This window comes from Oxyura jamaicensis, chromosome 1, assembly GCF_011077185.1.
Source record: "Oxyura jamaicensis isolate SHBP4307 breed ruddy duck chromosome 1, BPBGC_Ojam_1.0, whole genome shotgun sequence".
Classification (NCBI taxonomy): Eukaryota; Metazoa; Chordata; class Aves; order Anseriformes; family Anatidae; genus Oxyura; species Oxyura jamaicensis.
Window position 1 is genome coordinate 37,878,318 of NC_048893.1, and position 72,089 is coordinate 37,950,406.

A 72,089-nucleotide genomic window follows, 5' to 3' on the forward strand; every position below is an offset into this window, starting at 1 on the left:
CCAGCGTTATTTTAAAAAATAACCCCCCTTTCAGGCTTTCATTCTAAATCACAGCGTGCTCTAGTCATGTAACTGGATTACAGGAAGCATTAACACCAGCAATTGCCCTTTCAAGTTGAGCAACCAACAACATTGCTACAGGCTGGAACAAAAAGGGTCAGCCAGGGCAAAACAACAAATGTTGCCACTTGCCCTATATAATAAAAACCAAAAAGCAGCAACAAGCAGCAAGTGCTAGTTCAAAACAAAGAGGGAATGACATACGTGCATTCAAAACAAAACAGACTCCCTTGGCAATGACATTAAGATTGCAATCTACTTAACATGAAATTCACGAGGGAGAAACCAAGCATCCAAGAGACCTGGAAGGAGCAGGGCTGTGCTTGGATGATGGCAGGCACCCTGCTGTGGGACAGATGCCCTTCAGAGGAAAACAACTTCAAAATTTTTTATTGTGGGATTACTCTACTGAGCTGCCCAAGTCTCTCTGCACTATTGCTTTTAAAACATGTGCTTCCCAAAAGGCTTTTTCTGAAGGGATGACATTAAAACCAAACTAAAAACCCTGTCCTTCAACACACCGAGAGATAACTGAAGATCCCAAGCAACAAGCAGCTTTCATGTCATGATTAGCTCACGCTGATATGCCCCCCCTCAAAGCACATATGGTTCCCAGCCAGAACAGAAGGTTTCAGAGCAGTGGCTCCATCCTGCAAATGCAGTAGCAAAGCTTCAGACCGAGGTCACTTAATGAGAACTTAATGTAGATTTAATAGATCTTTTTTTATGTGACTCCAGTTGAAAATCTGCCTCACTTAGGTTTTAATGCAGTCACAGAGCCAGTCAGCTAAAATCAGAGTAGCCCCAGAATATTTTGCAAGATTCAAAGTTGAGCACTGTGGATCTCCAAATGCATGCAAGGCTCTGCTAAAATAATAGTTCTCAGGTAACACCACCATTAGTGAAAAAATAAGAGCTCGTGCATATTCTGAGCTCCTTGCACTAACCGAGAGCTTTCATCTTCACAGAAGGTGAAATGCTTGCTGCGGGGGAAGAGAGCAGGCACCTTTGCTTTCGAGCTGGCCCTAATGGCTGCAGCAAGCCCGGGGCATAGATGTATTCAGCTTGTTTGACATTTCCTCCTCCAGACCAGTACCATTCAGCATGGGGACTGTGTGGACAATAGATACGTCCCTGTGAAGCAAGGCTGTCAGTCCCGTTTTGCTCTGAAACGGACTGCAGTAGCATGCCTGCATACAACTGAACCTAGACCACTAATTACATTAGCCATCAAATCTCAAATTAGGAGGCTTTGCTCACAGGGAATGCAAACATGCCCAGAATACAGCCTTTTGAGGCTAGATCTCTATTTTTTAACTATTAAAACGAGCCCTTACTGCACTCCACTAACCTCAGTGGCATGCAGACAGCTACTCAGAGCCTTCACAAGGGCTGATCTCCAGAGGTACCAGCAGTAAGAGAAACTATCGATTGTGAAACACTTCAAGTGCTAACATCTCCCAGCGCTGTACACTCTGTCTTATGTCCTTGTTTGCAAAGGCCATTTTAATCTAGCATCTTTTGTACAAAGCAATTTACAGAATTGGGCAAATAGCTGCTGATTGTAATTAGTCACATTGTTTCAATTTAATCTTTATTAGTTAACTCTAATGGGCGAGTGAGCCGTTACGAATGGTTGTTCTTCCCTCCAGAAAGAAGGATAAACCCAATTCTGCATCATCAGGCAGGGCTAACCATGCAGTGGGGCCAGGCAGAGCAGTGTCTGTGCAGAACACACGCAGGCTCTGCTGCACACCCCACAGGGGACAACTCTACTGACATTGTCCTGCTCCCCTGGCATGAAGGGTGAAGATGCAGCAGGGTGGCATCAGTGCATGGTTCCACCGATGTGCCCTCCACTGCAGGAAGGAGTGCTGCCATCACCTCGCTGAGAATGGGAAAGTTCACGCAGGTTACTGAATGAGGAGGGTCCCAGACCGTATCTCCCAGGAGGAATACACATGGCTTACACCAACAACAACATGATTCTTCATTTTTTCAGGAAACAGACTTGCTTTCAAACAGCTACATAAGCATAATGGTGGACTTGTTACAGAAATAGAAGTGAACAAAACCTTTGCATCAGACTTTTAAAATCTCCCTGCCTCTGTAGAATTGTTCACCGAAGTATATTTTCTTGTCCCCTACGCAGAATAATTTTAAAACCCATCCAGCAAAAGCAGTGCAAATATTAATCAAGATAAGAGAATTAAAGACATTTGAGGAAAAGGTATGTTCTTTGCCTACAGAGAAGCTATATTCTGCACTGGTTCATCAGATTGCTTGTTGATCACAGAAAGGCTATATGAATGCATGGTCTACTGAAGTGAGGAGATTCAAGATGTGTGGTCGTTATTTAGATTTAGATCATTGGCCAGGCAGAAGAATATGAACTTTGGAAACCCCACTTTAAAATCCGTGTCTATATTTATCTGTAAGCATATTTATTCACAAAACAGCTCCAGAAACCAGAAAAAGGCACTTACCACAACAATCACATTTGTTGCAGGAATGGGAAGATTTTCCACTTCTAAATCTTGACCAGCCATAGCTAACAGATTGAGGGATGGGTCATAGGCAGGTCTGGGGAAGGTTGATTTAACAATTATTGCAGGGTGCAGCTTGTTTATTTTGGTGTGGGAAGAGGAATGGAAATTTTGTTTGGAATTCTTATAACTGTCTGTATCCAGACTTTTCTCCACACTCTGCACATGGTGATAAATAAACACAGGTTTTCCACTCTTTCGCTGATGAATTGCCAAGAAGTGGTCATTGTCTCCAGAAAAGCAGCCTGCAGAAAGAAAAGAATAAGTTTAGAATGTCTCTCTTAGATATTCCATAGATGATTCTAGAAATGTGATGAGATCTTTGGGTTCTAAAAGATTTGGAAAGGTTATTTGTGGAATACAAGAATTCCCTTGAATGCAATTTCTATAGCAATAGCTTAACAACACCACAGAGAGCCTACTAAGTGTATTAAATTCTTAAATTTTTACAGAGCTTTTTCAAATGCTTTGTACTTCTAGTCAGGGCTACATTTCAAAAATGATATGCAAGAGCAGAGCACGTGCTGAGCCAAATCCAACTTCTGTACTGACTTCATTATCAAAACATACACAGACCACTTTCTGATGTATTTAATCACCTAGTAATAGCAAAAATGAGAACTGTAACGATCATCTTTTATATATGGGAATTGAGGAAAAAAGGCCAAGAACCAGATCAAAAGATCAGACTTAAAACATGTAAGAAAGAGAGAAAAGGTAAAACTCTGATGCTTGACTCCATAACCACAATTTACCACCCCACCATTAGGCAACAGCATACAGAGTATATATACATCTACCTCCATCACCTCTCCGAGTTTGCAATAGAAGGGGGCTGTCGCACTCCAAACCTTCTCTGCTGCTGCCATGAGATGCAAAATAAGTTTATTTTTGATAGTCAAAGTACTTCCTAACGATGCCTTTCTAAAAGGAACCAGAAATAAACAGCCACAACAGCTCAATTCAGCTGCTCGTCTGGCAGACAGGCTGTCCCTCTGAGCAGAAAAATAGGCACGGATCATCTCCTTTATAGATAAAAAGTAACTGAATCTGAATTAGTCACCTCCTGGATGAGTGCTCTAAGAAACACGCTGTGGTACAAAAGGAACTTTGTGTTCTAAGAGAAGTGAACCCTGAGAGCTCGCTCTGCTCAGCTTGGAATTTCTTCTTCAGAAGCTGCTGGAGTTAATGAGAATGGTGAATTTGTGCACTGGTTTTCAGTTAGAAAAAAAAAAATCAACATTATTTTAATTCTCATAATGAGCTGCGAAGAACAGCTCCAAACCAGCTACATGTTTCCATTCAGGTTGAGCAAGAAATCATTTTGTTCTATTCAGACTGATTTTTGCCTCTGATTTTTTTGCTCCTGTAAGCAACTCAAAATAATCAGCCATTTGCACAGCTCTACGCGGTGCCCTTAGGAGATTTCAGTGTAGGTAATTACATTCTGTTGACCTAATTTCCTTATGAAATTTCAGTTAGGAAAATCAACGCCAATATCTTATCTGCGCTATAGTATTGCTATGCATCGCTGGGATCTGCATTCACTGCCAAAAGTGGCTCCATGTCAGTAGGCAGTGAGGCAATTCGTAGCATACACAAGCAGAAAATCAATAGGAAGACAGAACACAGACACAGACACAGGCATTCTGCAGTACGCTTAGAGATCCTCTCAATATGAAGTACAGTGCTAAACCCAAGGCTATTTTTTCAAATGGTAAAAAATAAAATAAAATAAAACAAAACCGTCAATTTCTAAACGACCACTGAGGACACATGTACAGCTGTTGCCAAGTTTAAATGCAAAGATGACTGAGAGCAGAAAAAAATGAGGAATTGCAGAGTATGGCCTTAAAGATAACTGAATTTCAGAGCTTTTTAAGCTTTCTGGGATCTCATTCAGCTTTCTGGAGGCTGGCTTCATTGATAAAATTCTGAGGGCTGGTCTTAACCTAGCAAATTGTACAGTTGCATGAAGGGCAAAGTAAAAACAAAAGAAAAGTAAACAAAGTAAAAACAAAAGAAAAGTAAAACAAAGTAAAAACATCAGCACTTCTCATAGTCACCTCTTCACTGGCTTTCTTTTCATGTCTCCATCACAAGCAACTTGTATTCCAAAGCTGAGCATATTAACTACAAACACACTTCTTGTCTGTGGTTCCTCATTGTTTCCTCCACTCCTACTTCTTTGTTTCTGAGGGAATAAAAACCACTGTGTTTCCCCAGGAATTTTTTATATTGCATTTCCTCCTCACGTTAATATTCTAAGTTCCCCTTTTATTTCATTTATTTTTACTGAAATGTAATTACTAGTCCAAATTTGTCACTGAATAATATTAAAGTAAATTTCAAGTAAAACTTCAGAGTTAATTTTGTCTGAATCCTGAAAAAAAAAAAAAAGAACAGTTGTCTTATTTAGTTGTCTTATTTTTGATAAGCCAAGAGTTTAAGGAATTCCCCCAAAAGCTCACCTGCTCACAAATCTTATTTTTAATAGCAGTATCACCGTTTCTGACAAAATCCTGACAGACTCTCTTCCTTTACAATGTTAAAATCATGGCAGCATCACAGCTCACTGCAGCAGATTCAATACACGATCCATCACCACAGATTTTCAAGATGGACAGCAAAATACAGTTTGGTAGTGACCCATTCTGTAGAAATGAGAAATTAACCAGTCTATTTACACAACGTACCCTCTGCACTCAAACAAATGTATTTTTACCAGCTGACAGCACAGAAGGTCAAACAGGACCCAAACATGACCAGGCTGAACTTAGTTTTCGGAGAAGTCCACGAAGCCCCAATAATTTCAGCAGGTTGTATGCACTGACAGTACCTGGTGTGAAAACTTCATTGATCTCAGTAGACTGTGGATGAGGCCCTAAGAAAGATAAGACTTTGACTCCCAGATTGCTATAGGTACCTCAGGTGACCCTAAGAGTGGGCCACCACTGAACCTATGGTGGAACCTAAAGTTTCCTCCTAATCTGATGGATATTCTTTCTTGTCCCTGCCACCCAAACCTCAGCTCTGCGCACAGTTTGCACCAACGAGGCACTCAGAGAAGTGAGGCAGAAACACCAGCATTTCTGCTACACATACCTGCAAATATTGCCGGTATCCAGCCCTTAAGAGGGAGAAGATAGGGAGTCTCTTTTCCTTCCCATATCTGCTTCTGTACCCACACAGATAAAAAAAAGTTCTCCTCTGAGGCCCCTGGGGAAACCACCAGAAACTATGAAGAACTGAAGCAGCACAGTATGATAGCAAAAAAACTGATCCAGGTGTCTTTTAATCTTCCGCTATATCAAGAAACACAGGGATTCAGAAAATGAGACTTAGGGCAAGACACACACACACACACAAAAAAAAAAAAAATAAAATACAAAAAACGAATTCCTAGAGGTGTCTCTTCCATAAGCTTAGCAAACTTGATCCTAAAGTGAATTTTTATATTCCAGACACATTACCCTGTTTGAACTCTACTTCAGAGCATCATTATTCATGACGGATTCGCAATCATTCATTCAGTGCTTATATCGCCCTTTACTAAAATAATTTTATTCCTTCTCCTAAAATTCTTCCCTCCCTCAAGTGTATTTACAAAGCTTATCATTTATTCTGCCTTGGTGTTGAGGAGAGCAGACTAGATGTTCAGATTGTGATTTCATGCTATTTCTTCTAATCAAACAGAGGCTGAATCTTCACCTACTTCTCAGCTAAGTATAGTTATTTTTAGGAAAATGGAAAATCTGATTTCAGTATTTTATTCCAAAACGAACAGCAGTCAGTGGCTACTTCCAGACTAGCATCAGAACTTATCTCAGCAGCATCTTTGTATCTACTTTTGCTCCTGGAAGACGGCCTCCCCTTCCTTCTCATGTAATAACCATTCCAATTCTCTTGAGTAACAGAAGCAGCACTAACTTTTATACTGGTCTGATTTGTTGAGTCTGTCTTCCAGTTCTTCTACCTGTACATTGTTCTGATGGGTCAGCACTCCGGCTTAGCTTCCTTGATAAATATTGCTACTTCTGCTTCTGGTCTTTCCTACCAGTTGACTTTGACTTCTTCCCTGCAACTCCTCACATGCTGCTTCATTTCCATAGTTGTTTTTTGTTTGTTTGTTTTTTCTTTCTTACAAGTAAGAGCACCTCTTTCACAGTTTTGCATGTTCTCCTATTGGTGGTTCTATTTCTGTCTTCTCCTTGCTTCCACACTCCCCCACTGTAACCCTCTTTTTTAGTTTAGATTCTTCTGCTCAACAGTCTTCTTCCTCAAAATCTCTGGTTATCTTTAGTTGCATTTTCTAGTCCTTGGAGCTTTGCTTCTAGACCTATCAGCTGCAACATTTCATCAACTGATAATGTGCAACAAGAAATTCCACAGTAATGTAGAATGCATATTTTCTATTTTATTGGTTGTATTAATTTCAGTATTTCCACCATTGCTACCAGTTGTCATCTTTGTCTTCATCATCTTTTCGGGAAAGTAGAACAGGAAAAATCCCTACCAAACTCCCTTGCAAGCTCACCGTGTATTTCTTTATCCCTACCTCATCCACCTTACTGAAAAAAAATTAACGTATCAAGTGTAGTCAACATCTCTGATGGGAAATAAAAATGTTTTAAATGATGCTGAAAACACAACTGAAAACAAAAGCTGTCTGGAGGCAATATGCCTTGCATCTGTACTGTCTAGTTAACAGTATGTCTTACCGTCAGCAAAGTAGTACATCCATCAGACCTAAATCTCATTTGGATAGGCCGCACAGCATGAGCCCATCAAAAACTACACTTCAACTTTAGCAAGGCAGACCGAGAATTATTACTATTCTGTGATTTGGTGATATGACTTCACTAACAGTCAGAGAAACAGAAAAGACTTTACAAAGTGCTTCTGTGAGGCCAACCAGGCAACCTGAAAAGGAAAACGTATGAATCCACTTGCTAGCTTGGTAGCACATATTGCAAGTTTGGGAACTGATAAAAGAATTCCCCTGGGGAAACCCCTTCCCACATACAGCAGTCCTTGTCATAGAGGGACTTGTGGGACTGTTTCTGTCGTGCAGAGTGTAACAACAAAACACAAACCCTTACCAGGTCCTTCCTTCAAACCACAGCCTTCCCTTAAGATAAAACTGTTAAAGCAACTAAAACGAAGCCATTCCCTACCCCAGGCAGGCTGTTAGACCCAATGACCTTTTATCAGGCATGCTCCTGCATGGCTTCTCACGGCCTCCTTCAGCTAAAGGAAGTTTCTCTGCCCCATTACGTTAGAAATCTTGTTTATGGACAAAGCAGAAGCACTCCTCATACATGCAATTAAAGCCAAGAGTTCGTTGTTAGCATAATAACACTCTTAAAGGTCTAATTCAAGAAGCAACATTAGACTAGATACAATCGTTTTAGAAAAAGAGTAACAACGCAGGTACAATGATTATACAGATAAAATGTCACAGTGATGGCAATAATGCAGTGAAAATTGTAGCACGTACACTTCCTAGTTTCTATCTCCATTCCTTATGGAAAGGGCTCTGTGCTTTCCTAGTGAGGTCTGACATGCAAAAGGTGTGTATTTTTATTAAAAAAGTGTTTTGTGTTAATGGAATAGCACCCTTTATATGTAAAAATTCAAAGCAAGTGACCTGCTCCAGAGCTGAGCAAACACAGGACAATTGGAAAAACTGGGAAAAATATTTTGATTTGCCCTTGAACAAAATGTTCAGAATTTCTGACCAAAACAAAAAGTTCGAGTGATCAATATGGACAAAATATGTAGGCATGTTGGAGGTGTATATTCATTTTCTGTTCTCTATACGTGAGGGAAAGCACATGCATATGTGTGAGAGAGAAAGTGTGCGAGAAAGAATTGCAAGGGATTCTTTTCCTTCTGTGATAAGCAATCTGCTGAAAATAGAAAAGACTGTAAATTCATTTTTTGCTGAATTAGTCCTTTTCAGTAGGGAAAAAAAAAAAAAGCGCTCTGGCCAAAAATATCTGCAGCTACAGTGAGTTAGAATTAAGCACATCGGTGGTATCTTTTTCAAAAAGGCACTTTGCATCTCCTTTTATGGGCCTGTTGCCTAATATGTCAATAATGAAACTGGATACTACAGAGCATTGATTTCAGTAGGTCCACTCATGTGAATTAACGGATGAGCCATTGGTCCCAAAGGCCCTTAAGTATTCCGCCATACTCATGCCCTGGCATCGATGTACCATACAGTTTCTCATCAGACTTTTTTCTCTCCAGAAAATGTGAGAAGGTGCCGCCCCGATGTGCTAATTTTGTGATTACCGTCATTTTCCAGATGAAGGCTGTGGCTAAATTCTGCTCTGCATAACATGGATGTAAATATATAGTATCTCCATGGAAATCAGTAGCTGTTATGAAGGGAAGCAAACTTCAGTCTTAAGGTTTTAGCAGGTGTGGGTGTTTTTCTTTTTTTTTTTTTGTTTTTGTTTTTGTTTTTGTTTTTCTGTTTCACTAATACTGCTCTAGGAGATCACACCAAGGATTTCTGAGCACATTTTATGAAGCTTCTCGAAGCACTTATTCCGAAACCACGCTGAAAATCATAAAGGATAACAACTGAGCTTTACAGAATGAGTCTTACCCCTTCTCCTAGCCCCCTACCAGGCCTGAGAACGTGCCTGCAGAGGGGGGCCACCTTCACAGCCGCCTGCTGTATCTGGTTTGCTGCTTTCTAGACAGAGAGACTCCCCCAAGAGCCAAATTTGTGGCTTTTAAGCAAGTCTCCTGCTTCACCAGGAACCAGCCTTTGCTGTCTAACATGTTTCAGTCTTCTCATAATGCACCAAATGAAATTGTGCAGGGATTCCAAGATCACAAACCTCAATCATTTCCTAATAGCTGTACGGAACATAACCCCCTCGTAGAAGATGATGCCTTTCAAAAATTGTGAATAGCACGAATTTCCACATGTGAACACATGACAAGAATCTTTTCTATTTCGTCAAAAAATAATACGAAGCCAGATACTGAATTATAAAGCTATTTTTCCCCAGCTGAACTTTTAAAGGGGCAGATGACTACCCTCTGATTATCCACGAGTCTACTAATAAAAGGCACAAATGTCTATTCTAGTAAAAACACCCACACATGCCCAGCAATATGTTTTCCACTGAAGGCAATTATAAGTACCAGCTACATTTAGATTATCTTAGTGTAATGAAGCAGAATTCCAATACATTTTTTAAATCAATAGCTCCTTCACATTCACTCTAAATGTATTTAGAAGCTGGCGTTATTCACACACTGGCATGAGGCTACTGAAATGGATCTGATGGCAAATGCATTTTGTGCAAATCGCATTTCAACCCTGGAAATACCCTGGAAAATCCCCAGATTTTCTTATTTTTGTGACAGAACTTGTGCAGTTTTTAGAAAACAGGACGCCCGATACTTGATTAGAAACTGCAGTCTGCTCCAGCCATTTCTAACCATGAGAATACAACACGCTGCGTGTTCGACCAGGAAAGCTGGAGGACTACTTTCTCCTCAGCAGGACATGGTAACATCACCCCGTGGGCTTTGGTAGCAATTAAATGAGAAGTGGCCTAGCATATTTATAAGATATGTTTCTCTACCTAGAGAGTTTTGCCCAAAGTAGTGTTAGTTTGTGGTCAAAGCACAGCCCCAAGAAAATAAAATGCCCCTATTTCCTGCCTTCAGTTTTACCTGATTCAACCAGGGGGCTTGGAGAATGGATCTACCAAGAGGCTGAGACTAGGACCTACGTGCTTCCTCTCTGAAGAGGCTGGTAGGGAAATAGTGGTCCACACTGACTAAGGATGTCAGTGCATCTCTTCACTGATGAAGAGAATAAAATGAGGTATTAGAAGCCCTGATCAAGATACCGTAAGGCCTTTGTTCAATCAACCATGTCTTGGATGACCCAACCAAATCTTCAGTTGCTACCTCTTTGTTTTTCCAGGATCAGAATTTGTTCCACTTCATACAAATTTCATACAAAATGCTTTCTTTAACAAAAGGCAGGTGATGGGTTAAAATGGTAATTGTTAACTAAGTTTTTTTCTAGTCTAAATTATTTTCCTGGGTTATTTCCTATGACCAGATATTTAATTCATCATATGTTTTAACTCTTTTCGTACAATTTGCTAAAAAAGAAAGCGAGGTGAAACAGTTAATTAGTTGAGTAATCTCGATGACGCAAATAGCTCTAATTGCATGTTAGTCTAATGCATCACTTCGTGGTTTTGCTACCACCTGCCATTCTTTTACAAGGAAACAATGCTCTCTAGTCATCTTGGGAGACATAAATTTTTCACTGCAAGAACACGTATTAGATCATAGCAACTAAAAAAGAGTATAACCTGTCTTGCACTCTCTCATGCAATGCATAACAGAAGTGAAAGATTCATGCTGACCTGTAATCAGTAGCTACAAATTTAGGTCTTCCTTTAACAGCAAGCTCTGCATAGGTTGATTACTTCACCTGCTGCACTCAGCACAAGGGTCTAATTCTGCTTCCAGATTTGCACACACAAGTGGCTTTGATTTCAGCAAGAGATATACCAGTATACCAACAGCACAATAGAAGTTAATTTTCTGTTTACACAGCTGTCATGGTTTATTGGAAAGGGTGTCTGCATCAACTTAGCAAAATGATACCTTTTTAAGGACATGGAAATTCTCAATCACGACAAGGCTATTTCATTTTTTTGCAGATACATGTATGGCTACTGTGACACAAGTGTAATAGAATTGCTTTTCCATAGCAAACTAGATTTGCAATGTGACATGCATTGCCTTTCTATTAAAAAAAAACACTATTTAAACATTAGAAAATGAATTCTTTTTGCAGTAGCATCACGTCAGGTAAATGTGGGGTTATGTTTTCTCTAAAATCTCCTATCACCAACTGACATTACAGGAGATTTTCTTAATGTCTGCTGATGGTTTCTTTGGCATCCCTTATGCAGAAGCATGCCTCGTGTATATTCATCCTCAGAACAAAAAGAAGCATGGGAAGCCAAGCAGTTTGCATCACAGTACAAAAATTGACATTTGGGATATAATTTTTGATCCAACACTAGTGGCAAGTGGAATGCATTTTATGATATCACATGAACCAAAGCTGCAAAAGCACCATCAATAATTCATAAGTTTAGGCTATACATAAAAGATGACTGTAACGGTACTCCATGAAAGACCAAATTTTCTACTTGCATCAGATGAAACAGGGAAATCACAGCAGTTTAAGCTCGCTGTGTTATTTTATCGTTATGACATCTTCGGTGACTTCCAACAGGAGCCAGCCGCGCTCAGCCCTGCCTAGAGGAAGCCTGGTTCTTGCAGTCAATGGGAGCTGTGCCCAACATGCGAGGGCTGAATTCAGCTCCCGTCCAGCCTTTCTGTTGCTTTCTCTGAAGCACTTCTTTTCCAAGATTGCCCAGGGAACAAAGTAGCACCATATGAACTTATGCGGGGTATTTTTCTCTTATTTTCCTCGTGATTTTCGAGGTCTTTTCTGATAAAGGTCAAGCTTTGTAGGCTTTCTCAGTGACTTAAGGAAACAAGTTAACTTGGTAAGGGAAGTAGATGGCTTTCTGGCAGGAGATAACACCAGTTCCCATTAGCAGGGCATAAAAACGAAGCACATCTAAACCAACCCAAAGTGCACCATTAACAGAGGATAAGCGGAGATTAGGAGGCACGCGATGCCCGGCAGAGGCTGCCCACTCATTTTGTACACACGATCGTTTTAATACGTGCCGTAAAGGAACAACCCAACAGCAGCTCACGGCTTTTATTGAAACGGATCACAAACGTGCCCTGCCTCTCCGGAACCCCACGCGGACGGGAACCAACGCCGGGCGTAACAGGGCGAGCTGCCCAAGGCAGAGGGCTCCTGGGACTTACGAAGCCAAGCCCGATGCCGATAACCACGGCGAGGCACTTCCCCAGGCGACGGCACGCAGAAGGATGGGGTACCCGGGTACTGCTGTGCCCCCCAAACCATCCCAGCACCCCGGGGTGTGGGGGCACCAAGTTCGGTCGCTTCCAGTGGCTCTGCACCAAGGCGACGCCGAGGCGTTGTGCCCGGCCGCCGCTCCTCAGAACGCCAAACAGGGCACCAAAAGGTGCCGTGTTTCGGGGTGTGCTGAACTGCCTCGGCTAATTAGACTTCGTGAAGTGCACGCAGGGCGGGTTGGTGAGCCCCCCCCGCCTGAACGCCCCCCTCAAAGCCCGGCTGCCACCGGACAAGGGAGCAGCAACGGCCCCCGGCCCCCCCGACACCGACACGGGGCGCCCCCAAACACCGCCCCCCTCACGGCAGGGCTCGGGGGGGGGGCGGAGGGGCTCGGAGGGGCTCGGATGGGTTCGGAGAGGCTCGGAGGGGCTCGGAGGGGTTCGGAAGGACTCGTCGGCCGGTCGGGGCGGGCGCTGTCCGTGGTGCTGAACGGCGCCCGCCCGCCCGCCAGCCGCTACCCGCTCCCCCCCCCCCCCCCCCCCCGCCACAACAGGTGCTCCCGGCCGCCCGCCCCGGCGCCCGCCCCGGCGCCCCCGCTCACCTGCGGCGCGGAGCTGCAGCAGGAGGCACAGCGCGCGGAGGCACGCGGCCGCCCGCCGCATGGCGAGAGCGGAGCCGAGCGGAGCCGAGCCCCGCCGAGCGCAGCCGAGCACAGCCGAGGCGGGCAGCGCCGCGACACCGCGTACCGCTCCCCCCCTCCCCAGTCAGTGAGCATGCCTGGGAGCGCGCTGCGCATGCGCAGCGCCGCGCGGGCGGGCGTTGGGCGGAGGTTGGCGGGGGGGTGCCTGCACCTGGCTGTGGCGAGCGGGCTGAGGGGACCGGGGGGAGAGGGGACGGGAGGGGAGGAGGGGGGCACCTACGGCCGGGAGGACGGAGCCCCGCCGGCTTCCCCCGCAGGGTCCAGCCGGAGCCGCAGCCCGGCTCGCTGCCGCAGCGGAGCGGTGGTGTTGCGTCTCCTGGTACCAGAAAGCGGGGGGCGGGGGGTTCGCCCCAAAAGGTTTGGGGCGTCTGTGGCTTGTGCCCCCTTGCCGATCTGCTGTGAGGCACGCGGGGTTGTAAAATAAACGGTTAGCAAAAATTGTGTGATGGGAATGATGGCTGATGTGAGGTAAAGTAACGCTCGCTTGGGGTCTGCTGAGCTGCCGGCAGCGGTTCAAGCCAGGCCAACGCAACACCGATGTAGCAGGAGCTCAGGAAATTTGGTAATATGTACATTACAGACCCAGATACAGAGGGCACACACAAAACAGCCGTGTGATGAAATCATTTTCTAAAGTTGCGTTTAATTGACCAAAAGAGTAACTGGAGGCTAACCTTGAAAGGAAGCAACAGATGTGTCACCTGGTAAGTGACCTGCCTACAAGCCTACAGCTGGATGTGGCTCACGGTCTGCCATTCGTGGAAACAACGCGCCTGAAGTGAAGCAGAAGATAGTAGATTAGCAGAGCTTGCCTGCTTTTAGTTGTCTTCAGGTGAACCTGTGTGCAGACATTTTCTTCATGTCATAGAACCATAGAGTCGCTAAGGTTGGAAAAGACCTCTAAGACCATCTGGTCCAGCCATCCCCCTACCACCACTGTCACACACCGAACCATGTCCCTAAGCACCACGTCCAACCTCTCCTTGAACACCCCCAGGGACGGTGACTCCACCACCTCCCTGGACAACCCGTTCCAATACCTGACTGCTCTTCTGAGAAGAAATATCTCCTCATTTCCAACCTGAACCTCCCCTGGCACAGCTTGAGGCCATTCCCTCTAGTCCTATCACTAGATACCTGTGAGAAGAGGCCGACCCCCAGCTCATGCTGTGAAGGGCAGCACAGGACCTGGTTTCTAGATGTGATTGCATGCGTGACCATACATATGCAAGCAAACTTCCTCTGCTAGCCCTAGCACAGCTGTTCACATGTCACTGGGCTGCTGGGCTTAACATCAGCCTCAGTGAAAAAAAGGCTTGGGCTGGAAAACAGCACTCAATATTGAGCTCTGCCCAAAACCTGGAATTAAAAGGATTGAGAGGGTTTTGAATGCAAAGTGGCTTTTGAGTCCTGTCATCTCAGTCATAACTTTTGTAGGTATTGTGCCACAGACGCCCTGCTAAGTCACAAGGTGTCTGCTGCTTCTCATACTGAGATGGTACTTTGCTGTGGGTATGGACTAGTTGCAGCGCATCCTTTTCCAGTTTAATCCTACTAGTTCTGACTAGTAGAAATGAAAGCTAAAAAAAGTGAAAGGTAGTAGTCCATCTGTGCAGCGTACCCCACAACAACAGTTCCTGTGTGCCCAGAGAAGAATATGGGAGGAATAAGTAGGCAGCTATACTTACTCCCCTGAGTAAATTATGCAGTGCAAGTTACATTTAGCTGGCGCCTAGGGAAAGGCACAAGAAAAAATTACTTACAGTCGTCTGCTGTTTTGTTATTCTCCACAAGTCATCACCCTTGTGTGTTCTAGGCAATGATTTAGGGTCAAATATGTCAACAGGATAACTGCACTGAAGCTAATGGTATTGATTCATCCCCGTGTGGTTGCAGATGAGGCAGCTGTGGTTTTATATGATTGAGCACTGCAGCGCTATCTGCTCACCTCACTTGTAGAGCCCAAAGACACGAAGACCAGATGACTCACCACCACTCTGTTAAGGAAATTGTTTTCCACTGGGGAAATGCCTTTAGATATGGTTTTGAGCTGACATCCAAGAAAACACTTAAGCTCCCAACTCATACTTAAGCTGAGTTCAATGGGAAGATAAGACTCATTTGCTGAATTTTATATCAATGCATCATTTTTAAAAGGCAGTCTCGTCAATGCAAAATGGAAGTATGACTGTGGAGTGGGAAGCTGTTACACAGAAAGTTGAACTAACACATGTTGCATTAGCTTGAATTCTCTCGCTTCAGGGATTATTATTTTCTTTTCAAAATGTAGAACATGATATTAGCAGAGCAGAGATAACTAATGCATGTATGTTGAGAGAGTATATTAAGTCTAGAGCTGAATTAAGTGTTCAGCTGAATGCTAGCTTTACCAATATTTATCAGAGAGGTAAATGACACGGGATATTGCTAATTATGTTTTATTTTTATTTTTTCTATAATATTTTATTCTCTTCTGATGTGACAGAGTATGCTGCTGAGAAGTTGTATTTCACATTGTTTACAACTAAGAGAGACTGGTTGAAGTGTTAGAGCTCTGCTTTTCTCACCTGTCACACTGGTTGGGATCTTCCTTGGTTGGGATCCATTTTGCACCTAGACTTACATTGACAAACGGCTTTAAGAGGAAGATAAAACAATGAAAACCAAATTCTGAAATAATCTTTAGTTTAAGAGGGCAGCGATACATGGATTAGCAAGCAGGAAATGTGTCTGAAGAAGAAGGAATCACATTTTTTGTCTGAGATAAATAATACAGATGCTTATGTCTGTTGTCACTTGACAAGCTTCAACAGAAAATTAAAGCACTGTAGTAATAAATGAAAGCAGGTTGGAGGAGGAGGAGGGGTGAAGAGGAGGTTATCGGGATAGATCAAAGGATTCTTTGGAGAGATGAATGCAAATCAGAAAAAATAACTACTTTTTGCTGTGTGCACAGGTGTGTATACTGCAGTCTCAGTGGAGGAAAGCTCATGACGTGTCAGATTAGGCCTAGCACAAAATGATATTTTTAGGGTGGGCAGAGGGGTTGCTTTAACACAGTGCTGAAAGGTAATTGCTGCAGGAAGAGTGTCAGGGATGAGCTTGTGACCTGAGAGATTGCCTGTGGGCAACATCATCATTGTACCAATGTAAATGCATCATATTCCTTAATGAGTATTGTCATTACAGGACTACAGCACTTCTGAAGTGGTCTGAGACTCTCCAGTGCATTTTTGGCAGAATCTCTCATATAGACAAGAAATTTTGACAGAGAGAGAGAGAGGATGCAAGAGTATTTTAGTGTCTGAGCCAACTCATTTGTGGCTATGTGAATAGATAGAAAGCTTCAAAACCTCTACCCAGATTTTGGCAAGACCATATTATAAATTTTACACTGTTTTAATTTATTTTTTTTTCCTAGTGAAGTTACTTATAGCTTAACTGGAAAAAAAAATCACTCCTGCTAGGTGGGGCAGTTTAGAAAGAATGAAATAAATTGAGGGGTATGGGAGCAAAATCTGCCTGTTAAAGCTACAAGGCACACAACTGTTAATCCCCGGTGTGAGCAGCTGAAACATTGAATGAGACCTGCAAGCGGCTGGGGCAGCCCCAGCTGGCAGTGTGGGCAAGGCATGAGTACTTGCAAATGCATTTAACCATGCTGATTACTTTCCTTCTGGCAGCATGTTTCATTCGTGCATTTAGATTGCTAGTGAATTCTCATTATTTTCTTTTGATGTGAAGTTATATAGCTCTGGGTAACTTGCTTTCCAACGCAGTGCCCAAAAGCTATGTCTTTCTACAGTATCTTCAGGAGCTGCAGATAGGGAGAGAAAATCAAGTCGGTAGTTCAGATGCTGGTTGTGGTTTCCTTCTTATTTTCCACACGAAGGAGGAGAAGAATGAATGTGATGGAGAGCTGCTTATTCCTACCAGGTTTCTGATTGCTTGTCTCAGCATCTTGTGTTTAGTGGTAAAATACTTTTAAGTGGTTTTGAAAGAATAAGGATAGCTATTCATCTTGCTTGTGGCAAGGTCTTTTAGCACTGTTTCCATCTGAAGCCTAATTGTGCAAATGTACCAGAAATGTCAGCTTTGCTTTGTGCTGTGCTGCATTAGCCATTCCATTGTTTTGCCTGAAAGTGGGACATGAGGGCAGAGGTCAAAATATTCCAAATATAGGCGTGGGATTCACTTCACCTAATTTTAGAGATCTGCAAGGTAGGTATCTTCCTCTGAGCTAGTCATGACAAGCTCTATTTGTCATAAAGAGAAACAAATAAGAAGTCCTAGAGTATATTTCATCCAACTGCTTTTAAATATCTGCCTTCAGATGAATCGTGACCTACAGTGCTGATTTTTCTCCACTGACTGTAATGGCAGATAAAGATCATTATCTTCCATATAGGTAACAATATTTGCCGAGATACATCTTATACATTCTTACAAAGTTGCTCACCTTGGGCATTTTTGTGGATTTCCCATCAGAGATATCTGTGCATTTGGATTTCTGATAATCCTAACAAGGAGATGGTCAACCCTCCACAAGGACATAATCAGTAAGTCCATGTTAACAGGTGTTTTTGGCTCTGTCCAGATTCATTCATAGCAAATATTTGGAACAACAAACGGCATCTCTGATTTCATGAAGGCCAGGAACTATTTCAGTATTTCCTCTGATATCAAGTTCTTCTCTCTTTTATTCTATTCATACCAGAGGGAGGTGAAGATACCTCTGAAGTTCTACCAGCAGCATCCAGATTCTTAAAAAACAGACAGCAACACAGACAGCAAAAGATAAAAAAGAAGTTTCAGATTATCCTCATAAACTGTGGTCAAGGCTAGGAATATCTGTCTTGAGCTATACGAATATGTAGAGTCAACTATTTTATGTCAAAATATTTTAATACGGTACACCTTTCTGAAAAAATACTCATAAAGACCACAAGTATGCGTGTGCATACTAATGTGTATGTAAATATGGAATACAGGTTACCTGTGTTTACTGATAAGCACACAACACACCTTTAAATGAAGCGACTATGCTTAAGATTTAAAGTAACTTGCACAGTACCCTTTAAACGCTAGACAGAAGCCTCTCAACACAGAAGTAGCTGAATTTGCATAGAGATAGTAATAATGAACTCCCCTTTTGAGTGAGTCAAACTTCAGACAACTGACCTAGTCAAAGATGACTGTATTAGGTTTACTTCAGGGTCAGATAAGATTAGGCAATTTGGGCATTTGTCTATTTGTAGTATAAAACCTCAGTTTGCTTTGATGATATGTTTCAAGAAGAGTATGGCCTTGAAGCAGAAAATAAGAGATAATCCATTCAGAATTTTATTGAATACACAATTTTGTGTAAAGTCAACTTTCTTCTCCTAATCCATTTAAGCAATAATAGACTGCCAGTCATCTCAGATCAGTTTAACATTCATTATTTTCTTGTATGTGCACAAAGACTGAATTTAATGAAAATGTGCTTGATGTGGCTGCCCACTGGCTTTCCAAACAATGGTGTTAGAAAATACTTGCAATTGGGACTTGAGGTTTCAGTACATCAAAATCTGCAGCACCTTAGCCTTGATTAAAAAAAAAAAAAAGGGGGGGGGGAAACAAACAAACAAACAAAAACATGGACAGGAAACTGTAATCTGTCCATATTGAATTGACATTCATTGATCATTAGGGAGTCACAGCAGCTGTCCTCAGCAAATAGCAAGTAAACATCTTGTATAATTAATATTCAGCCAGACACTGAGAATCATTGGGTAGAAGCATTTTTTCATTAATGATTTTGCTTTAGGGTATCATTTGATTAATTTTGGATTAGACACGTGAGGCACCATAAATGTAAAGATCTTAATGTAATTGCCCTAGTTGAGAAAAGGCTGATTATCAGTCTTCAGTTCCCGTGAAGATTACAGCACAACTCAAGGCTTTCAACTCCATCTTCTGAAGTAACCCTTTAGTTAAATTTGAGGTGTATGAAGTGGAGACGTGAACTGGAAGGTGGGTAGAAAAATGAATGAACCAACAATCTCAAATGGTGGTGGCCGATGCTTCAGGGCAAAGCTAGTGACCTGCTACTAAACTCTGTATTGGGGTTGGCACTGTTTAAGGTCTACGTGAACAAAAGGAACTGTGGGATGGGTTGCACCCTCAGCAAGTCTGAAGTTCACACCATCTGGAAGAAAAGTTGATATGCTGGAAGGCAAGTCTGCTACTCAGCAGGACTATGACAGACTGGAAAATGAACTGACACAAACCCTGGGAAGTTCAAAAAAGGAAAATGTGAAGTCCTGCACCTCGGATGGAATAACGCCTTGCAATTAGTTAGCACAAGCCATGGGCTAGTGGGGTAGGAGGCAGCTTCACAGAAAAGGGCTAGGGGTCCTAGTGGAGACCAGGATGAACATGAGTGAACAATGTAGCTTTGTGGTGATGTTGTGGTGTAGCAGCTAAAACACCAACAGCAGTTTGCTCACTCCCCCACCACAAGGCAGGTGGGGGAGAAGATTGAAAAGTGCAAGAACTTGTGGGCTGCGACAAGGACAATTTCATAAGAAAGGGGGGGATAACAACAAAAAGAATAAACAAAGCAGGTGATTCACAATGCAACTGCTCTCCACCCACCCACCGATGCTCACAATTGTTCACAACCCACACTCTAGACATTTCTACTCACAGCTGCTTGCACATGCGGACAATACCTCTGAAGTTCATGGGTTTCCTAAACAAGTGTTTGTCAGTGAGTGGCCAAGACCATGGAAACCAATTCCATAGGTATTACGAACAATGGCAGAAGCTCATTTACTTTCATTCCAAGTCTAAGGCATATTTCTTCAGCCTTCCTTTACCTAGCATAAGAGCACAGCATTATGCACATAATATTTGCTCCAAATTTTCTCTCAGTTTTTATCTGGGGCAGAAGATGGGGAAGAGAATAAATGAAATCTAGCAGATGCCTGAGATGTTGTTTGATGCAGTTCTTGAAGGAAGACCAATCTCATAGACACAAATTGTTAAAAGTTGAACAGTTTGGATCTATGCACTGTGATTTTGAGGAACCTGCAGCACAGTCCTAAATCATTAAAGAAGTCACGTTTTATTAGACATCATATTGTTAGAAATATTACTTCTTGGGTGTTTTGTTTGCTTCTTTTACAAATATAAACTGGAAAGCAGCAGTTTTCCAAAAACAAATTTGTATCCCATTTAAATACTGTATATAAAAATATATTAAAAATACATAAAATTTAAGGTTTAAATAATATTTAAAGTGAAATTTACTTGTAAAGAGGGTGATAAAGGAATCACCAAAAACATAAAAAGTCCAGTGTGCACATTTTAAAAATGAACTATTTACAGATAAACATTAGCCAAGTTCTAGTCTACAGGCTTGGCAGTATTGTTATGAATTAGGACAGCTATATGATAATTTTATAGAAAGACTGGACTATACCCTTTATTGTTGAGAGTTTAAAGTGTTATTGTGATTCACAATTAAAACACAATTTATTCTTTATGAGAGAGCCAGAGAACAGTTAAATAAAAATTTTAAAACATCAGCTATTTAAAATTCTCTAATTAAGGTTTCCTTGCATCCTGTAGCCAAAGTTATTTCCCATTTCAGTTGCTTCTAGAGCCTGTAGGTTTATTTATTTATTTTAAGAGTTTACTTAATCTTATTGCAACACATTTCACTCTACCTGTTAATGCCAAGATTCAACCATTAGAAAGGCATTATAATCTCTAATATCACCAAAACTTTGATAGATTCTAAGAGCCATTCTAACGTCAGGATATACGTATTGCTGTTATCGCAAAAATTGTCCCAGATTCAAGTAAAGTTGTAAGAACTATATTGAGGGTTTCTGGAGGTGGTGACTGCTGTTTGCTTTCAGCTGGAGGTTTCATCTGGAGATTTCTCACAAAAGCTCATCTGCCCAGAATATACTTTAGTGCTTGTAGGCATCCAGCAAGAGCATGTGTGTCACTGCAAAGGTAAGCAAGGTTCCCTGTAACTACTGCTCCTAGGAGCAAGGAGTCCCAAGCAGCAGAATGGAAAGCAGAGAACTTCTTTCTAGACCTGCTTCCCTTCCAGCAGAAGGGAGAAGACCCAATGGAAATACCAAAAGAGGTATGGGCGGAGAGGGAAGTGTTAGCAAGGTGGTATGCTGATGTAGTCTGTTTACAGGAGGAAAAACTGAACTACAGGAGTGTATGGGGGAAGATACAAGAAGAGAGACACAGAGTGGTCAGGAAAACAGGAGGAGATGGCAAGAGAAGCATGAGGGTCTGTGGTCAGTAAAGTAAATTTGGATATGATTGCCAGATTTTGTGGGCTGAAAAAATGTTTCAATTTGCTGAGCAGTGAGTAATCTTATCCAAACAAAAAAATAAACAAAGATAATCTCTGTGATTTATAGTCTGGAGAAATAAAAAATGAGAGGCCAACACTTAGTAATTGCTTCTCTTAATGTCAGTCTGGGGAGTCCAGTCCGGCTTTTCTAGTTACATGGGCTCCCTCACCAACTCCTAGGGGACACACTGATTAAAGACAAGGAAAATAATTCTGGTTATTAACCATGATTCTTTAATTGATAAAAAATGAAATAAAAACAGCACAAACAAAAGCAATGGTTATTCAATTTTCATTCTTCCTATTCTATGTATTTATCCTTTTCTCTTTTTTTTTTGTGGAATGGCCTTAACAAAGCCTACAGCACTGAGTGTGGTCCAACCATATGGAGTCCAGAATATTTACTTCTTCCAAGTAGCAGCAAGACTTAATGTACAAAGGTAACAAAGGTAGTCTAGTAAGCTATCAGCAATTCCATCTGAGGACTGAGCAGACCTATGTAAAGTAGCGCAGATAACCTAACTTGTAGAATCATAGATGATCAATGGAGAGAAATGTTAAAACTTCTAATAGTTTTAGAAGAATAGAAACTGGTTTTGAAAAGATAAGTAATTTGGGGAGCTGTCAAAAGTAATCATATAAATGTGTACCAGTAGCCTTACAAAATACATCTTTCTACTGTTCTCTTTTCCCCATAGTATTTTAATTCAAATAGTAAATCAATACCCTGGTAGAATCTTCAAAATAGATGTATCAATCAAATGACTTGGCAATGCTTTAACACTTTGTCTTTGGCAATGTGGTCTTGTCATCATATTACAGAAACATTAATGAGAAGAAAATCACTATTCCCAAGTGGTGTGTTGCAGCTTCTTTGCTTTGCCCATTTGTTTTTTTTTTTTTTTTTTCATGTATCTAGTTATTATTTATTTGTAGAAGCCAATGGACAAATGGTTAAAATTACAGTAAACTTGAGAGCAGAAACAAAAGCTTTCTTCTGCTACTTGTTTTATAATCTCATTTTTTTTTAATAACTTCAGAAAAGGAGGAACCTGTATATTACATTTTTTCTTTTGCTTCTAAAGAAAATAATCTTTTTTTTTTTTTTTTTTTTTTTTAAAAAAAAAAAGTCTAGAGTCTTTCTGACACTCAGCTGTGATGTAAGGTTTATTTTCTTGAGATAACAATCATGCCATTACCTAACAGGAGCCTTCTGAGACAGACCTTGCTCTTTCCAGTGACATACATTTGTGGTTTAACTCTTGTTTTCTCACCCTGCAGTTGCTTGTACACTATATTGATATGTAAAGCACTTCCAAAACATAATTAAAGATTTGTGACAAAATAGTGTATAGAAAGCACAAAGATTTTTATATGCTGTCCATGTTGTAGCAGAAAGGCAAGTAGTGTGAAAAGTTGAAGAACTGTGAATTTGGGGTTTGAGTCTTTGAAAATATGTGTAATGCTTTATGGCTAATGTATTTTACCTTCTAACACTTGAAACTGATCCTTAACTAAGAAAGGATGCAGAATTTCTATATTTATCCAGAGCATTTGCTAGTGGAAAATAAATCCCCCCATACTTAACCCATAAATACAACTTTCTGCACTCTCCAGCCATCACTGGTATAAAAATAATCACAGATACCTTTTCAAATTGAGAAAAACTCTGACAATATAGCAATGATTTAACATTAGAATTTTACTAACAACCATTTTTGAATCAATATTGTTGTTTTTCCCTGCACTTTGCTACCAGAATACAGCTATTAAGCCACAGGCAAAGTGCATCACTCATCCTCCAGCAGCTGATACCCTGAGAGGGAAAAGAGCTTATAATGCTCGAAGTGGCTCCGGTCACGGAGGACATTGTCAGCATAAAGATTTCAACTTGTTGATGACTCCCAGGAATCTGTGCTATTCCTAGTTATTTATGAAATGCAAATTGAAGAGAAAAATAATCCGATATGGAAGGTTTCAATTGAAACATTATGTTTATGCTTACACAGCCAAGTCAAATACCTCATTGTTTATAGCCCATTGCTAAGTCTTACATACTTTTAAACCAGCTGAGAATGGTGAAATGCAGCCTTGCTGTTCTAGCTCTGTTTTCAATACAATTCCAGGCCAGACCTCTCATCTGACTTTGTAACCCTCTCTTGGATATTTAACATTAACGTTAAAAATGTTCAGTCCATTGCTTCACCTAAAATATGGTGTCCAAGGAGCTAGTATGTGCAAGGAAGGAAACAGCAAAACACTTGCATATTTACAACATTTCTTAACTATTGTAGCTTTATTCTTAAAGCACTCAGGTTTTAAAAGACCTCATCTTTTTCCCACACCTGATCTCACTCCTTCTACACTGCATTTGTCAGATTGTTGTGGTGTAAAGGGGAAAATATTTTTTCTCCCTCTGTCCTACAAGCCCCTTCTATCACATGGCTGTGGCTGGTCTCCATAACCTCACTGTCATGGAGCCTGGTTCTTGTGACATTGCAGGTCTTTCCCTCATTACAGCCAACTCTTCAGTAGATGTACGCAGAAAAGCCAAGAGGAGTCAGACTACTTGAGGGGCAGTGTCTGCTTTGGTGGCAGCATGGTTAGGACAGCCAGCAGGGCTCTTCAAAGAAGTCAAGCTCATTCCCAGGTTCAACAACCATCTTCTACAAAATTCAATGTATCTGCCTTGTAAAAATTAGAAAATATTCTAAAGACATGTTTGACTGTCATGGAGTTGCAGAAATGATACAGTAGCAAAGTCAAATGCACAAAAGCTGGGAAATATCAAGATTAAGTCTGTCAGAAAACTTTACTTTGGTCCTGTTGTGCTTACACATTAAGATACAGCTTCCATCAGACGACCACACACCACACTTTTCCCTGAGATAAAACACAAAGAGGCTTGATACAGTGGGGTGGTCTTCAGATTCTAGTACTGACATTTGAGATATTTGCTCAAGTTTTCCTCAAATGTGTGCACGCTTTCAGCATTTGCAGTGAGGAAAAGGAAAAAGAGAAAATATATATATAAAAAAAGTAAATGCCACAGCACAAGAAACAATAAAAAATTCACATACGGTGGGGATTTCATCCATTCAAGTAGCTTATGCTAAGGCATTTATGTGCAATAAACTTCTCATCGTCCAGTTTTAGGAGTTACATAGTGCATAATATAAAGATTTAATTACATTTAGTTTTCCAGCAGTTCAGGCTTTCTCATCATCATTATTGCTGAGTTTCTTCAAATTCTGGCAGATAAAAGTGGTACTGTGATAATCTATATAATCTTTTTAATTGGTGTAGATGTAGAAAAACTGTTTCCTTAGACTTAAATTTCTTTAAAAAACACTACTGAATCTGGTCCAATACCTCTCAGAATACCAATAAACTCTATGCATTTTATATAATAAAACACATGATTGCAGCCTAGGCAGAAGGGATTATATATAAGGGCCACTTATGACCCAGCTGAAAGATCACCTTTTAAAGAGCAAGTGCTAATGAGGTGTACAGCTGTGGTTGCTGATGGGGTGCTGAAGACTTCCACCTTGCTGTCTGTGTACCTCAGAATCATTTGTAATCCCTAAGGCAATTATAGGATGTGGTCGTTGAGAATTGTTCCCTCACAGAAACATTTCCAGTTGTTTTTGACTCTCCCACCCCCTGCCCAAGGGTTCTTGGAGGATTGTCCCAGTTGTCACTTGGTCACAGAGCTCCAATGTAAATTGAATAGTATTTTCAGTTCCAGAAACATTTAGTTTTAAAGCCATAACATCTTTTCTCTTACACAGATATGTCCACACATTCTTAGTCCAGGCCTGAACTCCTCTGTTACCCATCGCACAGGTCCTGGAGCAAGTCTGTGCAGGGCACTTCCCTACATGCTACTCTCCATGCTTGAATCCTCCCTTCGGAGTTACCCCACTCCCTTACCATTCCTTACCTTACATAGCTGCCATTAATACTCATTAGACCGTGTCAGAGATTAGCAGCATATGCAGATGAGATTCAAGGAGCTGCAAAGTACCAATAGCAGTAAACAAAGCTGCACCTAAGTAGCAGGCTCAGCCTCCAAGAGGACCCCAGGAAATGCTCGGTACGGGTCAGGACGCTCACTAGATGTCACTGTTCTCCAGAAATAAATGTGTGAGCACTGTTTTGTGGCTGTGAATATAGTGCATCTTTTACAGCATCGTGCAGCAACTCGAACGTTCAGAAACCGAGCTCAACTACAAAATTTTCGTAGTTCAGCAAAACATTTCACCAAATGCCTACTCTGCTTGCATCGTCTGATTTTCCTCTCACTTACAAAGAATAAGTTCACTCAAACTGAATAGCACTTCTGGCTGGTGGCCAGAGATGAATGCAGTCATTTTTCAATCTTTTACCTGTCTATACTGTCTAAGATATATGCTTTAGAGATGGGGGATCTCAAAAGAGCTCAGTGCAGCGCTCAGTGCAGCGCTTTATGCTGCTTGGCTGTTTATGTACCAATGTTTTTTCACCCTGCAGATAAAGAAAATTGAAAATATTTTGATGCTGCTTTTGCCCAAGTGCAAGTTTTATGCATTTAACTCTGTATGTCTAAATTAATAGTTTCCTTAGTGTCACTATATGATCACTGGGGAGCAACTGAGTCTTCCTCAGTGACTCAGATTGGAAGCGCGAGTGACGTGCTGCTGGAAGAGCTGCTCTTTTTTTCCAATGTGTACATCAGCCACTCAGAAAGAGATGTCTTTTCTTACCTGAGCACATAAAATTACATGATTAAAACTGACAAGTGTGAACATTCCCAGAGACACTGGACTTGGGTTGTGTCCATGAATTTTAATACAGAAGTGATGCTACTTGTAAGAAGACAGACTGGAAGAAGAGGCAGAGATGTTGCTAGTGAGGTAATCATCTGTAAAGAGGATAACTGAATTAAACTAGGCTGAAAAAAAAAAAGAACAAGAAAAAAAGGCTCTTTTGAAAATGTTTTGGAGCTCTCAGTGTTCACAAGCAGGCTACAGCATGGGCTCACTAATAACTGCCAGATTTGGCACTGTTTTCCTCATATTTACTAAATCAATAAACATTGGGGAAAAAATCCAACCCACGTCACCCAAGTGTGTCCAGAGCATCATTAGTGCATAACAACATGTTTCTACATGGGGGGTCACGCTGCTGACTTGAGGCAGTTAGCTTAGGTGCTCTGACTCGCCTTGTGCAGAATCTACTGCTCTCTGGTGACTCCTTTACTTTTATACAGAAAAACTAGGCTGTGAATCGCCCTCAAGAGTGCAGTTCAACAGCATTTTAAGCTGATCTAAGTCAGTGGTGTGGCAAGTCCCACCTCCACCTCCAGCTGTACATTCCTGCTCTTTCTCCCTCATGTCTGGTAGGTGGTGAGCAGGTTTGGCCAAAAATTAACCCAGAGGGGAGGAAAAAAATAAACCAAAAACAAACATTAGTTTTCTATTTTGGATAAGCTCCCTGAAAAGACTCAAAGTTTGGAGGGAACATGGGAATGCTCCACCAGGGTGATGGAAGGCAGGACCTGGGCCACCCTGACTGAAGTTTGCTCAAGCTGCCAGGAATTTACGTAGCTGCCCAATGTAGCCCAGGAAGGGCAACGTGAGCTCTCCCCTCCCTGCAGCCTCTGGCCCTGTTCCCTAAACACACCTCCTGAAGTGTAAAACTCACAGGGAAGATGCTGACTCCTGGCTTCCATGAAGTAAGAAGATTTTCTCCAGCACAGCAGAAGTGCAGCTGTCAGGGCAAAGAGAAGCCTGCCCCGGCACTGGGTGGAGAGGACAGTCACAGTCCCTCGTAAGTAAAATATAAAAGCACAGCTAAGATATAGAGCAGAGTAAAAGAGCAGTGATACATTTTCCTGGGTTGCTACAACTTTCTGAGGGGCATCTTGGCTCTCAGTTTGGTTAGAGATTATGAGGATGGAGAATGGTGTGGAGAAATCTTTATTCAACTCTGATGCTAAAGCAAGTACAGCTTGCACAGATCAAGGGAGCTTTCTCTACGTATTTTAAGTTAGGCAAAACAATTAGTCTTCATTAACAGCTTGTCTAATTTAATTTAAAGGATAAATCTGCTTCCCTATTAGATGACTGATGTAAACAACAACAACAAAAAAACAAATTAAAGGCAAAAACTTCAAACCAACATTTGACTGCCATGTGTGTGTATCAGCCAAACTCAGGAGTCATTACGACTTATCTCAGCTCATCATCTGCTCTCATTTTGTTCAGAAACTTCACATCATTCTTGACACCATATCAGAACATTTCATGGATTTTGCATTACAAAGTGCCAAGTGCCGTGGGAGATTGATTTTGCTAGAAGCAACTAGGAGAAAGACAAAAATCAAAGCCTTTTAACTAGCCTGTAGCATCAAAAGTCTTATGTGGATTGAAATTCCTGTCGTGGAATTTCTCAAAGAAATTCAAAGATTTAATTGAACTTTCTTAGGATGAAGTTAATAAGATTGTCTTTAAATATTTAATGAATTTGATGTCACATTTGGACTGATGGTTGCCTTGGCCAACCATCTCTGGTCTTTTTCTGCAGGATGTTTATTTTCTGGGAACATATATTCACCATAACATTAATTCATAGGTTACAAACAAGCAAATCTCTGCTTCTCTTATCCATGTCTTGGAGTCTATGCTACTTTAAGATATTCTGTCTGGGAATGTGTGTCTCCTTGGTTACAATACATGCTGAGAAATAAATGTTAGATCCAGAGATTTTGAAGGCCAGAAAGCATTTGCCAGAGACTTACAAAACTCTGTGTTTTGTGATGCAGTTATTTATCCTCACCTGCATTAAAGAAAGCTAAAAATCAAATAAATGCTATAGTGGCTTTTTTTGTTTGCTTGCTTTTTTCCTAGGTAAGCTATTTCTGACTTCCTTGCTCAGATGTCACTGTATCTTTATAAAAATATACCTAATAAAATGGAAGGTTTATTGAGTAATAAACCTATGGATGGGGAAGAACGGGAGTCAGTATATTTTGCCTGACTTTGTTTCACATTTCAGGGAAATGGACAATCTCTTGAACTTATTAAGTTTCCTACTTTGTCATCCTACCCTTATTTGTTCTTAAAGAACCTGATAATTTCTCATATTTGAGGGATTTCTAGGTGATGTAGAAGGCACAGGAAACTGATAGAAATGCATATTTGTGTCAAGATTCACTGAGGTTCAATGGACTGGAGAGGAAAAACAGAATACAAAGAAAGCAAGATGGAAAAAAGAACAGTCTCGGAACACCAGACGGGATGTATGAGTTGTAGTTCCAAATCCCTCTGGTTTGCAGCCACATCAGGGATTTGATCCAAATTCTTCCACTTTTCCAGACAGTACCCTGATCAGGTGCACTGAGTATCTTCCATTCCATTTGTTGAAGTTGGTTCTTTTTTGTACAAACATTACAAATTTCATGGGCGCAGATGCCCTGAGCCCTCATTTGTGAGCAGAAAAAAATGTTTCTTTTTTTTTTTTTTTTTTTAACATTCTCTTTAATTCAACATAAAATATATAAATAGTGTGAATATTGCAATTAAATTTTCTGTTACAGCTTCCCATCTGTTCTTGGATTATCATTATGCTTTGGTCACAATATCTCAGCCCTCTGTAAGCCTTGCTGTTTCAAAACTTTTTTTTCCTTTTTTTTTTTTTTTTTTTTTTTTTTTTTCTGTAGAAAACGGAGGACTTAGATGCTGCATTAATAAGTAGCTGTTTAGCAGCCAAAGGGTTCCTGCTTATTTTCAGCTCATCATCTTGGGGTGAAAAAAAAAAAAAAAAAAAAGCACAAAACACCACTTGAGAAAGTTGAGAGATTGATACTAACAGTACTTTGAGCAAAGGATTACTTCCAACATCTTGCAAAATAGACTTCAGGGGAAAACAAAGATGAAAACACTGAATTTGTTAGAATTGTACACATGGAAAAGCCTTCAGACATCTGGCAGAGGAAAATCTGTTGTTTCCATTCTGATTACCTGAAAGGACAATGAAGGAGTTTCAAGGCCATGGGGAGAGCTGACATGTGGAGAGTCAGTCTACCTGATTTCATCAAGTGCTCAGATGTTTTTAGGCATTCCTCAATAACCAGCCATGGGGATCCCAAGGCCACGGGCAAGGTATCATTGTCTTGTATTTACAAGAGATCGTGTATGAGAGGAATTTTGTCCTGTAGTGGCTCTTGGGAAGCTGAGCCTAACCATGAAACAGAAAGAACATGGAAGTTAACAACTCTTCTGCAGTAGGTCATACCAGAATGAGGGGGAAGACAAAACAAAACAAAACAAACAAACAAATAAAAAACACTTTTTAGCCAACTAGCTAAATCAAACACCAAATGAGGAATGTGGTCACCCCATGTTTCTTCTGATGTGAATGCATAAAAAGAGATACCATGAAAGGGCCCTTCAGATCATAGCCAGACAGCATCAGTTGTTGAAGGAGACTCTTATTCACCTGTTCTGAGCAGAGACCCAAACTGTCATGTTTGAGGGCACTCCTGAAGCTCTGTTGGTTTCTCTCAGTCAGATGAATTCGAGTCACAATACCTGTCTCAAAATACTGGCCTTGTAAAACATCAAGTTCAAAGGGAGTATTTTCTTCTCTGTAAATACTGAGGCAAAGACAAATTAGATGACTTGCCAGGGTCACCCAAGGAGTTTGTGACAGAGCCAGAAATGTATCCAATTCCTATTCCAGTGCTCTAAATGCAAGGCAGAATTACCATTCCCTGTAAAGCTTTCATTACTTGTTCTGTGTTACTTTCAGATCACTTAAACAGAAGGTTTTGAAAGTAGGCCAGTTTATTAGAACTTATTTGAAAAGAGCAAGTTTGACAGACTAAATTAGTCCCTGAATATCACTTTTGGTGTTTCTTTTGCATCTGCCATCTTAAAATTGTGGTACCACTGCACAATAGAACAAAGGTTTCCCTTTTTCCAGTAAATCAATGCAGACAATTTCTGAATATGTTCCACAGGCAGGAACAAAAATTTAATGATTTTTTTCATTTTTATTTTTATTATGAAAATATTCACCCTTTGGTCTTGTGGGAAGAGAAGGTTGTGACTGAGAGATAATTTGTTTGGCAAACCAACAAACTCTCCATACTGCAGTTTTTCTTTCCTCAATCCCAGATGCTTTTGAGGCTTTACAGTGCTGCCACTTACACATGTGAAGAGGCATATTCTCCCTACAGGCTCCCTGTGCTCCTTGTCCAATGATCCAAGTCCCCCCATTCTTGACTCCAAACTCAAGGCTCCGTTTGACAGTGATTGATGGCCACCCTCTTACAGGAAGAGTGACTAACTCCAACCTGTGAGTATTGGAGGTGCTACAAAATATATCTGCTGTACTATTTATTTTGGGAGGCGGACATGTGCCCACATTTTTATTCTTGGAATAAACATTCTGACATTTTCTGGCAGGTGTGAATGCTGTAGCATACCAGCAAGCAGAAAAAAAAAATTAAAATGACAGCTTCTAACCTCTCTGATGGAAACAAACCGACTATTGCTGATGTGAAAATTGTAAACCCTCACCAGATTCCATATGAATTCTATCACTTGAAAGCCAGATTTTGATCTTAAGGGTCTCCTGGCAGACCAGAATGAAAAATATCCATTTTTTTCAAAGGTGCCTACTTGCTCTTCTTAACCAAATCCAAACCATAAGACAACTGTATAATGAATTATGTAAATTTTAAACCTCAGCCTGATTACAGCCAACTCATTTTGCCAATAGTCTGAAAAGATTAGCCGTAATGTCTAAGTGACAGCATGCAGAACCCTTCTCAAATCTCTTTCAGCTGTCATCTCATCAAAAGTGCATTGACGTAGCAGGTCTGATGTGAAGGGGTAATTTCAGTTCTTATTCAGTTTAAGGTCAGTAAAATTTAGACTTAATTTTGCATTGCCTTATTCCAACACTTGCCTAAAAAGTTTATATAAGCTTTTACAACACATATTTACGATAACCTATTATAATAACAGTTCCTTACACATTATTTGGCATGTTGTGGCTGTAATGTCTTAGAAGTTAACAGTGTATAGGAGAAAACATTAAAAGTCTCAGATGGAGCATATACTTTCTAGCTTCATTACATATATGTATAATTGTAAGCTATAGCTAGTAGGAATATTTTTTTTCTTTTATGATTAGTCCATAGGGAGACAATCTCTAATTCTAGATTGGAGTTTGGTCAAGTTTGGTGTCAGTTGAATGTTAGCATTGACCAGAACAGTACAGAGGAAAGGAGTCAGAAGATATATGAATCAAAACAGGGAAACTCTAATAAACCTCAGTAAGTAGACCAGAAGAATTCTGTATATACTGCAAGAAAGTCTTAGATAAATCAGCTACTTCTCTACTACTCAAAGAACATTTTGGTCGTGAAAAATCACAGCGTAGAAATTAATCTGTCCCATATGAGTCCAGCAGTATAAGTCAATAGTTAGCCATTTTGGACAAGCACACACAGAACAAGTCAACAACAACAACAACAAAAAAGTCATTAAAGCATTTCAGTGCAATAACACTGTTACAAGAACAGGGCGTCTTCAGAAGTCAAGAAAGGCTGAAGTGTCTAATGGAAAGAATACAGGAGTCCATCACTAACATCCTGCAATATCTCAGATGAGCCACTTCACTTCTCCGTGTCCCAGTTCCCCATTTCTATAACCAGATTTTCTTCAAGACCTGTGATTAAACAGCAATAGAAATGTTATGCTTTTTATCACAGTAAGTATTTCAGATTTGGTTTGTGGACTGGTTAAGTTCTGTTTATATATTATTTCTGAAACAATACAAGTTTCCAAAATGTGGTGCTGCTCATAAGTGACTGAATAATAAATAATAGTGGATAACTATGGGCTCATCTGTGCACAGATGCCTTACTCATATGCAAATTGTTTGTATGCACAAATGTCTGAGAACACAACTGAACTGAAAAATATTTAGTGTTTGAATGAAAGCAGGACTGCCAAACCACAGCATCAGGCCACCAACATTCATGGCACTGGTATAAAATCCAAATATTAAGAAATACTACATTTTATTGGTCTTCTGGTTTTTGAGCCTTCCATGATCATTTTTTTCCAGCTTTCTTCAACAACAAGCACTAGTCACAGAATGGAATTTCTGTCTTCAACAGGCAAAACCATTAAATTGTTAAAAATGTTGTGGAACATAATTTCTAAAAAAGAATTAGGTATGAAAGCACAGACATATTTCATTCTGATAACATTGAAATACCATTAATGTGAAGTCCAAGTGAACTTTTGCAGCTCTATCAATATGGAAATCAATATCGATATGGTTGAAATGGCTTTCTGTGATTAAAAATAATTTATCTGTAATGGTGCTTTATTTTCCAGGTGTGAGCCATACTGGTAAATATCTTCCTCGCTACAAACCTGAGACTAAGATGTTGGTTTTTTAAAAGTAGAACTGACATTTTTGCTTATGCGATAATATTCTGTATCTGAACTCTTTAAAAAATAAAGCAAGATCTAAACCAGGAGGTTCCTACATACTGAAGAAATCTGTACTGCTGTTGAGCCATCATGTGGTCCATTGCTGCACTTCAACATTATGCTGGGAAAATATTACCATATGGTCCCGTGCAGATATACAACGGAGAAGATGGATACATTGTCCTCTTTCCTTCCCTGCCTCCATCATTTACACAAGAAATGTGTCCCAGTCTCCCAGATCACAACACATACCCACAGGCTGTGCAATGCCCCCCAATTAGATCTGTGTTGCTTCTCTTTGTGACAACTTTACAGCCAGGCTTAGGAGGTCACAGGACAATTTTCTATCAGGTCACAGGCTTGACTGCCTGACAGTGGGCAATTTCCTACGCTGCCTCTACAGCAGTCAGCCATCTCAATCATTACAGACCATCTTTTAGTTGTCACCACTGCCATGATGACATCAACTTTCAGGACAGCAGCACGTGTTTGAAACTGCCTTCTCCCAAAGGCTGTCAACCAGTGCTTCCTATGTAGCTGAAGGAGAGAATTCCCAGAATCTAAGCTGGATGGACTGAATTATAGGAATTAATTACAGGAATTATAGGGGCCTAGATTATTTTGCTGTGCTACTTCTTTCTTATATCTCTCCTTCCTCCTGCTCAAGGATCCAAATGTGATGCTCAAGAGAGTAGAAAGTTTGAGTTAGTTGTTGCCTTCTTTAATGCAAATACTGTGGTACCAAATTCCATAAATCAGGCAGGTGGGTCAACAATTGAAATGTTTCTCCTTTCCTTTCTAAGGACTGAACATGCATCAGTACAATTACTCTATATTCTGCATGCATCAGAGTGGTACTCTGCTATCAATCAGGGCCTCTAGATACTCAAGCTGAAGGAAGACACCGAGTCTGAAAACAGAAAGCTATGAGGCAAACACATGAAACAGAGCTCAGGCAGTTTTCCCTAGGAACAAGTTATGCCCCTAGCAGTTCTTATTGAATATTGCAAAGCAAACATTTATACTGGCTTTTCTTCTGCATCTACATGGGCTGTGAATTCTCCATGCGCACTCCAGCCAGCTAATCTGAATGGAACAAAAACATTTGTTTTTCTTCACATTTCTCTATATACCAAGCTCTTCCAAATAAATATTCAGCTGAAATCTCTTGTACTATTAGGGAAAACAAATAAATCAAATGAATGAATTCATTTGAATCCCAGAAAGATCTATCATTTCTGTGTTCTAAGAATATCCCACAAACAATTAAATGTTCATGTAACAGAGGCAAGCCTGATAAAATGATGAGTCTCCCTGGCGCCAGCATTAGGCCTGGCTAAAAGCCAGCAACAGATGAGCATTTAAAAACCCTACAGAAAACATAAGTGACCCCAGCATGGATAAGCTGAGGAAGAGCTTCCCTTTGAACACCCTGAGCAATTCACCATGCTGAATGTTCCTTTAGTCTTTGGCTTCACTGTCTGGCTCAAACTTGCAGATGAATTTCCAGATGCATTTTGTGGGTCTTTACTCAAAGCATGGAAAAAAATTAGGCAGAGATTTCAAGCTTGATTCTGGCTTTGGATTCAGTCTTCCTTGCATTGATAGTGAAAGGTGATGGAAAGCTGGGAATTTCCCAGCATGAGTGGGCACGAAACTAGATACCACAACATTGATTTGTTTATACCTATACCATCTATACCAGTTATTTCTCTGGCTTCAAGAAATGGGCCATTCCACAATGAAGCAGGAGAAAGGCAGGATTAAGTATGTGCCTTCACAGCCTGCTCCAAGTTGTGCTGTGATTTGGCCTTTGGTCTAGGGATCAAGAAATAGATAGGGTTTCCAGGGCAGTCTGGCTGAAAAAGCATCTAACTTTTCGGATGCAAAAGCCCCCAGACAAACTTCATATACTTTAAAGTACTTTTACAGGCTTAAAGTGTCTGGTGTTGTAAATTATAGTAAGTAATGGGACTGCAGGAGTTTTCTTTCTTTTAAGATTCAGGAGTTAATCATCCTCTGCTAGTAATGGTACTACCATTAATAATGTCTGGAGCAAACCAAGATTATTGCCATGTTGCAAAGAAGAAAGACAATGCACAAAAGAGACCAAAGGAAAGTCTCTGCCTTCTCTGATTTGCATGGTGCACCCCTTAAAAATGACCCTTATTAAGCAGGCATCAGCATTAAGTATCTGCTTCCAAAAATCTTGATTATGCAGTGTAAATAAAACTGAATATTTTTAATATGCAAAATATGCAAATAGTTTTCATTACACACTTGCCAATTTTAATTTGGGAAGAAAAATCTGTGCTCCAGTTATTGAACTGAAACCTTAATCTCATTTGAAAGGCTTTAGGCTTAGAGATGAAAACTCTTTCTTCTGCGTTTTGACTTCCTTCTCACTCCCCTAATCCTAATGCAGCCCGCTCTTCTCTCCTTCTTGTTCTGCATTTTCTTTGGGAGTGAAGAAGGAGGCCTTCTGCCCTAGGGGGAGGCATGCATCCGTGTGGGCTGGAAATACAGATGAAGCCCTAACAGAGGGTGTCACTGTCGTTTCAATGGGGAAAAAGGAACACTAAAACATCTAAGTCTGTTGAAAGGACTGCATATCTAGTTAAGGAGAAAAATGCTTTACAATGCCAAGGAATTAGAGAATCACAGAGTGGTTTGGGTTAGAAGGGACCTTAAAGATCCTCCAGATCCAAACCCTCTGCCATGGGCAGGGACACCTCCCACCAGACCAGGTTGCTCAAATACGCCAGTTACTCCTTTGGTTCCCAGAAATGGGCCATTCCAGAATGAAGCAGGAGGCAGGAATGAGCTGTCATTCTTCAACTGCACACCATGGGTGACTGGGGCAACTGTCGCAAAAGACATTGGGGTTATGGACAGTCACTGATTAAGGCAGGAGGAGGTGCAAGTGGAGTTATAGGACTACTTCATATTAAGATGCCTTGAAACATTGTCTGACAAACAGAAGCATTTTTTTTTTTTTTTTTTCATGACCAAGTTCATTCTAAAACACACTTTCAGGCACTTTATCTTTTCAGGCTACTGTGAACTTCAATGTTCAGAGATTAAGTAGACTTTTCAGGAAGATCTTACAGGAGAGAGTACCTGTGGGACATACCACTTCAGATCTTACAGGAGAGAGTACCTGTGGGACATACCCCTTCAGTGGGAGTGAGGAAGTCCCCATATCCTGAGACTTCAAAATCAAATCATTCCCAATGTGTGTCTTTTTCCATTCCAGCTGAAAATGAAGACTGGATCACAACCAACACCTTCCTCTTTGGGCATCTTGTCATCTGATGTGGTACAACAGAGATGCTGCGGACCTTTGGAGTTGAGTCCCAGTGCTGTCTCATCCCTGTGAAACTAGAAGAAATGTTGCAATTTCATCTACATCATTTTTTCAGACTGTCACTGTGATTTCCTGGGGAAAAAAAAATATTTGCTGAACATATTTTGTTTTTAGATGACTTCTTGTTGACTGACTCCTGTGTGATTTGTTATCTTAACACACAGACAGGTAGCTAAAACACTTGTAAAGTTCAGCAGCTGTAAATTGCTGCAGCCTAAGCACTAGATTTCTCATGAGCCAAAGAACATCTCCAGTAGATGATTTCTCAAGAAGCTGTTGACTTTGAAGATGTGTAATATGTTCTATATGCTGCAGCTTGCAGGACTGCCCTCCTATGGCTGAGAGGTAATATCTGCTTGCAAATGCTAGTAATAATTTGCAGTGTCATATAATGTTAGTGTAAATGACAAGACATTATGGAAGCTATTTAAGTAACCTCTTTTTTTTTTTTTTTTTTTTGTAACATCTGTCTGAAATCCGTGAATGATGTTTGCTTCAGTTTACATTAAAGTAAAAGAATCAGTTAAAAATTATGACTCGAGGTAGCATATTGGTTAGTGTGACTTACTGCAATATCTGAAAAAAAACTTTAAAAGGTGATACAGTGTCCTCGGAAGTTCTAGAAGAGTGTATGAAGCTTCTAGCATTGCATAGAGTGAGGCAATTCTGTAAATAATGCATGATATTTTTGTATGAAATAATACTGTAAGGTAACACACATAGCACTGCCATTCATCAACAATTTGCTGCTGCATATGCTGTACTTTTTTTTTTACTTGTAGACCACAAAGTTCAGATATTTTTCATGCAATATTTAATGAGTGGTAATGTTCTCACAAGACTGTAGTATTTTCTAAAAAAACAAAATGTAGGAATACTGGGTACCCTCAATTTAAAAAACAAAACAAAACAAAACAACCCCCTAAACCCTAATACTGCCTAACAGAATTAGTCCCACTTTTTTATTTTTTATTTTTATTTTTTTTTAAATCAAGAGGAAAATGTTGTTTGCAGTTACAACATTTCTTCAAGGTTATTTAAGCATTCGAGTGTTCTGTTTATTGTACTGATTATGACTTGCTTTGCCAAACCCAACAAATTTTAAGTCACTGCTTTGATAGTCTACCATTCCTTCTGTTCGACATGTGGTTTCTCTAGCATATGGATGTAATATTTCATATTCCACTTAATACTTCTTGTTAAAACTCCAGTTTTCCTGCAAATCTTGGTTCTTTCACCTTCTATCTACCCTGCTATATCCAATCTGACCCACTTATGACATGCCCAAGGCTATCATAATAGTATCTTCTAAATCATTCTGTTAAACCCGTATTCAGATCCGGTTAGATTTGCTACATTTTTAAGAACTTACCTATGTGTGTATCAACCTCTTTCCAACAGGGCTAGCATCAAATAAATAAATAAATAAATAAATACACTGTCTGGAGCTTTTCTACCTAAATCTAGTAGGTACCATCAGTATGAAACTTGATGCTTTCCAGATGTTTTGGAAGTTCTTTCGATTGTTGAGCCAATTCTATGACATTCTGAATGACAAAATCCAGAAAGTGATATTCTGAATACTTTCTTGTGGCAATAGTTAAGGGCCTGATCCTGCAACATATCGAGCATGTCATGAAAGGTCATAAATGCCCTTAAATCCCACTGAACTCAGAAGTTAAGAATGAAATTTAAAAACTGTATGAGATCTTTGAGCTTTCACAGCATAAACTCTGGAGCATTGGTAATTGAGGATACTCTGCTTTTGGAGACATATGTTACATATAGTCACAACAGTTGAGGAAATCAGTATATTTAGAACAGGAAATCCCTTTAATACACATGCCAATTAGATCAGAATTCTCTTTGAGGAAAAACATAGCTAGTTTAAGAAACATATTGGTTTCCAATAGACTTGATTCTTGAACAAAAACATCTGCTAACAATGCTAATCATAGTAGAAAGAACATCATAATTAAAAATGCATTTGACATCCAAAAGCTAAGATACAAAGCAAGCATCTCAGATTTTTTTTATTATTATTATTATTTTAATCACTTGAAAAAATAGTTTTACCTCTTAAGCGACATCCTGACTCAGAACCAAAAACCCTGATGGTTCTTTACCTTGAACTGGACACATTTTTTTAAAAAATTATTATTATTATTTTTTCCCAATGGAGATGGAAACAAGCCCTGTGCATTAACCTAATAAATTACACAAAAATAATTGCACAGTGGCCGTTGCTCCCACTTTCTCCTTTTATCTGTGTAGCTTCCACAAACAAGGTGAAGTTTTCTTTCCAATTGCCTAAATTACTATTTCTTTGTATAATATGAGTATTTCTGTGACACCTATTTCTGTTCTTCTGGTGTTCTCAGAGACTGAATTTTTCAGGTGTTCCACCAGAAACATGCTTTCCGGTCTTTGTTCTCCAAGATATACTATGTCAAATTCAATTCATCCTGGAATATTTAAGAAGTATTTCTGTAGAGCAGAAAATGGCAAACTTTCACCCTTTAAGCTCTTGTGAGTTTGATCCATCTCATTGGTCAGCGTATCTCAGGGGAATGTCAAACCATCAGGTGTATCCTTGACTTTTCACCATCATGTATTCTTGCTCTAATATGTGCACTCTAAGTGTTCCGGTTTTTCCTTAGCTGTCGGCTCATGCTTAGCATTCTGAGCTTGTTCATTCCTTCTCTGTGTTTCTCCATTGGTACTCTCTAGGGTCTTCACCCATGTAGCAAGTAACACACAGAGAACAAAAATTACAGTTGTAGCTACCTTTTAGTGATCTCCCAGTTTTCGTGCATCTACTTCATGCAATCTCTCTCTCTTCTGAAGTAATTTATAGAGTGAAGAGTTTCAGTCTTGACTACTTAATTTTTTTCCCAATGGAGACAGAAACAAGCCCTGTGCATTAACCTAATAAATTACACAAAAATAATTGCACAGTGGCAGTTGCTCCTGGCAACTTGAAAGTTACAAGACTTTCAGGGTCTTTTCTAATCACTGTCTCACACATCACGATTAAATATTATTCAGTGCTCTAAACCTTTGGTTGAAGTAGGAGCCAATAATTAGATTTTATTAGAATACAATATTCACAAGAACATAGGTCATGAGGACTTATTCTGGCAATTTCCATCTCTGAAATCTGCAACACCTAATATACTTAATACTTCCAAAACTTCCAATAGTAAGGGATAAATCTTTGGATTTGACAAAGATTTTTTAATTTCTGAAGTGCTTCAGACTGCAGTTTCTACAGTTTATTATTATTTGTGGAGCTACAATTTGTTGTGGTCCTTTGCTTTCAGCCCTGAATTTCTTTCGTTATGGCATTTGTACATGAAGACCCTTCAACCTGTTCATTTCTCTCCTTGCTGCATATTGGCAAATTGGCAAATGGATAAACAGTTTAGGTGGTTTCCATCATTCAACTTATTTATAGTTCATAAATTAAAAAAAAATATATCCTAGAAATAAAATATGATATTGTACTTTTGGATCTTTACAATATATAATTTTTTTAAGCCTCACATATCACCAAAATATGAGGTCACTTTTGACATTAACATTGGTCTGACTGTCTACAGAAAAGCAGGAAGTAAAGATACATTACTAAATTTTACCAGAACAAAATTAATCTATTAAAATGCCTGAAGCATGCAAAGCTGGTGATGTATTACATTACTGTGATAGAGTGACCTTGTATTATTGACAGAAAAGGAGGAGCTCCTTCACAACATCAAACTGTGGCAAAATTAACAAAAGCCATAACAAGATGAGAAATATAGCTCCTAAAAAGGCGAAACCTCAAATCATGGATATCCTGACCATCCTGATGGGAACAGAGCTGATCTGCCATGTTGGTAACAGATGTGAGAAATATGATCTGCTTCCTACTAGAGAAAGGACTGTACAGGACTTCATCTGTTTTCATTTCTTCTGAGGATATGGGAGAGCTTCTCTGCCAACTCAATGGGAAATAGACAGCTCTATGGTTTTTCTGAGCTAAATTATTGCTGCCTCCCTTTGGTTTGAAATTTTTATATGTAAAGTGCTAAATTTATTCAAGTACTTGCTAGCATGTCAAAAATAGTCTAAACTTGGAAACAAATATGATTTTCTCTCAAATTAAAGGCAATAAGTATTTATTTGCATTTTCTGAGTGTTAGTTATAGCTCCTTTTGGAGATACACAATTCCTTTTAGAGGAAAAGGAAGTAGTAAGAGGCTGTGTCCCACCTATGAAGCAGTGAGCCACAAGGTCTTTGATGCATAGTGGCTATGTTTATAAAGTAGCATGAGAAGGAAACCTCCACAAAGTTGAAGGATTGCATGCTGGGATAGATTAATACGCTTTCTAGGAAAAGTCAAAAAGAAAAAAAAGAAAAAAAAAAAAAAAAAAAAGAGGTCAGAGATGCAATTAATGAGTGCTTAACACTCAACACTACAAACTCTTATATTTCTTTCTGTAAGGTAGTGAGGTTTTGGTAGGTCCAGATGAAGATGGCATGTGCAACTCAGTTCTTCCTAAAAAATCAGATCTTTGGCCCCTTTTTGCTTACAACTTTTGCTAGAAATGGTCAGTCTGCAGCAAAGATAGGTAAAGAGCTCTTCTCTCTTTCCATCTCTCTTCTAAGAGATTTTTCATATTAGTGCTTTAGAAAGATGAAGACAAATACTCAGCTTTGTCCTTTCCTGGACTCACTTGTAGGCAGGTTTCAGGGAAAATAAATCAATCAATCAATCAACAAATTCAAGTTTTCTTCTGTGACGAAGAATTTCTCTTTATTCCTGCCATCCTAATTGAGATCTACCCTTAGCTCCATGAACAGATTACCTGTTGTTTTATAAACAGCACTTCTTCCCCGCATCCTGCTTAAGAGGCAGCATAAGCCTTGTTCAGATTCTTCAGTTTGTCCATGCTGTTCACTAATCATGGTCTGGCAGATCAGCTTCTCCCTAAACACTTGGACTTCTTGAGACATAGGTAACATGATGTGGTACTCATATCTATGCAGAAATCACAGAACCCTCTGGTAGGCTGCCTTCTTTGACCACTGCTTGCATAAGATCTAGCCCAGCGACTCAAATGCAGATTCAGCAAGCAGTCTTAGCACTTAAATCAGCACAGACACCTGCGGCACTCAGTACCTGCAGAAGATCCATATTCAGCTGCAGGCTAAACAAGGATGTCCTCCGAGATCCTGGAACTAGACGTGTTCGGGCAGCTGATCCTTTAAAAGTTTGTTCTCTCCCCTTCTGTGAAGCTTTCAGTAAGGAATTTGGAGAGTATTTTTTCAAGGATGTTAAATAGCCAGCTTATACTTATGAAATGAAAAATGACATTAATTCAGATGCCAGAGAAGAAGGTGAACACAACTATATCCAAAGACTTTGGATAGGATCTCTAGCTCTTGCAAACCAACAAGCAGATGTATCTCCATTATATATGAATAGGTCATGCTAGCCAGGTAGATGGGTTTTGGGATATATTGTGTCCTTGCAGAAGGACACTTCCGAACTGATTCCACAGAAGCAATATAGTGCCTGACAGGGTTTTGGCAGCCAAGGAATGCAGCTGAGTGTTGAGTCTGTATCACTGATCCAACGCCCCAGGAGACTCTGTGTCTCTGGAAAACAAGCTCACCCCACTCATGTCTCCAGCACAGGTCTGATATTGGCCTTGCTGGACTCCACTCCTTTGCTACTCCAATGCCTTTGCTCTCTTTAGCTGGAAAACTTCAGTAAATTAGGCACAGCAGTGACCTGCTTCAGCTCTCAAAAGTCTCATGTTCACATGGTTCGGCACCTGAAGTGATACTGGGGGGGGGCAGTGCAGGGATACTCACACTGGTTCTGTGTGAGTTACTTCAGGGCTGGAAGCCATCGTACTGCCTAGGTTTCTGCAGGCCAGAATGTTGTAACACCCAGATTATCCTGGGTAACAGACAGCTGATGTCAGTGATGCCATATTGACTTAAACCAGCTGGGGATCTAGCCCTTCATGTGCGACTGCAGAAAGAAAATATGGAATGAACTTCCAGAGGAGATTAAATGAATCCAGGGCCTGACCACAGTTCAGAAGCTTTGCCAGCCCCTTTTATTCGATAGAGTACATTTTATCATAACCAGAACATTTCTCATTCTTTTCCCCAAAGAACATCCCATGGCAAACAGAGTTTTCTAGAACTGAAAAAGGAGAAGAGCCAGAAGAGCCTTCAGGGAGTACACTGCTGCCCTCTAACTTACCTGGAAAGTGTTCAGGTAACATGGTGGCTGGCAACACAAGTCCCTAAAATAAGGTTTAAGCCATCAGTGCAGGAAAAGAGTTGGAACAAGAGATAATAGAACGGCTAAACCCACAAATTAAAAACAAAAACAAAACAAATCACTTTTTCCAGAAATTATATGCACTGAAACTCAATTGATCAAGAATTGATCTTTGAAGAATCGATGCTGATATCTCTGTTAGACAGCTAATGTGTAATGCTCCAAAAATAGTAAGAACATTGCCTGCAGTAATCCAAAGCAGTCTTCTCTGTCATTGCTACTCTCCTCCTCTGCAGTTCAGGGTTTAGTGCCATCCTATTGCTTAAAAATTTGTTTCTCTCTCTCCCTCTTCTTCTGGATGTTTCATTATGCAAAAACACACCTCAAGCCCTTGTTCCTGTTCAGTAAGAGCACATACAGTGTTTTACTTACTATGAAAAGTTTTGGAGAGTAAGAAAGATTTAGTTTATCTGAAATGTTCCTGTTCTCTATAAGAACCTAAAATACTTAATTTACTGTGAAAAAAAAAAAAAAAAAAAAAAAAAGTACCCATACATTTAAAGAAACCAGTATGTGGTAAAAGGCCTAAATTTATAATGAAAAAAAGATAAAAGGCTAATTCTAAAACCACTTTTCTTTTAATAAAAATAATAGATAAATCTGTTCTTCTTAAAAAGAAACATTTTTTTTCCCTTTCAAGCAGCTGTATCTACTTTAAAATCTCTGCTTCTGAAGTAATTGAAAGGTGAGAAAGAAGACATAAAATTCTTTAGAAAAAGAGCTGACTTTCCAGCTACAAGAAACCTGACCAAACACTCATTTTTAGCTATTTGCACATTAGATGTCTAGTTTAGGCTACCTGTCGAAGCTTCTGCCACAGTTACCAAAACAAGTGGATATTCACTTTGAAGAACGTATATTATGTGACATAAATGCCTTTCTCAGATTGTCCTAAATTAGTCCAGCTAGAGATAACTCTTACCATTTCTATATTTAAGTATCAATAAAATCATGAGTTAATGTTTATTACTACTGAAGACTTTGTTTCTGGTTACCACAAACCTTCAGAAATACTTTTCTGCAATCAAAATAGAACGAACTGTACAGAAGCAGACCAGGGATGGCATTCATCTCTCCTAATCATCACTGCCTATGCCAGAACTAGTTATCTGGACTTCTTTTGTTATCAGTAGGGAAACAACAGCAACAACATAGAAATGTGGGCTGAAAGGGATCTATGTGGGCCCATCTAGACCAGGACTGTCAGCAGCACCAGATCAGGCCAGTGCTTGCTTTGTCTTGAAAATATCCAAGGATGGATATATCACAGTCTTCTTGCCCAGTAGCTTGCACAGGGCTTTCCAGGAAAAAGTCAACCTGTAAATGTGGAATTAGACAGAGCATCTAATCTGTTTTACATAGGTGCTGCAGAATGAAGGAGCCGTGCCTCAGCTTGGGCAGCCTACATTGAACACATCGGATGTGGACGGTTGGTGAGATAAAGCCAGTCCCAGTTATCCAAGTAGCATGTTTTCTGTGGTGAGACTTAGCTCTCCTGATTTAAGATATTGGAAAGTTTGAGGGTTGAATCTAAGATCATCACGCAGGCTCCTTCCTTGATCAGTGGAGAGACATTTCCAAAGTGTAATTCATCTCATCCTAATACGAGGTGGAATGAATTGCCCTCAGGCAATGCAGCTATTATCAGCTATGGTGGGAGAGTAGATGAACAATTTGTGCTATAGGTCTATATTTCAGATTTCAGAAACTTAGATGGTTTTGATTATATATTCAGAAAGGTATTATGAGAGTCAGAAGGTTAGGAATAGTAACTTCCAATTCATGTATATAAATGTATATCCAGCAAACATTACAAAACCTAGTTATCCTATCGTTAAAAAATTATAGTATTTTAACAATGCTTTGCATCAGCAGAAAGAAGTCTTGTGCTGAAGTACTGCTCAGCTCTTATTTTTCCAGAAATCTCTCTTTAAAGAGATCACAGGAGAGTTGATAATAAAGAGAAATGCCTCAAGGCTTAATTTATATTTTCTGCTTTTTCCATTTGCAGGAAAAATACCAAAGGCATAAACAGCATTTCTGTAACTATTTAGGGAGCTGCACAAATTTCTTAAGGAATTAAATCTCAGCGTGAATAGACTTCACAGCAAAAAGAATCCAGTATGGAAAGAAATATAAGAAATTCATGCTGAGATCAATGGTTATTTATTTATTTATTTGTTTATTTTCATGAAGAAGTTACTTTCCTATTTATCTGTACTGCCCCGTGGCAGAACATTGGCACTGCTATTTGCAGCCTTTGTCTCATTTAGAATAGATAATGGAAATATCTCCTTCTATTTTAAACAAAACAGCACCAGTTCAAGGAGAAAAGAGAGAAAAAGAGAAAGAGAGTGCATGAGAGAGAGTGATAGAGATTTACGATAGCTTAAAAACATATGCTGGTAAAACAAGCAACAGCAACACAGCTGTGGCACCTCTGTTGCAGCCTAGATACACTGCACAGCGTCTAACTGATGATTCTATTTCAAGGATGAAGACCTCAAAAGTTGTTTTTTTACAGCTGAAGACCCATTCTCTATTCCTTTCCTTTCCTGATGCCAGATGTTAATGTAACATGTAACAGGGATATGCCTAGGTCAAGTGTTTTTAAAAGGTTTGAAGTTCTTAAAAATTTCTTCTGTTAAACATGCACTAATTTCTCCAGCTCTTACAGATTAATATTACCTTCGTGTAGAGATGAACTATTAATGAGATCTATAGATGAACTATAGATTTACTCTAGATCATCTACATATGATCTCTATAGGTTTTATCTCTATAATATATAGAGAGAGAACAGTAGAGTTCTTTATTGATCCCTAAAATATATAAAGAGATCTAGAGATTTATAGATCTCTATAATATATATAGAGGGAAAAATTGAGCTCTAGAAAGATCTACAGATGAACATAACCCAGAGCAAACCCAGGCTTTGTCTGGCAGCTTGTAGCCTGGATGACCTAACAGACATATTAATGGTTGTTGAAGGAAACAGGGCATGAAATGGCATCTCTATCACAAACCATAAAGATCTGTTACTCAACAGAACAAGCAACAGGGTAAAACATTATTCCATGCAGTCAATTTAAATGGCTAGGGTTTTGGATGCTTATTTGTGGTGAGTAGTCTCCTATATATTTTTTGACCGTCTCTGCCACTGACCACAGAGTGCAGAAAGAACTGCGGTATAAGCAAAACTACTTTGTAGACAGATGTCAACTGCCTTGAGTCTCTCCTTAAGCAGCTGAGCACACAGAAGTTGTATCCAAGTCACTGGGGTTTGGCTGCTTGATGCTGAGCTCTTGGTTCAGTCATGTCTTCAGTGAACTCTTCACCTTTGTTTTAGGCCTCTTCAATTTATTTGGCATATATAACAGAACTAAAAATTTACCAGCCAGCTCTGATGACCACCCACATACAAAAACCTCTAAATACTATCTCTCTCTCTCTCTCTCTCTTTTTTCTTTATTAGGTAAATAAATATTTTCGGTTTCCTTAATTTGGTTAAGTACGTATTTCTCTATATATCCTAATAAGCATCATAACTGAGGTCTGTATCTTCTAGCTCTGAGCAAGATATTAGAACAAGGAAACCATTACTATCTCTGCGGCTACTTTTTATCTCCTCCCCACTGGATCTTCATGTGGACTTACGAGAAACCCATCACACAGTATCACAATAACTGCCCTTGGGTACAGTAAAAGCAAGGGTCACATTAGGGCTGGCTGAAAGGCAGTAATTCCAACTCATGAAATATACTGAGGTTTCAGAGCCTGTTCCAACATGAACAAAACCAATATCTCCTGTTATATGTGGATCAAGAAAACAAACCTATTCCAGGAGACCAGCTGGAATATTATCTGTAACCTACTGATTAGTTACTCACCTTAGGCAGAAAGAGAGCCAGCCTCAGCTCCCCTCGGGGAACCACTCAGTTGAGTAGAGTTGAATTTGGGTTTCCATCCTTCCAGGTAAATGCTTTTCTCTGATACACTCCTGAACCTGAGAACCTCATTAATCATGTTTTCAGAGAAACTGGTATGTTTTGATTTTTTTTTTTAATGAAATAGCTGTCATGGAAGAAAAGAGCTAATTCAAACTTGAAGCAACCATAGCTAGGGAGTGCAGAATGAACTGCCCCTCAGATGCTTGGCCTCCTGTTCCACGTACTGTTGCCATACAAGGTTATTGTTTCCAGTCAGACAGGCGTCAACATTTCAGGGTGCATATAACAGAATACTCGGGGGTTTTAGAAGCCTGAATATTTTGGGATGCCAGTTCAGCCCGGTGCCTTTCCTTACTTCAGATTTATGGTCGCCACGTCTAGCCAGTAGTAACAAATGAGGGCTCTTTCAGCCAGGCAAATATTCACACCTGATGGCTCAGCACTAAAATACAGTCAGACTTGCAGAGTTTAATTCAGTCTAAACCTCAGCCGCACAGGACTTCCCAGCACTACAAATCACTGGCACTCTTGACAAAGGCAGACTTGGTATTTTAATATTGCGTATCTCCTTTTCTTCCTTTCAAAAAGTTCCAGTAAAATGGGATGACGGTTGAATATTTCTCAAGGTGAAATAAATTATGAGGACATGAGAATTAAATTACCCCACCAAAAAAAGCTTTATAAATCATTCTAATCTACATATCTAATTCACCTATTCCTTTGATAAGGATGTAGAGCCATTTTAAAATGATTTTGGAAGGAAGCAAGGCTCCTGTTCTCAGTCAGTTATCTTTGTTTCCTTTCTCATAGTGTTTGGACCTAATCTGATATTAAGGTAAAGGTTTCAAAAAAAATCATGAGAATTCTCTGACAGACATAGGGAAGAGATCCTTGTGATTGCTGATAGCCAATGTGGATTCCCGGATATATAATAAAGTGGAAGCTTGTGTCTTCATATAACTCATTAAAAAAGTTAGTCAATCATAAGAATAGAGTGTTTGGAAACCAGGTTTTCATAATTCTGGTCCTTACAGAACTACATAGATTTTTTCATTTTTTATTTATATTTTTTTTTTGAGGCGAGAAGCAGATTAAATATAGAGGGCAGATAAATAAGGTTCTGCTCTGAAAGTTTATGGACAGTCTCTACTCTAATCTTTGGTTAAGTATATATTTTTCAGCAATCACATTTGATACTATCAAAGTGTGCATGAGGGTTGCAAATGGTACCAAGACCTTTGCATTTGATCTAATTTCCCAATTTACAAGTCTCTATTTCTAAAAGCAATAAAAGCTCCAAACATTTCACTGATATAAGGGCAAGACAGAGTAAAGGTACTTGCACACTACTCGCTTGAAGTGCAGATAATTATGACAGCTTGTTGGTCCTCTTTAGCTGGTGGGAAGCAAAGATAGCCCACTTTTTTTTTTTTTTTTTTTTTTTTTTTTTTTTTTTCCTAGAATATCCCAACAGCTGTGTGATTTCACCTCCTCCATGAGACTGAGACTGTTGCTCCCAGGAAGGAAGATGGTCCCACCATCACCCAGTTGGGATGTGTTTTGAAAATCCTCCTGGCTGCAGTGCAAGGCAGGGACATAGCTCAGCTGGGGAAGGCAGCTGTGGGGAGGAGAAATAGGGGGTATTCACACTACTTCTTTCCTAATCCACTGTCTTAGCTCATTTTAACTGAAGTGTTCTGGTTTTGATCAACACTCCACAAACTGCTCAATTTGGACATGATTTATCAAGGAAAAGTTCACATTTTTTCCCTTGAATTGTTCAGTAAGAATATCATTAAACAAAAAGTCTGGCTTTTCATGTAAAACAATTCAAGCACTGAATCTCCAAGTTGTCATGTAAATGAGGTCCCTTAGTTTACTCACTGAAATGAAGTAAAAATTATGTTTTAGAATTTTCAGGAATAATCTTTTGCAACATGAACAGTAATAACAATAACAACACAGAAATCTTGTACAAGAAATAGAAAATGAAGAAAATCTTTAAAAAAAATCTTAAAAATCTTTAAAAAATATTCTGTTAAAAATATTCTGTTATCTATATCTGTGGTTTCAAGAAACAATATTTGTCAGCGGAAATCTGTGAATAGATTTAATTAATTCCAAACTGTACTTTTAATTGGTCTGCTGAATACCATTTGTTTTTATAAATAAGGGTAGGAAATATTTTTCTGTGTCTTAGTTCATAAGGCTTTGGAAATTGCATATGCACAAAGACTGACAAAAATTTCTTCATATTCAAAATATTTTATTTAACCTTTCTTTGTCCTTACCTTTATGTAATAACATTCTTTTAACAGGTTTTAAAGTGTATCAAGTGTTGACATTAAATCGAAATAAATTCTTGACCATATATATATCCGTAAACACTATTATCACAGAATTTTCAAGACGTGATGTATATTGTGAATTTGATTTTAATAATATGTAAATAAAATCCCAGTTTCTTCTTGGTCACCTTAGTAAACTCAGATAAAGACGTAGCTGTTACGCACAACCAACTATTTTATGCATCACTGTCAAGGCAATTCTAACCTCTTTGTATCTATACCTTAGATATGAAACATGTTTTGATGTCTTTAGTAGGGTATATATCTTTGAAGATTTTTATTGTGTTTGAAATGTCCTCCTGCTGCCTATATTACACAATAAATTAATTAATAAAAATGAATTTGACTCAGCCAAGATGGTAGTGAAGTAGTGGCTGTTGAGCTGCCAGCGTGTAAAGGTTTTGGTTCCCAGGCCTCCAGCCAGCACAGACTAAGCAGATTAAAGAGGTACCTTGCTCAGTGTTGATGAAAGATGGATAAAGGTCATGCTAAGATACTATTTTGTGGGGTTTTGTTTGTTTTATTAGAATTTAATATGCAATCTGTAGATCTTAAAATACAGAGAGTACATTGACTCCATCCTAAACAAGCTTCATTCTCTGTGTGCAAACCTCCTTCTGCATTTAGGATTAGCTTCCTTGCCTAGCATATTGTATTCCTGTATCAGTTCTATTTTGTAGAAGTGTACTTGATGAGGTAGCTTCCAAACTTCCGTCGACCCTTTTCACATAAAAGAAACCTGTGTTTTCCTTGGTTGGCAGGCCTAGCATGTCCTTATGCGTACCTGGGGAGCACCAGCAGTACAGCTGTGATGGCTTCCAGCCATCAGCCTCCTCATTCAAATGAGATGATTTATGAACTCTCTTGGATTCATCCCCATTCAAACTTAAATGTGAATTTAATCCCTGGAAAGTCGGTGGTACTTAAATACAAAAAGAAAGCTAAGCACAGGTTTGCAAAATAAAAATGGTCGCAGGGAAAAAGCTACATGGTTTCCTACCACCTTCTGCTTTGGCTCTTCAACCTCCAGCCAGGTGGGTCCCACAAGGTTCTGGCCAACCCTCAATTCCTTCTCCTGGAGGATGTTCACATTTATTTTTATTTCCAAGCCAGTGTAAAGTCTAATTTGAAATGACAAGTACTATATGAAATGGAATTTCCTTCTTCTGCCCAGCTCAAATAAAGACTTAGAGTTGCAGTCTAAGTAAAAGATAATGATATTTTTATTAAACTAGGTGACACTTGTTAGCAACACTAAAGGGTCAAACTAGAAGTGAAGTTGCTTCATGATGCCCAAATGGGTAATAAAATGCAATTATTTCCTTCTCAAAGTGCCATGATGATTTTTTCCACTCGTTTATATCCCATTATATGTTCCCTTAATATGCAGAGCAGAGGCATTCCAATGAAATATTCCTGCCATGAGATTCCATGAAAACTCTCACTTATCTACACTATAAATATTTCTCTTACTTCCAGCTCAAAACCCAGTTTATTTATTTATTTATTTATTTAAAAAAAAAAAGCTTAAGTATTTTCTTTCCAAAACTGGACTTTGGAAACATATTTAAGTAGAACTATGAAATATTCAACATTCAAACTTTTGTATCCCATAAACTGAAGAAAGTAGTGCCACATATAAGGAATGCTGATGCGATTAGCACTACATAGTGCCAAGTACACAAACATAAAAAGTGCAGCCTGACATCTCTAACACCATAGTATTAACTGAGGCAATAAAACAGTCCCATCAGATACATGCTGACCAAGGCTTGTTTAACATCAGATGCCCATTGCAGGTGCCAGTCTGATACGCAGCCATGCACATTGTGAAAGGAAAGTGAGTGTTTTTTTTTCTTGGGGGTAACAAAATCTCACCACGCCAAGCATCACTCAGTACAGCTGCTGCCTGCAGTGTTTCCAGACTGCAGACTCTTCAGGTGAAGACAACATTGAGGTGTGGGGCCTCCTGTGATGAGTAGAAAGTGTGATTACTGCTGGAATGTGGTGTCAGCTGCATGCAGTGCTACAGACTTTCCAACCTGATTAAGGCAAGATATTTATGAACGAAGGCAGTAGGATAACATGACAACATTTCATTTCTCAGCTAGCTGGTTATGTAAATGGCCTTCAAGAGAGATTAAAAGAAATGAATATGCATGCATTGCTGTCAGGCTGCTCTTGATCAGAAAAATGCATTAGAAAGTTACCCATACCAACTCCTGCTCCTCGTTTCATACCACTCAGAGTAAGGCTGAACTAGCTTCTGGATTGCAGCTTAATGCAACCCAGCCTTTAGGTTGTGTACAAACAGCCTTTAATTAAGAAGATTATGAAAATTGCAGCACTGTTTTGGTGTTGAATCCTCCTTTTGGAAGAAGTGAAAAGGAGACAACAATGTGGCCCTAGCTTTCTTCCAGTCAGGCTTTGCCTATTAACCCTGTCTCCTCTCATCCTGCTCCTTTGGTCCCACTGCTGGGAGATTTTCCACCCCCAGAGCTGAGCTGTGGGTAACCCTTTGGGTCAGCACAAACCAGCTACTGAAACCACCAAGAGATTTGTCATCACCTTCAGAGGAAACAAAAAACAACAAGTGCCGTTTTTGAATTTTATCTAGTCTCATTTGGCCAATTTTATGCATGTATGAGGCAAGTTGTTCAGTTCCATTTGTTTCCAATGATATTTCCAGAGGGGATTTTTCCCTTTCCTTGCTTGAAAATCTTCCACCTGTTTATTCCCACTCCCAACCTGCTTAGGTAGTTACTCCTTTCTGATAGCATTACTTTAGTATTCACGTATTTAAATGTTTCCTCCCTCTTCCTTTCAAAAATGACTTTCCCAAGCTGCATATATTAAAATGTATTAACCTGTCTCAATTGTTCACATACAGTTTTTCTTCTAATAAATTATTTGCATTCAGTTTTGTTTCCATTTTTATTTATATACATCTATACATTTATTTTTGTCTAAAAGCTTAAAAATTGTATCCCTATGCTGGAGCAGAGGCTATGCATTAAAGATTGGTAAGACCTTGAGCTTACTAATGAAATTCATTACCATATAGAAATTACTGCTTTGACAGCACCACATGTCTTACGTTAAGTTCATGCGTAATTTGTCCTGCAGGATTCTTCCCTGCTTCATCCTCATGGGCTGTGCCTTTAAATGAAGCATTGGTGCCAGCTTCAATGAAACACTGATTGGGAAAGAGTTCTCTGCTGGAGAATGGAATTTCTGCTCAAAACTACAAACAGTGGACCACCACCAAATAGCCAAAAACATAGGCCCTCAAATGGCATCCAAAATGAGGGAGGTCTGGGGCTCAAATCCTTACCCCAGCACAGATTCTGCTCTTCAAGCACAGAAATTCATGACCAATAGCTGGAAAATGATGAAATTGAAGCCAAAGCTTTCATTTTTGATAGCTTGTCATCATAAGCAACTGAAGAAATTTGCACTCAATAGGGCCCAATAATTATTCTCTCTTTATAACATATGTGGAATGCAGTTTTTTTAGTACCACACTTGCTAGTGCTGCATTAGTAGTTTACACATTAACAATATATAGGCATGCCACAGCGCTAGAACTGGCTTCTCTGCCTGGCTCTGGAATTTGTTGTTAAATACAAGAATGCATCTAAATAACTGATATAAAACCAACTACATTAGGCCACTATAACACCATTCTGTTTGTTTACTATGGAGTCTTTATAGAGATACAAAAAACATTTTGATAGAAAATAAAATCTGAAACCTCTCTCCCCCTCCATTATACTTCAGTAATCTCCCTGACATTTCAAACGTAGCAATTTCTGCTAAATGATTTATCCATGGCTCCTGTGTTTTCCCAGCAGTTCACTGAATAGTCTCTACAGGACATTTGTGTATGATTTTGGCACAGCATAACAGGCTCTGGGAAAGCTAAACTCTCCTGGTGAGCCATCCCAGCTACAGCCCTGTACTCTTGTGGTAGGAATTGTACCTCAATGGGACCAAAAGGACTGGGAAACTCTTAACCTAAGCCTCAAAGGGTATCCTTCAAAGGTGTTAAAATGCAAGCATGATTTCTATTGTGTCTATTGTTATATGCACTGAATTCACAGTACTGAGTCGTGGATTAATTTTCTTATGTGGGTAACAATCTTGTGCTGAGAGAGATGCAGCATCATTTCTGTTAACTGGTGTTTGCCAGTAGGCCTTACCCAACATGATATGGGTTTGACCAACTCTCTTAGTTCAGCAGAACATAGACACATGGCCAAACCTTTGGCCAGAACAGGGCTGTCTGAATGGCCAAGCCTTGTGCAGACATTTGTCTTAGTCTTGGTGGTTTCCACTTATGCATGACTACAAAAAAAGGTAAAATCAATTGCAGCCATAGTGTTAATGGAGCTTAGACATGTAATCCTGGTTGTACTGCACTGGTGATCTTCTGTTTATACGGTGCCTTTTGTGCAGATGGATTCCAAAGGAGTACACAAAACCGTGTTTGTGTATACAAGACTTTGCCCAGCGCAAGCCTGCACGTCCCTTGGGAGTGGGGCTCTGCAGCTGTCCAAACAGCACACAGCAGTACCCAGCAGTTCAGAGGGGAAGACATTTCAGGCTGAGGTTGGAGCAGCAGCTCAGACCCAAGCTACATTAACCTTTGTGAGCATTTGGCTACAGAGGTATAGCCAAGTGTCAGCTTCACAAAGGATCTTGACTGCTGGCACATTTATCATCCAACCTGACCTGTGTCCTAGCTCTGAAATACAGTCAGGTAGCAGCCTCCACCTTCATTCAGTACCAGTGGCCTTAACCCATCTCCTGTGGCTAAAGTGCCAAAGAAAACTTAACAGATACCTGTTTGTAACACAGCAGGATTAGGCATTACCTTGGGGTGGTGTTTGATATGGCTGTGTTAAGAGCTTAGGCACTGCTGAACATGTGCTGAATTCTAATTCTGGATTAGGCTACTCAAGCCTGTCTGCATTTCTCTTTGAGTTCTTGGGTGAGTTAGGGATCAAACTCTAGAAGAGATTTTACAGTGAACTAAGCCAATTAGGCTTTCCATTTTGCATAAGAAAACCCCATACACTTAAGAAAAAGGAGTACTTCCAGAAGGAGCTATAAGCCTGAGCCAGGAACAGTCCAGGGAAGCCTGCTCTTCTCCTAACCAAAATGCATCTGGCACCCTCAGCCTCAGCAGGACCTTCCCCAGGGAACTGTCACTGCAGTTTCTCCTTCCAGAGCAGGAATGGTGCCTGATGGTTTGTGTCTCCTAGCAGCCATCCTTTGAAAACACTGGAGACAAATAGGCACTTCCAGGACTTGATTCTCCTGATCAGGTTAGACACCTGGGTTTTGAGGAAAACATACTGCACCTAAGGGAGAGGAATATGACCAAGCTCTCAGAACAGTCATGGAGATCTGTTCAACTCAGTCACTGGAGACCAGAGAACAATTTAGTTCACTTTACAAGTCACAACTACCCTTCATAGCAAAAACTATCTCCACCGACACACCAGACACTTAATGAACAGGCTTAAATCTTGGATTCAGCCTTCAGTCTGGACCCAAATCCTACCCTTACCTTAAGGCTGAGATGAATCACATGCTTTTTCTCACCACTTGTAATGAAGGGAGCACCAACAGCTGAGGAGTGGACATGTTCATGCTTTCTTCATCTGAGTCGTGCTCTCAAAGTAGTGTCTAGAGCTCAAAGCAGTGTCTTTCCTAAGCTGCAAATCAGACTGAGCAGGTCCCATGCCCCATGTAGGTGCTCTGTTCCTCCTCCTTCTGTCTGCCACAGAGGAAAAGAAAGCATCAGGGACAAGGTCCTCTCTCCAGTAGCAGGTAATTAGGTGGCTGCACCGCATCTCCTGCACTGACAGCTCTCCTTCCCAAAGCTGGTCTAAGGGACGTGTCTGAGCTGCAACAGGAGCAGCAGGGCTGTTGGCTCTGGCAGAGCTGCTCTGAGGATCAAGGCAGGGACCCATGCAAGCAGCCTCACAAGCTTGACACTCACCCACGTATGCATAAGCTCTTATTCGCAAGGTACTGGCTCTGCCTGCCTTTGCTCTCAAACACCTAGCTGCAAACAACCAGGTTTGTGTGCAGACAAGATGGAACACGTACAAGGGGATTTCTAACAAAGCCACCCCGCTCTCATGCTGTAAGGTCAATCTTTTAACCACACAGTCAGAGCTACTGAACTCACCAGAGCTACCAGAGGAAGGAAGGAAGGAAGGGAGATGAGCCCCTGGAGCTCATTCAAATTAAGGTCCCAATTCTGCCTGCAGGTTCCCTGGTGTTAACAGGGTTTTTGTGTGGGTTCATGTTAGCAAATGGGGACCTAGTTACGCACTTCTGATTAAAACTAAACATAATTTGACAGTGCAACCTTTTCCTTATGTCAGGAATCTCCAGCTGTGTGCCAAATATGCAAGATAAAAGACTATAGCAGAACTGAAACAGTATAAAAATACGTTACAGTAAGCATACATTTTTATAGCTACATATTTTTTCCAGTTGATTCCACCCAGTCCATCTCTCTTCAAATAATTGTCATTAATCAAATACAAATATAGGCCCCTTGGGTCTAACTCAGACTTGAAGCTAGGCACATGTGTAAGTGTTTGTTGGTCTGGAGTCTTAGTTGTTGCAGTTTTATTGAGAAACATTCTACAATATTTTTTTTCCCTCCACCTCCCCTCCTCCCACCCAACAAATCAAATTACAGAGGGATTGATCTAATCATTTTGAAAAATGTTTTCATATATCAAATATAGTCCTACCCCTACAAAAAATAGAAAGCCAGAACAAATCTGCTTTTTCCATTGTCAACAGCAGATAAAGTCAAGAGTCTCACTTTAAATCTTACAGATAGACAGCAGCTTCAGAGCCATGCAGTGCAGCAACAGTTACGGAGAAAACAAGTAAGTTCATAAAGTGTAGACTCACACAAGTCAGGAAAGGCAGGAGCAAAGGTTCAGCTAGGTGGCTGCTCCCTCAGACAGTTCCTCCAAAGACACAAGAGGAGCAGCAGCCTTCTGAAAAACAGCAAGTGCCTGGATTTGGGCTCGGAACAAAAAAAGCCAGCCTTTACTCTGAGCTGTCAAAACAGAGTCAAAACCCCACGCATCCCCAGTTGCTGGAAGAAATCTTACTGATTTCAATGGGATTCTTTATGGTTACAAAGATAAGCATATGGCTCTGCTTTTGCATAAGTTGGTATATAAAGATTTATAGTCTTGAAGATGTTTTTGCATGTATGCACACACATGTATTTATATCTATGCATATTTGTTGTATGTATATACACATACCGTACATTAACACATACACAGAGAAAAATTGCTTTCCAACCCACAGCTAAGAAGGAACAAAGAAAAAAACAAAGCTCAATAACCTTTGGCACCTCAACAAATTCAAAGAACCTGAGAGAGCAGAAGGAAACAAGAAAGCAGAATGTGTCCTTCCCCACCCATCACAAGGAATCCAGGCTATACGCTTACCATGGTCCCAGGCTGTAATAGCATCCTCAGCCTTGTCTTTTTGTGGAAGCCTTCTTTCTGCAAGACGCTTCAGTATTTCACATTCCTGCTCTCCACAAAAGAGACTTTGGATATACAAAGTTAACCAGCCCTTAGTACTTTTTTTTTCTTCTTCTTTTTTTTTTTTTTTTTTTTTCCCATCAATAATATCCTGTGACACACGCTTTTGTTTCCAGCTATCACATGATTTGTAAGAGGAAGATGTGCCATCTCCCCATATCCCTATGATAAACCTTTCACAGAACTCTACGTTTGGAAATTGTTTTCTCATAGATGTTGTATACTTCTTCAGAACAAACAAGACACATTTATGCTTCAGTCTTGCTCTTGAAGAAGGGTTTGCACTGGGAACATTTCAAACAGAGTAAAACTTCCACCTTTCCTGCAGAGACAAAACATTAGATTGAGAGGGGAGATAACAGATTTCCAGAAAAATAGAAAGAGAATTTGAAGATTGACATGACATCTTTTCTACACACCTTCTTCAAACTTCACACATTACTGGAACAGAAGATGTATTGCTCAGGTTCTGTGAGATCAAGGTGCAAGACCTTCCATAAGGAAAAATTGTGTAGAGGCTAAGGGTTGAGGTATGCTTCAAACATTCTCAGATATCTATTTCACCATGAACCAAACACAAAGACAGAAAGGGACTTCTTAATTCCACTCTTCTTCTTCCCTCTTCTTGTAGTAGGGGGATTTGCTTAATTCTTTACAGCTGACCCAGGCCTTCTACCCTGACAATCTCTGTGCTAAGTTTATGGCATGCAGCTGCTGTCCTTCTGCTCAGGGCAAGAATGTTAACCCTTCCCCTGACAATCCTTGAACTGGTTATTATACACAGTCCATCACACGTATCTGATTTGAGACACCACCAGATGGTTGTTATTTAGGTGAAAGCAGACCCAAATAGAATAATAGTCCAAAACACTACAAGGTCAGTTACTAAACTACTAATTTGTGATCAGAAGTTGGAAGAAAGAAATATGTTGGCATGGAGAAGGGGCATGGATGAGAACTGCTTGAGTTCTTCAGTCCCTTTGCATTCCTCCTCTTGAAGAACTTTCAAACCTAAGCAGAGAGTTTTTTCTTCCATCAACTATCTTATTTGGGGGCTTGGGTCAAGTTTTTTTTTTTTTTTTTTTTTTTTTTTTTTTTTTTTTTTTTTTTTTTTAAATGTGCTGTTCTGAAACACAAACCTTCTTAAGGAAAGGTTGAACTTAATTCACAGCAGAGCCAGAAAAAGAGAGCCAACCTTCCGCTGGCACTTCTACATCTGAAAAGGGAAGAAAATTGACACCTGGAAATGCTGACATTTCGGGAAAACAAATCTTAGCCATTTTGAGCACAAGTAGGATGCTGGCAAAAAACATGACATTGAAGCAGGAGGAATGTAGGAAGACTTACAAAACAAAACCTGAGAGGGATATTTAGGAACAAATAAATAATGAGTGTGCTTAGCAGTGCCACAGCTAATTAATTTGTATGACCACTTTTCAAGTCAGGGAGAGAACCTGGTAGATACTGCTCATCTTTCCCCTCATAACAGCTGCACAGATATTAACACTAGTGCCTGGAGGAGTCAACTGAAACTGTTGGCTTTATACCAGCCTACCTCAAATCAACATGATGGTTTCCTTTAGGGCTTTGCAGATAGTCAATATTTCAGCTGGGAGGCCAAGTTATACACCAGTTTGGTTCAGGCAAACTGAGTTTAGATTTTCTTTGTACTTGCTTTTCACACTGAAGTGAGAAACCGGAAAAATTCTGCTTTACAGTCAAATAAAATGAACAACAACAACAACCATGATTTTGCAGAAGGAACCTCCATCTTTCTATCCACCACAGCACATTTTGTGACCCCCTGTGGTACTAAGAAAAAATTCAGCTTCTGTTCCATCCTCTGCCAGAGGCTCCTTTCCTACAGACACATACTCAAGCAGTTAGACTACAGCACATGACAGCACTGGCTGTTATCAGTTTCCACACCACCCCTGGAGCCAACCTGTCCCTTGATGCAGCCACCTGGCCAGCATGCCCTGACTGAAGGCAGCCCTGGGTGGGCAGGGGGAGGACGTCCCCATCCCACGGGACATGCAATGCAGACTTGAGTCTCCTGCTTGACTTCTCCCCTCCTTGCCCCATCTCTTCCCCATAAGCCCACATCTCACCTGGCAAGGGGGAAGAGCCAGTTTTGTGTGATGGGAACATCTGCCTGCCTGGGGAGCACTGGGTGCACCAGCCCAAACAGCCTGGATTAAACAACCAGTACATTTTTCTAAACAGCATTTGCTGAAAACTGGAGCAATTTCCCAATTTACTATACATGGGACAGTCCTCTTTTCCCTGGATGCAGAGCATTCACCCCTTCTAGCATCAGGCACTGGGTCAGCCCCCTGGTCCCTGAGTCCCACCCTCTCTACAGTCTGTAAGGAAAGACCAGAGTGATGTGGAAGTGCCAGCTAAGCGGCTGGCAGGACTGGGTGAGCACAGCCCAAATGCTTCCTGTGGTTCCTTCTGCAGAGGAGTCCCTGTTATAATATGACATGCTCTCCTATGGTGTCCACACTGGGTTCTCACTTACATCCTGTTGTTCAGAGAGCGGCTTCGTTTGAGCTAGTTTGTAAATTGCTTAGCGAGCAACTGATTTCTGAACAATCACATGCTCTACAGACCAGCAGTGCTCTATAATCATTCAAAGAACAAAAAGATGTATTATGACAACGTTTGGAATGCAAATGCAAATAAAATAAAGCCCAGACATTATAAGGTTTACATATATTTAGCCCAAGCAGAAGACAATTGGAATTAATTTAGTTCTTACACTTTAATATACCATATACGTATACAAAAGGAATGCATGTAAATCAAAAACAATTTACAAGAAAAAAAAAAAAAAAAAAAAAAAAAAAAAAAACAGCAGCACTCATATGGTGGGTGTACTTTGTCCCATAATGCTAGCCTTGCTGGGTTTTTCTTTTTCTTTTATTTCTGCACTACTGGAGCTAATTTGTTCTTTTTAATAGAAAACTTGAGCAAGTTTGGGTTGTAGGAGCTCTTCCTATACTGGCAAATAGCAGAACCAGCATCACAATCATCTGGGGACCCTTCAACTTAAACAATACTCGTGCAAGTTATTTTCAGAGACAATGTTTTTAGTAAGCACACCCATAATTCAAGGTTCTCAAACATGGATATTTTGTGGAAACAGAAACAATCTTCCTCATGAACCTGCTTTTCTATATCAGGTTGTTACCTTTTCATCTAGTTAGGTATGGAAAAAGCAACCACAATTCTCCAGGCCTGTCGGGGGAGACAACTTTCCGAACTCAGCTGAAAGGTAGTCATATCTGTGGGTCTGAAACTTCTGCAAGAGCAGAAAACTTTGGTTTGTTTCTTGAAAGATGGGATTATAATGGAAAATAGTGTTAGGTTAAAGAAATAACACTGGTGGTATAATTTGGCAGTAATATAAAGGCCATCCAAACAAAAGGGTTTGCATTTCTGGAAAAATAATTTTAGTTTTGTGCCAACACTGTCTGGACTGAGAAAAAAAAAAAAATTAAAAAAAAATGATTTACACCTTTCTAAAGCCTTGAACCCATTGCCAGAAGTATGCAAGAAAAGTCAAAATCCTAAGGAGTAAATTTCTTGGGCTGCCATTTCCAATGAGTAAGTTTGATAAATAAAACTTAATTTTTACATCTGCCATGGATTCCGGGCTATGATTAATAGCTAGAACATTGTGGCCAGTAGCCAATGTATGTATGTGATTACAGCAATCTTAAATATAGTACATTTTGAATAAATATGCCAAATAAGAATATAAAAAACAGTCCATGCATGCCTGGAAAAAAATCTTGTCACAGTGTCAAATATTAAATCCTTATGAAAGTTAAATACCACAGGCATCGTCAGGCGAACTCACAGAAGCATGGGGTGCCACTGGCATCAGCTCAGCTTTGGGAGCTCAATCACTGAAACACCATTTCTGTTCATTTTATTTCAGCTTATTTGCTACATATGGTAGTGGGGAGAAGAAAAAAAAAAAAAAAAAAAAAAAGAAAAAGACAGCTCTGCTAAAAGTATCATTCTACGCTGGTTGTCTTTTGGAGTTTCTTGAAATATATATACATATATTAATTTAAAAAATTAGACTCTGCTAACTTGGATTTTGTGATCTGCACAATTTCCCTCTCCTCTTCAAAAGGCAGCATGTTCTCACCTGTGCTGACACCAACAGGAGGATAATAGAGAATCACTGAACTCTTTTGCATGACCACCACAGAATTGTTTAATGGAAGTCTTGCAAGGAAGAATTCACTAGGATTTCAGAGGAAACATGGAATATCTTCCAAATCCCAGTATTCATGGGACAGGGAAATTTTCTTCTTCCTCTCTCCTTACCTTCAACTTTTCTGCTTCTGCAGTCATGGTGCTACTGGCTCTCCCTTCAACACCTCCACCACATCTGTGCTCTGCCAAGGAACGCAGAGTGGCAAGAGCATCATTCACACCAGGCAAGCAGTGTGAGGTAGGAACAAAAGGGGTAGAAGCTCCTGGAAGTTCAGAGCTTAAATAAGGCTTGTTCAAGCCAATCAGTAATCTTGGCTGTAATAATAGGATGTGGCCTTAACAACTTTTTAAATGAAAACTTACTCTGTGTCTTTTGTGCACCAGGTTTCAAGTGCCTGAGCTCTGTGAGCCAGTCACCTTGCTGTACAAAATGGAAGGTAGACTTCCAATGGCTTTAGGGTGTCTTTATTCTAGGATACCACATCTATCTTTGGTGGAAATCTTAGACACCAGGTTCCCGTTTCTGCCAACCTGTTCAGGGCAGAGATTTTTGCAGAGGTGCACAACATCAGCTATATAAGAGAAATTCAGTTGCAACCCTGACTTCTCAGGGAAGGAAGGAAAAATCACAGAATCACAGAATCACAGAATTTCTAGGTTGGAAGAGACCTCAAGATCATCAAGTCCAACCTCTGACCTAACACTAACAGTCCCCACTAAACCATATCCCTAAGCTCTACATCTAAACGTCTTTTAAAGACCTCCAGGGATGGTGACTCCACCACTTCCCTGGGCAGCCCGTTCCAGTGTCTAACAACCCTTTCGGTAAAGAAGTTCTTCCTAAGATCCAACCTAAAACTCCCCTGGCGCAACTTAAGCCCATTCCCCCTCGTCCTGTCACCAGGCACGTGGGAGAACAGACCAACCCCCACCTCGCTACAGCCTCCCTTGAGGTACCTGTAGAGAGCGATAAGGTCACTCCTGAGCCTCCTTTTCTCCAGGCTGAACAAGCCCAGCTCCCTCAGCCGCTCCTCGTAAGACTTGTTCTCCAGGCCCCTCACCAGCTTCGTAAAAAAGTACCTTTGCTATTAACAGCTGTCCTCTGCCTACCTCCAAATGGGCCAGGTTTCACCTGCTAGTTACATCACTTACCTAGTTACACTTTAAATAGTCATCATCTCTAAAAGCAGGGCTTGCTCTGCTCTAAGCAGCAAACTCTGAGCCAACTTTTGTATTAAGCAGTATTGACATCCAGTGGAGAGTTAGAATAATTACAGGCATGCAGATAACCTGGTGCAGTAGTCCAGTTTATATTCTGAGTACAGCTCAAAAAAAGCAGTGTACTTACCTTACCCTACAGATATGATCTTCCTAGAAGATGTAACTCAACCTTATTGTAGTCTCTTTATTAAGAAAAACTGGAATATCATACAGACTCTACCACTTCTCTGTAAAGGATTTTCCTCTGTGCAGTTTCCTTTCCTTCCACATACTTTTCCTTTTTTTGTTATGGTTGTTCAAAAGCAATGTCTGGGCTGCATGCACTGTTGTTTTCTCTCAGAAAGAAGATATCAAAGCATGTGTATGACTGTTTTCCAGGACGTGTAAAAACATGCCTGCCTTTAAAAGCGGTATTATAATGTAACTTAAATCCAGATTTGGAGCGTCAGACTTGATCACATTGCCTGAGGTTAGAGAAGATGGACACACATGAGCCATCTAAGGACTTTCTCATTGCTGTGGATGCAGTATGCAAACTGAAATAAAGGGAGAGTCAGTATGAAATTTGGAGCAGGGGGAATAATATCATTAACACTAGTCTAAGAATTTGGTGACACTATCTGATCCTAAGAGAGTTATGTTCTTATCAAAGAAAGATAATTTAGAAATGTTCACTTTTCCCTGCAGAAGCTGTTGATTACGCATCATAAAACTAATCAGTTGTGAGTTCTCAGCAATCAAAAGCTGAATAACCCTTGACAAAAGTGGTGAAAAACATGTAAAAACCACAGTAAGTGTGAAAGAAAAAAGAAAAGAAGACCCAAGACATAACAAAGTTAGTATGTCTAAATCTTCTGTCTTTGTCACTGTCTATAATCTATACCTTAGTTAAGACTGTCACTATCTATTCCTTAGTAAAGACCATCCTGGGGATACTAGAAAGCTCCAAATATCAGCAGCAGAAAATAGAGTATTCATCTACCAGTCACCAGTTAAAAATTTACTTTCTTGATCTACTTTGATGGCCTGTGCTGTATGAAATGGTTGTATTTAGTTTTGCCAAAAGGCATTAGCATTATAGAAAAAAAGCTTGTAAGTGCTAATTCAGGCTCCAGTGAGTTTGTTGAACATCTGGTCCTGGGGTAATTGCTCAAAACTGCAGAAGGCAGGGTGTCCAGGCATGCAGATGCAGATCTGTGGGAGTGTGGTATACTCCCTCCCAGTGCATTGTTCAGAGAAAAAAAAAAAAAAAAAAAAAAAAAAAGAGAGAGAGAAAAAAAAATAATATGTTCCGTACTCTAAAGGTATCAGATAGTGCCCACACACCCCTATCACCCCAAGGACTTTGAGAGCAAATGTTTTAGTCTTGAACAATCCCCCAGGGAGTTAGCAATAAGAGCACCCCATAGGATCGCTGGGAGGGAAAATACTTAATACCACACCCTCTGATGTGCTTCCTTACACTGTCCAGGTACACCTGTCTCACAAAAGAGCCTCACACCAGAGCCTCGTTAAGGAAAAACTATGTGCAATGAACAGTGGAGAGCTACCTGTACCATGGGCTGACAGGTCCAGGTCCAGGTGGACCCCGGAGGTGCTTGAGGACAGGACAAATGTCTAGCTTCTGGGCAATGCTAGGAAACAGCATAGGCGGGAGTTTCAAATAGGCAAGGAAAGCACTAAAAGGGCCATTTTGGGGTATGGTGTCTGACGTGGGATGCGCAGTACAAAGTGCAGTGTCCAGACTGAATGCACTGGAAAGGCTCTGAAGGTATCACCAAGACATGAAGTGCGGGAGACCATGGAAGGCATTCACTGGAGAAGCTTTAATAAGTGAACTAACAGAATACTTGCTGATAACATGCTGATATGGCCCAAAGCAACCGTTGTTTGAGATGAGGCCAAGTTTGCAAGACTCCATGCACAACTGTAGGTTGTAATACATATATAAAACCATTCACATGTTCCTGTCTAATTCTCATGCTATAGTCATCTTGTAGGTTAGATTAGGACATCCAGTTAATCATTTGCTTTTGCTGCCTCCCAGATTGATTCACCTGCATAATTTAATTGTTCCATCTGCCCTTTACCTTAACGTTTCTCCTTGTCACACAGAAGGATGCTAATTGGTTCCTACTCTTAATTATGTCTACTCTTTCTTGCAAAAGAAAAGAATTCTGTTTAATGTATTCATTAATTTGTTCTCAGTACATAATTACTCTTGATTTTCCCAGTTTGTCTTGTATCTGTTCTGATTGCTCTTGATTTCTCTCAATTAGCAGATTTCCCTGGGATCCTTCACAGTATGAATGACAGGAAATGCACTACAAAGACCTGTAGTTAATAGATTCTCATGTCTCTGATTAATTTGTTACGTTTTCAAGGAAAAATTTGCAGGAAGCCACAAATTACAGGGTTTATAAATCAAGTAAATAAAAGTGTGTGCATGAGACTATTTTAAAAAAACACAGGGATATTTGAGAAAGACCAACAAGCTGCAAAGAATTTTCAACTTATAAATACAATTCTAACTGTAATATGCCAGATATTTTTCATGAAATGCACACCAACGGACTAGTAGGAACATCCTGAGGTTTGACAACCACAAGAGGTCCGGATCTTGTACTACGGACCCATGCCAAAGTGCCGTCCCTCCAAACCATCTCATGAACTGTCGCCATGCAATGGAGAGTGTCCTACATATTTCACTTATTTATTTTTAATTCTTCCTTCTTCGCTGGTGATATTCTTCAGCTTTCTGATGAATTTAGGTAGAACAGAACTGCTTGCAGCTCCCCAGTATGGATCCAGTTGTGCCCCATGTGCAAACCTCCTTCTCCACAGGCAGAGGTAGCAGCACAGGAGCTGGTCTAACACAGAGTGCCCACAGGGTGCCAAGGAATCTGGCACAGCATTGCCTACTGGAAGAGCCGATAACTGTTGTGTTATAAGAGACCTTTATCACCATGGGCATCTGTGGTGACACGGTGGCCAAGGAATAAGAGGCACTGCCAGCTTCCTTACTCAGCAAATACAAGGGTCTGTATACAGCTATTTATCTCATGTCACCTAATAAATTTTTGTTTGTTTATTTGTTTATTTTTAATGGAACATCTGAATCCCATTGTCTTCACAGTGAGATCTATATATCCAAGACCAAAAAATTCTGCTTGAGTCTATGTGCTGGTGTTTTTCGTTTGTTTGTTTGTTTTTCAGAGAGTACAGATGCCCACCAGGGCTTACAGTGATCTTTGCCTTGAAGCTTCTATATCCATCAGGTCTGCATAATTAGAAATGGGTAGTCTTCTTCCACAATCAGTCCTTTTATGAATTTCTGAAACCATTTTCAGCTGTCACAGATTTGGTTGTTTACAGCTGTATCTAATGTAAGTATACCTAGGAACTCAACCATTTGTCCCCATTGTTGACAATCATCCTTATTATTAATCACTTGTTTCTTTGATTCAGATGTGTGAGTTGTATGGAGTCACAAGATTTAATGTTCTGGAGATTTAAGATGAAGAGTAAATACCACAAAATAACTCCCCAGTTCTATGTACACAAGCTTCAAAGTGGATCTCTATGGCAAGTGGGAGACATTATTCACTATAGCTAACTTCTAAACCATCCCATTTGCTTTTGGAAATCCACTTTAGCTCTATATACTGGAAGTGATTTACAGTTTCTGGTCTTAGTCCCTCTCTTGTGACCATACATCTCCTTTTCAATTCCTGTGAGACTGCATTAATTCCCTGGTATAGTTATCCTCAGGTTTCCCAAACCTGGAAAGGTACTTCATTAACAATGTTGCAGAAAGAGATTTTGTTCAATTTAGTTCCTTATCACCTCAAAACTGAGGACTTCAGACCTGCCTTAGACCTTAAAATTTTAGAGCACTTTATCAAAAAGAAAGAATTGAAGACAGTATTCTTGACCTCTCCCAGTCTTATAAATCCTCATGTCTGATAAATGCTTAGCCTACTTCTTTTTCTTTTATGCCATACATCTAAGATGCCAGAAATAAATGATTGTTCCATTCCGCTGCTCTCTTTTCAGACTATTGTAAGCTCTCTGAGTATTTACAAAATGTATGAGAGCTGCCGTCTCTACACCTAAAGAAGGATTCAAGACATTACCAATTACTCTATCTGTTGTAGCTGAAATAATCAAAAGTAGTTTGATCAGGATTCACTTAGAGACCGTATAGAAAGTGTAACTTTCCCTTCAGAGATCTTTCTTAAAGAACATTTGGAATTATACCCAACTACCTGGGAAGCCCTCCCAGCCTCAAACGCATCCTAGCTCTGCCAGAGCACACACTATCACATTTGAGTCTCTGTTATTTTTGCTGCTAAAAAAAAAAAAAAAAAAAAAAAAAGAGTGTGTTTTCAGTGGTAAGAATGTTTTTGCAGGATAAAACCTCTTGCGTGTGTCTATACCAGTAAATAGGAAACAGGCAGGGCAGAGATCATGATCTGGTTCAAGGTGACCATGAAGCACATAGTGTGCTCTTGCCCAGTCCTGACTAGTGCCTATCCATACTCTCGCAGGCCGTTCCCTGCCAGGGACCATTCCCACCAGGCAGCCTGACATCCCTGTGTTGAGAGGGCAGCGAGTTCAGGGCTGCAGACAGGACCAGTGCCACGCCAGCTGGCCCGTAGCACGGAGAATGAGCCCTTGGCCCGTTCTAGTTAGTGGTGTGGGCACCGCTTTTCAGACAACAGCAAAATATTTAATAAAATTTATATCAGATTTATGGTTTCAAACAACTTGTTTATCCATTTTCTTTCCAAAGCCTAATAGCCGGAAAGATGAGAATACATTATGTGCTTCAAGTGGGTACACAGCCTGCATTAGTGAGACCTTGCAACACCAGCCCCACCTATGTTTCTCGTAACAGAAAGCATAAAAGGTTGTTTTCAGCTGATTTCATTATAGTAATTTAATTGGCTTATCCTAAACTCCTGTGTTTGGCTGAGGTGACTCACTGTAGCCGTACCAATTTCTCTCCATTCACAGGGGAATAGCTAAGATGTTAGACAGCTTACACGTAGCGTAGATGTTAGACACCAAGCTAGAGACAGCTAGAAAAGGAGTTGGAAATCCCATGTCTGTGAATGAAGAAAGGATACCCTATCACTGATGTTGTGACTGGATACATTTTCTGCAGCAACTTAGCAATGGTCCAAATGCTCCCTCAGCAGGCCAAGACTTGATGCTCAGTGGTATTTGTGATCTTGTTCCGCTTACTTGCTCAAAGCGACCTGCTAATTTATCAGAATGAGCAGAGTGGGCAAAAGTCTCCTTTACACCCTGTGAGAGGTTTTTCAGAACAAAGGGCTTTTCATATGTGAGGCACCTTGTTAAAATTCTCCTCAAGAGCTGCAGCTATTACTAATTAAACTTCCTTACCATCAAAGAAGTCACATAAATCAGCCACACAATAATGGTTCTATGAAAAATACTTTATCAAGCCTTCTGAACACACTTTAATGCAGTGCCACTGAAAAATAACAGAAGATCAACAACTTTATTTCCTCTGGTCAAACACTAAACCAACCAGCTAGGTGAAAAGCAACTTTGTTTTTATACCTGCAGCTTTGATGCAACCAACAGTCCCGAATACGGTACATGATGAATTCAGCTTCTGCCATAGACATACTCATAGGCAAGTGAACTCAAACATCAGCCTTACTCCTCTGTAAGACTCATGTCTTGCTCTCAAATGCCAGTCTCAGATGTGCCACAGCACATGCTGGGATGAACCTGCTATGCTAGGGATGTCTTTGGTGATATTTCTTGCTAATGTTATTTTGTATCATCTTGTTGTTACAGCCCCCTTTCTGCCATTCTCTTCTGGTTTGTTGTTGTTTGTTTTTATTTTTTATTTTTATTCACAGTTCCTGAAGACCAAAACTATACATTTTTTTCTGCAGTATCCCATTCTGCAGAGTTTCTGATTCATATCTGCCTGGAACTGATGTACTATTTAAATTAACATTAAATTTGGCCCTGATTCTTCTGTAGGCTGACCACCAGCTGTCTTAGTCTTGGGCACCATCTTTGCCCTAACTCAGACTCCCATTGCATATATTTTTTTCTCCCTGTCCTGACCTGTTCCATATTGCTGATGTTTTCAATTCTCTCTCAAGAAATCTGGGTATAAATTAAGTCATGGAAAACCAGAACAGTTTAAATATGCCCAGAAGTGTTTTACCCACCTCTGCTTAAGATCCTAGTATTAGAATGGTCAAATGAAGATGACTGAGGTTTCTTTCTCTTTCATTTTGATTAATGCCTTTTCCCACTTTACAGAGATCAAGGCAGCTAGTCTGGTTTCTTGGCTGCAAGACACATAAAACGTCTTAATTTCCTCTGTTACCTATTTTTCTTATGGTGCCAGTGTCTGCATCTTCTGGGGCTTTACAAAGAGGACACATATGCAAAATCATCCAGTTAAAAGAGCAATATTGTCTTGATTTAAGGATATAACATCTAGAGAAGCACCATTTAAATTAACAGGGAAGCATCTATTCCCAGACTAGCTTTGTGTAAGAAAGTAGAAGTTGAGAAATTCTCTAATGAGAAATACTTTGAAGATCTACACTTTGGTATAGTATTACTGAAAGAAATTTTAAACCCTGTGAAATATATGTCAACATTGCGGCTGATTTCCATCAGCCCAGGATTGCTTCCAATGTCTTCAAAAGAAAAAAAAAATAAAAATAAAATAGGGTTTGGAAGATTTTTTAATAAATAAGTGGAACTTTGGAGGCTGCTTCTGCACAGAATCATACCAGCAGGTGAGAAAGAAGTCAGAGCTGTTTAGTAAATGGAAAATTTATGCAAAGCAAAGGAGAGGCTGTTTCACAACATTCACAGATATGCTAGAGCTTTCTGCATGTACACACAAGCTGTGGATAAGTAACCTTCCCGTATACGGAAAAAGTAGGTGTGCTTTGGCGAGAGAAGCACTGACTAGCACAAATTACAAACTGATAGAACTGCTGAAATTAACACCAATCATTTCTGGAAAGCAAACTTGTGAGATGACAGATATAGCAGGGATCACAATGATACTGATCTGATCTCCACCCATCCTGCCTGTGTAACTATAAAATAAACTAAAGGGGAAAATCAAAACAAATTGCCTCTAAGAGCAATGGGATTTCTTCTTTTGACCAGTGCCAGCTAACGGACCCCCACAAGAAAACAAAATAAATTGTTTATGGTTTTTAAAATATTTTCCATTTTTGAAGTTGCTCATGAATTCCCTAAAAGAAAAAAAAATGGGGGGGGAATATGCAGGCTAAGCTAAAAGCAAAAAAAAAAAAAAAAAAAAAAAAAAAAAAAAAGCTCCATCTATAGTGAGAAAAAGTGTTCCTGGAAATATAGCAGATTGTTTTTTGAGAGTGCTCTGCTGCAATAATTTCTGTAAGAAGACAGCAGCCAAATCCACAGGATTTTCACCAACCAGCTGTGCTCTGCAGCCGTTGGGGTAAACCTGGAAATACCTTGAGAGATGGAACAGTTCTTGTATCCCATGTTTCCGCCAGAAGCATACTCTGACAGTGCAATGTCCAAGTAGTTCCAGCTAATCTGACACACCAAATAAACAGACCCAACTTAGATATGCCTTAAAACCAGCAACAGTTTCATAACGTATGAGCACAGTGTCTGAATGCTCTCCACCTTCTTACTGGCTGAGCTTTGACCAGCCTGTTCCCCTCTTAAAATCTATACTCAAAACATAAACACCCAGTTTAGCCTTGAGCAATGACCAGAAGTAACACCAGTGACCGAAAAAGGCCCTAGCCATTGCTACCTTCAAAGGCCCCACACGTCCCATGAGAAATTCCTTCAATTTTATCATGTGGCTGACTGGACATGCAGCAGAAGCAGTATTTAAATTAAAAGACATAAAGCAGTATAAAAATTAAAAGCCTCCTTCTGATTGTGCCTTTGGACCAGTCAGCTTCTCCATGTATGAAGGCTTGAGTTCAACGGCCACATTTCACTTCCTTGGGGCAGTCATAAACCCCTGTCACTCTCTCTTTGGTGAATTTTCCAGAATATGTAGGATCTGGCTATCATTGGAATCAACCCAAAAGTTCAACAGATAGGGAACAATGTTCAATGAGCAAGCTTATTAACCTTGTTCCTTCAAGAAGCTTGGTTAAAAATGTTTCCTTTTTGCTGCACTGAGAACTATAATGCCCAAAGAAGAGCTTGCAGTCTAAATGACACCCTCTGCTCATTTGAATTACCAGTAGGCCGCGGTTCAGAGCGTGAACCCTGCCTGTGTAGCAAAGACAACAAGCAATTTCAAAGCAGAAGGCCACCAAGGGGCTGAACGCCTCCTTCCTTCTGCACAGCACGCGCTGAGCCTGGCACAAAGCGAGCTCTGCTGCTGTCGCTGCTTCTGCTCTTGTTGCTGCCTGCACCCAGCCTCCAAAACGCTCCTGCAGTTTCTCAGATTTCTCTTCAATAGCTCTGATTTTGCCACCCTGCAGAAGAGAGGATGATCAAGGGAACTACATCTCTTTTCAAAGGGATGCGATTAGTCCCCAAGAGAGGAAAAAAGCTCTCACCAGGACTCACGCTGTGTGGTGGAAGAGACTGGGCTGCATGCCAGAGTGCTGTTAATTCTACCTGGAAATGTATTGAATTCTGGGTCACCGTTCTGGACATGGAAACCTTTTGCTTCTTCCACATTTCTAGCAGGGCTCTGGAGTTTTTTGGCAGTGTTTTGAGCATTGTGCTCTATAAAGCAGTGTTAAATACTGCACATTTATAGCCAGGAAACACTTCTAAGTCCCCTTATGTCAATTAGCTACTTCCTCTGCAAAGTCGTAAGCAGATGCATGAGAGTCGCTCTCCAGGAATATATTTGCTAACAGGTGCATTATTAGGAAGGAAAGAAGCTGTTTACATTAACAGAAAGTTCCCTTCAAAACCACTCATCCAGTGTTTTCTGCCTGCTGCTGGCCCTGCTGTTGCCTCTCACTTTTCACCCACACATGTTGGATAATTAGGGGTTCAAACGATGCATGAAGGGCCTCTGCTTCTAGTGACTCATAGCTTCAGGGATTATCCAAGATTACCAGAAGGTTTATGATTCCCTCTGGCCCAGAAGAGAAGCTGTCTGTAATGCACTGGTCTTCATAGATGCTGTAAGATTAAAATTACAAGGACTGCTGACAGTAATGATAAATTACAGCAAGCCAGGTCTTCAGCTGGTATAAACAGGGGCAGCTTCACTGAAGGCAGCAGAGCTTTGCCAAATTGCACCGAAATTACAATTGATGGTCTAGCCCATTACAAACAACTGTCTCACAATGGCTTTTTTTCCTTTCCACTGTAACTCAGTTTCTTTCTTACTCTGCTCCCTCTCTCAAGGTGCACCAAAGGCAGAGTTTGTTTTTGTTGGTGGTGTTGGTGTTGGTTTTTGTTTGTTTGTTTGTTTTTCCCTATGTTTAGATCACCAGATTTACAGATTTACACAAACACAAGACAATCTCAGGCTGGGCTGACCTGGACTTGATTTTTAGTGAAGTCTGTTTTGGTGTGGGGCCAACAACCACACATTTGTTTTCAACCCCAGCATTACAGCAACCTTCACATTCAACCTGTACACTGTATCCACTCAGATCACGGATTATATTATTATGCTAAGAAAATATTCTTATTTCTAGTTCCACAGACAATGGGTAATAAAGCACTCAAGCTGGAAGAGATGAGCTATATACACTACAGTGGTTTCAAGTGTCGTGTATACACTTGGAACCCTGATTTTTTTATTTTATTTTATTTTTTTAAAAAAGGGGGGGGGGGGTTTGCAAGAAACTGCTGCAGAACTTGGAGTAAATTAGTGTGAAATAATACA

The 72,089-nt window shown here is 40.1% G+C and overlaps 1 protein-coding gene and 1 long non-coding RNA gene across 5 annotated transcripts in view; both read right to left on the reverse strand.

Annotated features, from left to right (window-relative positions):
- The window catches only part of PTPRR (protein tyrosine phosphatase receptor type R), a 140,444-nt gene extending 127,118 nt beyond the window's left edge, over positions 1-13,326 (reverse strand). For both annotated transcript variants that reach the window (XM_035335502.1, XM_035335499.1), the window contains exons 1-2: positions 13,172-13,326; positions 2,547-2,851 (exon numbers count right to left, since the gene is read on the reverse strand). In XM_035335502.1, coding sequence (XP_035191393.1) covers positions 2,547-2,851; positions 13,172-13,232 — 366 coding nt within the window. In that variant the 5' untranslated portion in view covers positions 13,233-13,326. The remainder of the gene's footprint in view (positions 1-2,546; positions 2,852-13,171) is intronic.
- A 33,617-nt stretch (positions 13,327-46,943) lies between these two features.
- LOC118168048 lies at positions 46,944-57,369 on the reverse strand. 3 transcript variants are annotated; one of them, XR_004751363.1, is made up of 5 exons: positions 57,166-57,369; positions 56,648-56,732; positions 56,094-56,211; positions 54,718-54,933; positions 46,944-46,953 (listed from the first exon to the last, which is right to left on the reverse strand). It is a non-coding gene; the product is annotated as an uncharacterized LOC118168048 (long non-coding RNA). The 3 variants fall into 3 exon arrangements; XR_004751349.1 differs by having other exon boundaries at positions 56,648-56,751; XR_004751342.1 differs by lacking the exon at positions 57,166-57,369 and having other exon boundaries at positions 56,648-56,792.
- Positions 57,370-72,089: the final 14,720 nt, after the last annotated feature.